Genomic DNA, 68,148 nt, shown 5'->3' with positions numbered 1-68,148 from the left:
AATCTTAAAGCTGAAATTCAATCGTGGTAAGGATCATAATAGTACTTTTTAATCTAGCGTATGAATCTATTTTCAGTATCGGTTTCATCTCCGTCAAACGGTAATATCGTTGATGTTCGCGCCAAAATATAACGCCATTACGCTATTGACCAATAAAAACAACGCCATTAAGTTTCGCGCAGAACGCATCGTCATTTTGGCAACTTGTTTATGACCAGAAAGTAGCGCCATGAATATTCATGTTTAAATTTGCATACGAAGTGGGTTCATCGGAAAATGAAAAACCGGTCACGTGAACAAATTATCCAATCAGATTGCAGCATTCATATGAATATGACAGAAGTTGTAATTATTGATTAATAAATATATTATAATTATGTTCCTTTAACATCGGTATTGACACTTAGTTATAAAATAATGAGATAAAGAATGCAGTGTTCTACATAAATAGCATCACTTCACAATTTATCATGACTGTTGTACGTAAAATAATGAGATGAATAATTCGCTGTTCTACATAATTGGTTTTTACTTCAACAAATTCTGAGAAATATAATTTAATTAGATGAATTAATATGTTTCAAAATAGTTTTCTTAAAACAGTATGACTTCTATCATTAGTGCATACAGGTTATCTCTGAACACTAATTTGTTCGGATGAGCTTTATTTAAATGCATGTTTATACCAGGTGAAAAAGTGTCGATATGCACATTTACTGTTTGAACTTATATTTAAATCCTACCGAACACAAGATCCGGATTTCCCATCAAGGGCACACCCCGATCCACATGAGTCCCCAGTCCTTCATTGGCTCGTGGTAAACATCCCCGGAAACGAGGTACAGAAAGGGCAAGTGAAGGCAGCCTACATTGGGGCCGGAGCACCTGAAGGTTCAGGTTCGTATACATATTTCAAAGCTTAACGTGTTTGTGTGTATGTACGCCCTTTGCACACAATGGAAGTAATATTATTGATGGTGGGAGAACGGGCTTTGAAACAATGCCATGGCAATTGCCCAATGGCGTCGCCGGGCTGGGACATGAACGCTCAAATTCAGTTGGCAAGACCGAGGTGTAGATGCATATCGGTGGCCTCTTTGTCAAAATGCTGCCTCTCAGTTCATTCTCGGCGATTTACATTGTTATTTTTCTAAGTAAAATGAGTTTAACACTTGTAAAAAGTATTGATAGTAAAAACTTTAATGTCAGAATATTTGATGTAAATATCAAAGGCGAAAGGGATTTTTAACGTAATTATTTGGACTTACGCTATCGGCTACATATAATCGACGAATAGGCTTCCCGTGCCAGAAAAGTGAGCCAATCGAGAGGCTTTCCGTGCCACAACGAAAGCGAAAGTTGGCATTTTTAAAGTAAAATTGACAAAATCACTATATAGCGCACATTGAACGTAAAGTTTTGATCATAAAGATGATATCAATGACATTAGATATTAGACATATTACGGAAAAGCTATGTTAAAAAGTCATCAAAGTGGCATGTATGCACGATTGTTCCACAACCCTCGTCATCATTCCATATTCGATAGAGTTTGTGATAAGTGTTTGGACCTGCGGAATACTGTGAATCTGTAGCTGGATATATGCTTCAACTCATGGACCACCTATTTTTATGCACAAATGTGTTTACGGGTTTTAATTTCAGATTTTCTTATCTGTTTTGTGAATTTAGATCATCCATTATTCATGTTTATAACAGAGAAGCAGCCGAGAATGAACAGAGAGGCTACATTTTGACGGAGAGGTAACCAATATGCATCTACACCGTGAAGACTGTAAATACGAGTCTTCATCTAGATTTTAAATTCGTAATAAGCTTAACTAGTATTAGTATATTTTCTTTGTTGTACGTTCGTTTGTGTTTGTGTTTACGTTTGTCATTTAATCTATGACACATTTCTGAATGCTCGGTCAGCCTGTGAGCAGCTGTAAGTGTATTGCTTTTTTTGCGATAAACATAATTTTATAAAAGAATGTTACTTGCGCCCTTGAGCTTCTTAAATTATTATTAGCGGGACATGGTGTAAAAAGATAGTATGACTATGTGTTTATACACTTTTAATCAGCTTTTATTAGAATTATTTATTCGAGTTTTCAGTGTTGACTATCGCTGATGACTTTATTGATATCCTTCCTTGTGTTTTGGACAGGTTTCCATAGATACGTGTTTCTACTGTTCAAACAAACTGCTGGAAAAATGGACTTCTCGACTTTGAAACATATTCCTAATAACATAGGTAAACTTGGCGGATTGATAATCCGATTACACGTGCATTTAGTAATCGTTTTGTTGGATTTCAATACATTCATAAACACTAATGATCATGACATTTTTTCTTGGATCTAGAATGCATTTCAAAGAACACAGAATCATGATTAAGTTTTTTTCGAATTCCAAATAGATATAAAACAGTACAGTTATCTGTGTAAAAGCAATTATTGAATTTCGGAAACATTCTTAACAACACCGATATCCTGGTAAAACAGTTACTTGTTGGATGTTATATGTTAACGAGTCAGTCAGTTAAACTTAATATGCACGTATTGTTTTATAGGATTTTGAAATACCATTCAAATAACATTTTTATTTTTTTGTCGAATTTCTTATATAATCCTTTCAGCACAGTTGAGTGGTTGATATTTGTCTCGGTTTGTTTCGTTTCATGAAAGCGGAGGGGAGGCGCAGATTCAACGCACGTGATTTTGCAGCGAAACATTCTTTGGTTTTGATTGGTGGTAATTTCGTTGAGGCGGAATATGACGATTCCGTACCGGAACTTCACAAGCAGTTGGGAGTTGGACAATTTGCGAAATAAATAAATGTTACATGGCTGATGACTAAATGTAAAATGATATATATTTCAGTGATGTAAGCCCATGATGCAGTAAGTGGCAACATTTATTAGAGCGAATTTGGTACAAATACTTTAATTATTTTAACTCATTTGTGCAGATATTGTCATTATAGTACTATATATATTTAACGTTACGGTTGTGCGATAATAACTACATTAGTAAACGACGTATTTTAGAAATGCGCATGTTTAAAAACTATTTAAACGATAAGGTGAAACATGATAATATAAGTCCTTCAATGTATTGAATGTCGTGGGTGTCTATAATAAACGAATCAATTACAATGCTAAAAACAAATAATTATGGACTTAAGTACATCACAATCCTAATGCGATAATAGCAGTTTTTTTAAGTATTATAAAATTAAAATATGTGCAATGTGTCATTTCTGTCATATGCAACTTAACACAATCATTGAGTGCGCATGTGCGCATCAAGTGGATTTTACTGTTCTATAGAGATATTTTGCATTATGTTTCTGTCAATAAACGAAACCAAGTATGATTTGATTGTCATTTAAAACAGAACCACAGACGAACAACATATTTAACCCTGTCATTCCCCCTCATCCCGATATCCGTAAGAATAGTCCGTTACCACTTAAAGAAGAACAGTCCATTGTATATTAGAATATAGGCAACATATTATTAATAACGATATAGCTAAATAGATGACTGCATTATATAAGAACTCATGATGTCATACTGATCCGCATACGTAAGAATACTTAATTTAAGTTTTTAAATACGGTGAAATAAAAGTAATATTCAATTAAGACCACTTGATACCAGTCAATTAAGTTATACAATGCATAGTGAAGACATAAGTAAGGCAACACAGATAGCGTGTATTTCAAATACATGATGATGTCATTAAAAATAGGTGAGCGTCGTCATCCAAGGGCTTATCCACTGTTCTTCTTCCGATTCGATGTATAGAGAATAACAGATGACTGTCACATCGTTTGGTAATATATCAGGCGAGGCTTAGAATAATGTAACGGCAAGGCTTGCCGAGTCGTTATTTTATTCGTTCCGAGCCTTATATATTACAAAACGATGGGACAGTAGCCTGCTTTTCTGTTTATCATACCACATTTTCCTAAACATCTGCAAAACAATCCAATTTTGATATTAAAAATGTACGGATCTCCGCTGATTTTGCTGATCCAGCTTTTACACGTTAACATACATGTTGCAACAGCTTTCGAAAAGACGATACAAATAATCACTTATTTTAAACATCGTATAGAGAAAAAAAGTTGTTTGCACTGCGAATGGGCAGAGTACACCCGCTTGCATTATGAACGCCTTGAATCAGGAATGGACTGCAGCGACAAATTAAATCGAAGAACACACTTCACCGAATAGATTGGAGACGCCGTTTTGGAGATGGGTATTGAAATTGACATTTTGATGGTGGTGTCAATATTGACATAAGCGTTTTAAATTGTTTGTTTAAAAAGTTGAGGATTATCATACAAGTGGAAGAACTAGAAAGCTCATATAAATCATAGACATTTCTTCTTGAACAATACTGGCGACTCACCTGATCTTTTCATACAGTTGCTTGAATCAATTACAAAAGAAAATCGCTTAATTATATATAAAAAAACTGTTGAAGACAAAACGCATTCTCTATCGATTCGTCTTAACGTTATGATATAAGGTAAGCATAATGTTTACTTTAATGCAATCAAACTTTTAAATGAGATTTTTAGGTGTATTGGGATTTGCAGCCGCCCGTTCCCCGCCGCTCTCAGGAAAGCTCAACCGTGGCCCAGGCCACTATTACGAAACCCAAAATGGCAAACTGTGCAGTTTTTCACAGCAACGTCGTCGCATGCGCAAAACATTGTGTACATGTAAACTTTCCGGAGATCTCTTAAGTACAAACTTGAATATTGTTCGTGTAAATGAATAAATAATTAAAATGTGTTTGTTGAATACTCATTCCCTTTCGTAATCACACTGCGCATACGAATTAAATATAGAAACAAGCGAAACGCCAGAAACTTTACAGTGTAAGGGGTACAACTCATACAATCCTGTCAAATGCATTAGCAACTAACAGTAAGAGTTTACGAACCTTTAATCCGTGATTCCCCTGAACAGTCATAAAAAAGGTCAATCTTATTTGGAAGACATTTTATATTATATAATACAAAATGAAAATCATAGTATCGTCATCATTTCAATTGAGAACACAGTGCATTTAAATACTTCAACTACGACTTGTTTGTAACCCGAACACAAACACGACCCGCGTCTGTCTACCAGAACAACGATGTTCTTATCATTGTATTGTGTTGATTTTACACTCATGATCAACTTTAAAATATGGATATTGTTTATTAATATGCGTATAGGCATATTGTATCAGTACTTATTCAGCGTTGCCTAACTTATTATTGAAATCAGATTATGTTTGTTTAAATAATGAAATTACAAAGTTCCCCCCTACCGGGCACGAGAAATTAGATGTCAGTAGTAGATTCGATTAAAAAGAACTGTAGCTAAAGAAACGCTATTGATAAAGGTTTTTTACTGTCGCCAATTATTTAATTATACTGAACTGTGGAGTTATTAGGACATGAAGCACTCAGACTACTCTATTAACTTGTAAGAGTATTTTTTATGAAGCTCCATCACTGTGGAATGAGTGCTAATTTAAATGGGGTTGTGATTGTTTTGAAAGTGTCTTTAGCTCGGGACGATGCCTCTTTAAGGAATGCTTAAATCAACTATAATGAACCTATCCATACCCGTTTGAACTTGAATCTAACAATTGTTTATAGCTTGTCTGTAACATATTGTACTACCTCCTTGATACCATCTATTGATTGTTAAAATAACATAATAGCATTGCCTTTCTTTGCAAACCTTTTTGGAGGCATAATATTATTTTGGATCCCATCCTTGAATAATGTGATTTTTTCTGCATAAACATACCAAATTGAAATTGATCATCAGACATATTTCGCCATAGTTTGCACGCTTGACGGTGGGGTAAATGTGATATTCATATTAATATAACATACAGATCTGGTAAAATATGTAAATGGTTTGCATTAAATCCTATGTTAACATCTTTGTAAACATAACATTACAGATGAAACTACCCATGTTAATCGTTTTACATCTAACACAAATAAAGTTTCGTTTTCTAAAAATGACCCATCTTGCTATTGACTTCATATATTTTGTTTATAATTGACAATTTATTGATTATAAAAACTGATAAATAAAATAAATAATTAAAAGGGCTTCATACAAATGAAAAAAAAATTATCATTAAGCGTCGAAATGGTACACACAATCGATATAAGAAAAAACTAAGTATATATATAAACTATCTAATAAGTATCTAATTACGCATAATTTAACATTATTATTTGGAAATCAACATTAACATTGTGCCGACACATTAGTCGATAAGTATATTTGTGAACTGTATAACTATGAAGTATTATGCTAACTATCAAAGCATGTGTGCGCGCAATAATATTGTTAGGATTAACGTGCAACATCTCAACACTACACGTATTCATTTGAAACGTAACATATGTGTCATTGAAAAAGCCTTTTTAGTGTCATTATGCATGCAGTTAACGGCTTAACGATTACACATGCTCCTTTGACACTAATAAAGCTTATGTAAAATGAACTTAAAACAAAGATAATTAATCAATTGTAATGCCGATAATTGTCTTTTCATCTCAAATCGATTTTGGAACGCCTATTAAAGATTTATAGTCAAACGATCTTCTGTTGAATTTTACTACTTGTTTAAAACTCAGTTCAATTGGTCTTTCTGTTTGCTCCGATTTTAAAAATATGGAAGGCTAAAAAATGTTTTCTTTAATGGCGCTGCTGTTGCTAAGCAATAATTCATAACTATGTATATATTAACTGTTATTAAAAGTAAACTATGCTTGCATAGTTGTTATTCGTATATTTTGTATTTTGCTTACTGTAATATTTGTATGGGGGGTCTTTACATTCAAGCTTGACATTCGTTTTTTATTTATTTATTTTTCAGTTTATTTTGGAGAGATGTTGTGTAACCTCCGACTTATCAATTCATTCCGCTGGGGTAAAATTTGTCCAGCCCAGGGATTAACATATTTACCAGATTGACAAATAGACAAAACATTCATTACATCATAAGAAACAATAAGTGTCAAAGATTTGGAAGTTCTTATATAACAGCATATACTAGCCCTCTATCTAGTTTATTTGAAATATGTCCATGAGGTCAATATTTTCCCCGTCGAAAAAGTTTGTTTTATATTTCCTGGTATGTATATAGTGAAATTTAAAAATAATGTCTGCTCTAGAACCGTAAAGGCAAGATGTATGGTATTTGCTATTAAACAATATATAGTGGTCCTCTGGCTAGTTTATTCAAATCATGCCCGTGCAATCATACTTGACTATGTACATGTTTTCCACATAATAGCTCACCTGAAACAGCAATACTCAGATGATTAGTCTTTTTAATGAAACATTGAGTAGTGGTCCTCATCACAGTTTGTTCAAATCATGACATTGATGTCAAAACTATGTTCGCCATGGGGGTAACTGGAGGTACCTTGTTTTCTTTATTTGTTTATAGAAGACATATCTTTCCTAAAATGGCAACACCACCATGTTATGTATGTGTAAAAAAACTACTACGTTTGTTCAAATCATGCCCTCTGGTAGAAATGGACTCCGATCGGGAGCTTACGTCTTTTCCGTCCATGTGTATGTGGTAAAAAATACGCCTCTTAAGCCACACGGCTTATGGGTTTAGAATGTGGTATGTAATGCCAGATTATATTCATCTACCAAAGTATGGTATAATCATGCCCCTAGGATCAAAATTGCCCTTGCAATAATGGAAAGATGTTGTATATGTATATCTGGCAAACTATACAAGTTTAATTAGTCCAGATTTGGTCGAAAGCATCATGTAGTGACCTAGAACAGAGCGCATTCAAATTCCCCTGGAGTAAAAACTGGCCTCGGTCCAGTGGGCCACATAGTATATAGAAGCATTGCAAATATTATCGTTACAAATTTTTACCACTATGGTGCTTGGTATTTGGCATGTAAAGTCGAACAGTGCTATTCTTCCAAATTTCTTATAATAATATCTAAATCTTGACATGATCAAAGTTTGGCACGCCCCTATGTTAATTTTTAGGTCTTCTTGTGTGTATGCAAAATCTAAAACATTATACGAGCTTATATGAGTCCCGTCCAGAGAAAACTGGGCATAATGCATGTGCGTAAAGTGTCATCGCAGATTAGCCTGTGCAGTCTGCACAGGCTAATCAGGGGCGACACTTATGCTTTTATGACATTTTTCGTTTAAATGAAGTCTCTTCTTAGCAAAATTGAAATTGAGCCGCAAAGTGTCGTCCCTGATTAGCGCTAATCTTGGACGACACTTAATGCACATGCATTAAGCCATGTTTTCTCAGAACGCGCCTCATATAAATAAAGGGTACCAAATCGAATATAGGTGAGCGACTCATTGCGATGATGTCGCTCTTGTTTAAATAGCTTATTTCATTGAACAACACTGAGCAACAACACGTGCAGGATGTATCACATCTCTGAACATCTAACTTTATTCAAAGCCATTGAAAACGCATATTGGTGTCGAGTAGACATGATTTTTATTGTTGTACTGTTTGTTTTATAGTCAATCTTAAACAAGTGGCATCGTATAAATGCTACGTCTGCACGGGCACCTCTCCCGCCGATAGCTGCTCCCGAAATTTGTCCCTGTCATGGGTGAGCGGATGTGTGGCATGTACACAAGTGCATAACAATGGCGGTAAGCATAACAGTTACTTTTGTCACCTGTCTACGCCGTAGTTCATTGTTAAACTGTTAAATCAAACTTGACAATACTATATAATTGTCGGCGCAGGTTCCAAGTGTATTGACGCATTTTGAATAGGTTTTTGACCAGAGACCATTTACTAACAACTTTAAAGCAATGTAAATGTTTAATCTGTTTTTGTCTGCCTTACTCTCAACGAAAATTGTTTTCCTTTCGCGAATATCAGAGTCAATGAAAGTAAGTAATCAACTTCTGAGATGTTTTTGATGCAGTGGTAATTTGTATCGTATAATAATACAAAATATGTTTCAGTTATCACAAGGGGACGTCCATCTTTTGTCAATGTATTCGTTGACAAATGTACACACACCAACATAATCGAGTGCATCTGCCATTCTGACTACTGCAACAGAGTTGGTCACGTGACAGTGTCCCTGGTAGCCGTTACTACCGGATTGTTTGCCGCAATGATGGGGCGGGCACTGTTGTAAACGATCCAGTTGACAATCTTTACTCGATAACTTCTAACACGCTTATTCTTTCAACTATTCACTTAATCGAAAATATCTCTGAATATACGTTTATTTAACAATGTAATGTGTGTGAATTTAGTAATTGTTTTGTTTTTGTGTGTGAAACAACCAGTTCTCTCTGATTTTAAAAACGTCGGCTTAAGTGATGTACACACGAAACAAACAAATATTCCGAGATAAAGCGTGAGCATTGTTAACAAAGTAATGTAACATCATGCATACTATCGGACAGTTTTAAATATAAATATGATAATAGAAATTTGAAAATTATAAATAAAAATATAAGGCATTATTAAGGTAAAATAGGTTAAATAATAATTGAGTGATTGGAATGATTAATAGATTTATTTGCCATTTGAGACCAGAGCTCTAGATAACGTCTCGCTCACAAATAATCCGGTCGCCGGCCGATATGTCCGATCTCCAGGTATCGGGGAGACTGGACACATGTCGGAGTCTTCCGCCGTCTGATTAGTTACAAAGCTTAAAACCTCAGTAACAAATAGACACCGATCACCGTCCGATCAGCGACCGACGTTTTTTCCGCTCATCGGCCTGGCGCCGGCCGATGATCGCACGCACATCGGGTCATTTTGTAGCATCGGGCAGCGTCCGGATTAATTTGTTATATCACTGTTTGTTTTACCCAACATCGGGCCCGGGAAAGAATCGAGTTGAGATCGAACAAATATCGGACGATCAACGAATGGTTATCGCCCGGCGTGCGCCCGACATTGGATTCATTGTACGTGTATCATAACGAGCATCGTCCGGCGTCCGTCGGGCATCGTGTGGAGGCCCTCTGGAAATCAGACGGTCGCCGGCCGATGCATATGCCTCTGGGAAATACTTTAACTTTGGCCGATACACGTTCAATGAATCCGATGTCGGGCGATCGCCAACCGATTACCCGTGCGTCGATCGGTGATCTTGTTTCGATCTCAACTTGATTCCTTCCCGGGCCCGACGTCGGGTAAAATTTTAAGTGAGACTTAAAATTAATCCGGACGCCGCCCGATGCTTCAAATTGGCCCCTTTTCCCGTGCGATCATCGGCCGGTCGCCAGTGCGATGAGCGGAAAGATACGTTGGCCGCTGATCAGACGGTGATCGATGTCCATTTGTGACTGAGGTATAAGAGGCGTATCTGCGTATTTACGCATTGACAAAATAAAAAAACGCATTGAAAATCGACCCAGTACGTACCAAAACGCTAAATCGATTAAAGTGCGTAACCGGTTTAACCAATAATCCAGTTGAGTTTCAAGTGTAAGTTAATCTTTGAATCAAAAGTAAGTCAATCAAAATAAGCTTGTAATAACAAGAAATGTGTTTGTCAGAAACACTATGTCCCCTTCTGCGCCACTTTGACTTTTGTCTTTCTTTTTTTGACCTTTGACCTTGAAGGATGAACTTGACCTTGACCTTCCACCACTCAAAATGTGGAGCTCCATGTGATACACATGTTTGCCAAATATGTAGTTGCTATCTTCAATATTGCAAAAAATATGGCGAATGTTAAAGTTTGACCAAACAGACCAACAGACATGGCAAAAACAATTTGTCCCCCACTATAGTGGTGGGGGACATAAAAATGACGACCCATCATGTTTGTGGATCAAATAAGGGACGTTTTAAGCGACCAGCGCCTCCTGCGGGGATATTTTAAAAGAAAGTATGTTCATATCGTCATTTTAAATTCATTCTGTTTGCATTTAATAATATAAATAACAAATAAAAATATTTCTAGAGTAAACACGCGATTCACTTTGTCAGTTTTCTATGGAAATGGAATATAACCCTTAATATTTCTAAATACCCTTTATGGCTGAAAAAAAGGAAATACGCTTTAAAAATAATATCAGGGGGTGTCATGCCCTTTAGACTAAATCCTTATCTGGAGCTCTGCATGAGACACGTGACTAATCCGTCCAGAGAAACCAGGTACTCGTTAATATGCACTTAAAGACCAAGTTTGTCCGAGTTATTGCCGAAGGACGGTAAACCAAATGTGCCTTGTGCAATCTGAAAACTCATCCAGAGTTGCTGCCCATAATGAATTCATTAAATAGAGCGATAGACCGTATGGTATCAAGATTATACGCGGAACAGTATCACAAGTGCTCAAGATGGTGTGACAATATTGTTGAACATTTAGTTTTCTTCTGCCCGTACAATAATCCCCACATTGCACTCGTTATTCAAACTTGCGAAGTAGTCTACTTACAATGGTGCAGTTTACTTCTTGACCAACAGGCAAATGTATTAGTGTGTCAAACGTTCCTCAACGCAAGCTTTAAACGTTATATCTTGAGCACATGTGGTTATCGTGTGGATATGATATTAATTAGTGAAAACATTATTTTGAATGATAAATAATCTTATAATAACGAAAAATCAACTTTTCTGAAAAAACAATTTCACCATCAAATATATATATAACAAGTTATCCAACTCGAAATCACCCGAAAACGGGAAGCATCGCGTAGACCAGCCATTACTTCATCAATTTTTCAGCGATTTTCATGAACCCGGTCTTATTCAACGCATAAATGAATTTCCTTTCTGGACATGTATATATCTTGTTATATTTCTACGAATGCTTGGTAAACATTTAAGAAAAAACACGATACACAATTCGCTTGACATACTTGACAACGATCATACAGTATTTATGAATAAAATCTCCAGTTGTAAAGACAGACCTTTGAATTGGACCAAAGAAATCACTCGTGTGTTTAAAACGTCAGTTAGTTGAAATGTATGTAAACAAAAGTTTCAAACGGCGCTGGATAGTTAGTTTTGATGCATAATACAACGGCACGCACGGTAATAATTTTTTTTTCATACCTTTTATTGATTCATGGTATCGAGGTCCGTGAACTTTGCAGGGAAAATGCCATTTACTCCGTGAAGATTTCAGTTATGAATACTGTCTTATCGATGTTAAGTGGGGCATGCGAGTTGTGTATCGTGTTATTTCTTAATTTTTTTGTAAATATGATGCAAGACATATACACTATCATCTACTTCTGTATCATATTCCATCATATGTACATAGTAAAATAGTGTATTTGTTAATTTTCATGATAACGAACGTAAGCATTCTCTTTAAAATCTAATTACTCGTATTTCCTCGTACGAGATAAATATTAGTCAGCGATATTTTAATAAAGATATACCTTCAACGACCATAAATACAAGTTTTACGACTTTTATAAACATTTAATTCTACCTTTCCTTCTTTGATAATAAAAGCAGTGCGCATTATAATGCTGCAAATACTATCAATAATATACTTGATCAATAATGCCCATATATGTACTATTATTCCTTCACATCATGAGTATTACAATACAACTATGTTAATAATTCGATTCAAACTTTATTTAATTTTAATCTTTCTGAACGGCACTTGCTTAAATATGCTTATTACAGATTAACAGCGATCTGCTTATGTTATCTAGATATTTACAATTATTGTCCCATATTGTCCCATACAAGTTGGTACGGATAAATGTGGCCTTCACAGTGTACTCAATATAAAATTTGCAGTATATATACGTTTGTTGTAACTGATGCAGGAGATGCACAAACGTGGCTCGCAATGATGGTTTTCATTTGTATTCGATGTTCGATTTTAAAAAGATTGTGTTAGTCGTCAGCACATGTTGACATTCCAGCGAGGTCATCCAGTGTGTCTGCAATTCCGACTACTGTAGCTTTTAAAGGTCGCCGTTGTGTAGTGAATATGGCGTCCGCATAACGACCGGCAAGTCACGGATTCGATCTTCAATGTGGGAATGTTCTTTAGATACAGTATCAGTTTACCGACACTTTCTTTTTCTGAAGTTGTCATTATATTGCAAGGACGGAAATAAAATCGCGTTAATGTGAACAGTAATACCATTGTCCAGACACATGGATTTATATTTGAAAGGTAAACCGTATTATTGACAACAAGCTATGATTTATATAAATATTTATTGCGATATAATGATATACTGATGTATAAATACGTTTTAATAGCAAAATAATTAATGATGCGTCGGTACAAACACTTAACGGTTTAAGGAGTTCAATATTTGTACGAAATTAACCACGTAGTAAATATAAAACAATATGATTGGAGTTTGTTGAAACCTTCCAGAATATTATTACTTTCTATAGCTGACGTCTGTGCAATCTGCATCTTACATCAATACGGTTCTTAGACTATCAGTAAATTATCCGTATAACTGTATGTCAAGATAGGATTGATAAGACATTTAGCCCCAGACATGAGTTAGGATTTATTCGGTATGCTTTTAAACGAGTTCTTATCGAGGATATTAAAATATTAGTATGGTACAAATTTACAACGCGTATACGATGTTTAAATAACATTACAAGACCAATGAAAGTTCCTTTGGGATTTGATAAAACATTTCAGAACTTAAGAATCAAGAAACAAAAATCACATATTGAACAAATGAACAACGCGCATCGGACGTTTTTATAACATGACACAACCAATGAAATTTTAAAGTGAACTACAAAAAATCAAAAGCAAATATATCTGTTTTATATGACCGTACATTAAATGATCATTGCAAATGACACAGATATCACATAATTTTAGTCTTATTTCATTCTTTAGTGCGATACAAAATGCATATGCATGAAATTTGCTCGAGCGTCGAACAATATGTGAATAAATGCTTCAAAATATGATATCATACGACTAACAAAAGTGCTTCTTACAAAAATTCGTTTATTAGTTTCTACACCGTAATATGAAAACAATCATACTACCAAGCATGCAGTTATTAAACTATACAAAACTCTCGATCTGTAGAAAACTAATCATTCTGGCATATAATGGTTGTATACACCTATTCACCAAATAGCCTGAAATAGATACATAAACGAATGCGATAAAGTGCGATGCATGTTTACAACGTTTTGTCGTTAAATCAACGACCGCATTTTCCTTTTAAAGAGATGACTCATCCGTTCAATTTAAAGTTTATTTGAAAAGGGTATTCTATAAATTTGGCCATAAATACTTGTTCATATGAATAGCGGTATGTGTGTGCCTACACACGAAATAAAAAAAATCCGCAATGTGCAAAATCGAGTCAGAACAATTAAACAAAATCGCCTTAAATGACTTTTTACCGAAAACATGCATGATTAGTGTGTTTCTTGTTTGTTCGTGTTTGTGTGTGTATTTCTAGGTATGTGAAGTACATCAGAGCCTGCAATATGGGACGACACGGAGAGTGTCCCGACACTAGTACCTAATGTACTTAACTAGACACAGGAAGTTTTTAACTATTTTTCGATTTTATAGCTACTGTTTACAATTGTTTTTTTTATGAAAGATACTCAATTTTGTTCAGGTTTGCGCTGTGTGTGTTGGGGGTAGAGGGCGGATTACCGGAGGAAACCCTACCTGTCCGGTAACCACCAACCAAGCTCACATGCGCCCGGAACGAAGATTGAATTCGGATCAATCAGGTGAAAAACACAACACGAACCGTACAGCCCCAGCAGGCACTCATGCTACTCTGGGCGCTAACATAGCTCTTATCCTCAGTCTATAATGCTGAAGCGTGAGTGCTGTTAAGATACAAACACTTCGGCAATTCAAATTGGTATTGGGACTTTAATATGGCTGTTTCATAAAACCTCTGTAAGATGGACTCTCAAAATGTGTGTCATTGCAGATCCTTAAATCCAAATGATTTTGACTGCGGACTTATCATAGATATTAATTTGATAAAGAAGTGAGTTACTCATTTAAAATCATATTTTATTTAAATACTTCATTATATGAAATAAAAACTACAGTTTAATAAATATGTATAGATTTATATATGTGCATTGTACTTTTCTTATTGTTTTTTTTTAAATGACTCGCTTTTTTACTAACTGTTCGACAGGCTTCGGAAAACTAATGGTTCCCTTGTTAAAGAATCAAGTATATATAACAGTGTTTGAAAACATATTGTTCATGCTCTGTGAAAAGGGGATTTAATGCATGTGCGTAAAATGTCGTCCAAGATTAGCCTGTGGAGTCCGCACTGGCTAATAAGGGACGACACTTTCCGCTTTTATCATATTTTCTGTTGAAAGAAAGTCTCTTCTTAGCAAAAATCTAGTTAAGCCAGAATGTGTCGTCCCTGATTAGCCTGTGCGGACTGCACACGCTTATCTTGTACGACACTTTACGCAGATACATTAAACCCATTTATCACAGAGCACGGTCCCAATTTAGACATAAGAACTCAACCATACTTGTTTTCATACTGTTATGATGATTTTCTCAGTCGTATGTATGCGTACTTTTAAACTTAACATCCGGTCACTGTATCTTTTTGTCAGATTTGTCACTTGCTAAAGCCACGCCCTTCAAAGTATTGCACAACATGTATATTGGCTTTTCAACATCCAGCAAGGCCTTAAGCTGAACTAAAATAACATATTTTGTTAAATGTATGTTTATGTATGATTGTATGGCATATTCTAAATTATTTATAATAATAAGAATGTAGCTTTGACTTCAAACCCGTTGGTACGTGTGCATGGTTACTCCATTCAGCGTTATTTTTTTTACCGCCACAAATAGACAACACGTAGTTAACACCCGAACTATTGTACAACTTTAAGTCGTTAACGCCCTAATGCGCCACAGTATTTGTAAGCGTCTGTAAGCGAAGCACGATGTTTTTACAATTAAGCGCACTTTCGGACGTAATGGCTATACATAAAAGCGTTTTGCAAGTCATAACCCAAATCCCAAATATCCCATTTGGTTTATAATATTGCCTTACTGTGGTTGGTGACTTGAGGGAAATATAAGTTTGCATGAGACGGGTTGGCTTAGCGATTAATAACACGCCGCAATCATACTTTAACTGAATAGCATACATTTTGCCAATTACTTCCCGCCTTTATTTATAAATAAATCGTTAAAACGGAATGTTTTGCTACAAGTTGAATTCATCAGCAACTTTAAATCTATATAGGGTTGAGTAAACGATTTGCAACGCAGAACATGCGGAAAAATGAATCAGTGCGTAATATTTCGTAAACGCGGAGTGTTGTATTGCACGATCGATATAACTTTAAATAGCAAAGATTTTAAGCCAAGCGGTGAAGTCATACACTGCATTGCTTTATTTTTATAATTTTAAATAGTTAAAATTCAAGCAAGCATTATATACATACAGGTTAGGTTAAGAAAACAAGAAGAATCAGGTGAGAACTAAATGAAAATAAAACAGTGAATTATTTCATTTATTTATAGATTTATGTACGTATTCATGGCTAGAGTCGAAACTTCACCCGAAACTGTCATTTTAAATGCTAACTATTCAATTGCAGATTGCCATAGTTGATAAAAAAACAATTGACATTAAAAACATATAAGCTTAAACAAAGGCGCTCATATTTCTGAATGAATCGCACATTTAAAACCATTCGAACGAGGCGGCGTTTCTCTATGTAATTTAAACCCGGAAGAAACTCATAAAACCCGCTTAGACCCGATTGGTTCTTGTTTTAAATCGCAGCGACCATAAACGACATTCATCCGTACAAAATATAACTTGCTCATTAGTTGACGGGTGAAGATGTTTATCACGGGAATACTCTGCATTTGTTCTATTGGGACCACCTTTGTGAACAGGTAGATATTTTCGTTTGTTGTAGACCAAGAGTCATCATATATCATGTTTAATATGAGATAAATTTAAAGGAAGACATTATATAATTAATCAAACGTTTATTAATTCAACACGGTATGCTGTTGTCAAAACGAATGGATTTCTTTTCAATTGTAACGTAATAGATTTGAGCCGTGCTCTGTGAAAAGGGGTTTACATGCATGTGCGGAATGTGTCGTCCCAGACTAGCCTGTGCAGCCCGCACTAGTTAATCAGGGACGACACTCCGCTTTTAAGGTGTTTTCTGTTTAAAATCTCTTCTTTGCAAAAATCAAGTTTAGGCGGAATATGTCGTCCCTGATTAGCATGTGCGCACTGCACAGGCTAATCCGGGACGACTCTTTACGCACATGCATTAAACCCCACTTTCACAGCCTATTTCTTAATCGTTGCATAAAATTCAAGAAAAAAGTTAAGGTAGTTATCAATAAAACAATAAAAACAGTACAAACATAACAACTTTAATCAAGTCAGTGTATAGGGCATCAAAAATATTAACGATTTTATATTTTATTTGCTTGTTCATTCTTACACCGAAACTATCGTTCTCAATTGTGTTGAATTGTTCACGGAAAATTCGAAGCTCAACCCATGTTTTTTTACACCGCAACACAACACGAAAGCTAAAGGTTAACGTAAATTTTAAAGGTATGCAGTCCTGTATGAAACGGATGTATTTGCACAAGTTTACAAAGCTTTAATGAATTCTGATAACGGTGGGATTAGGCAAATTCGCCGCGTTAGATCGTATTACTCATTTGACCACGTGGCTATGACGTATCGTATAGCATTATTTTGCATAAATTAATTCATTTCTTTCTGTTTTCGTTCATTTTTTTGTTAGTGTATGAGATAAGACTTGTTATAAATAAAATTTGAACATTTTATTCATTTTATTCAAAAGCAAAAAAAAAAAATAGATAACCACTACTCTTTTAAATGTAATACGGGTTGAGTAAGAAACTATTAAATCTATCAAATACTTGTAAAAAAAGATACAATATGTTAGACTCGACCGAAAACGAATGTGGGATGATGAATCGTTTTACTTTTAATATTCAGCCAAACTTGTGTAGTTACCTTAATTGTTCGCATGTTAAAAAACTCAAAAGTTACTCCGCGTGTCGATTTTTCCAGGATTTTGTATTAGTCTCTATATATGCGTTCAAACGAAAAACGCCAACGAATATTATCTTGTAAGTGTTGAACAGTTTAGACAAATACTTGTGTTTAAATCACCCAATCCCTCACAATTTTATCCACGGAATTTCTGAGAAAACAATCCTCATCCTTCGTTTTGCAACCACACCATTTATGTTGCACAACTGTGACGTCAAATTTACATATTATTATGAAATACAATCGAACGCGTATTATGAAATGCATTTACAAACAACTTTATAAAAGGATTTTTAACGTTTCGATTTAATTATTAGTGGAAAGTGTTAAAGAATGGGGATTATTTCGTGCACAGTATGTCTTCTTTTTCTAGGGCGAACACTAGGCAAAAGGTTAACATATATTATAAATTTTGAATTGAACCTGTTCACTAACATTTTAGCTTTTTGATTTGTCGTTAGTTAATCTCATTTCACGAATACAGTTCACGAAATTATACCAAAAGTATTCATATCCAAATACTACATCTAGTATATTGCTTTCAGTTGTACGTATTAATTATAAAAATGATTATGCAATAATTGGAATTTGTGAGTTAAATATGAAATGAATTGCGTTATGAGCGTAATTCAACTTGAAGCGCACGATACTGTATTCGTGTACATGCAATATTTATGTATCATTAATCGGTACGATTTCATGTGAGCGCAAGGCGTGTTGTATTATTTAATAACATATAACCGTGTACAATTAAGTTGTTTATTTGTTTTACACAATGTGTATGTCATATACACATTTTGTGTTAATGATACATAACCATTCTTCTTCCACAATCTAGCATTCCTTATGGCGGGACCGGAAACACGTGGCACATCCATGTGACCATGCACGTGTTCTCGGGTCGGCCCGACCCCAGCTGGTTGATCCCCGACACACATGGGTCATACGATAGCTTTCTGTCTCGGATGAAACGGTTTCCTAATGCGGACATTCCAACTAGTAAGAGCCGGTTTTATTATTTTTTTCCATATTGTATTACTGGTCGTGTATGTAATTCCGGCCACTTTTGGGACTATTTAAGAAAAATCTTTAGTGTTAGGCAACTAATTGAAACTAAACTTCACATATATAATCCTGGGTTCAAAACTCACCTAGCATGAAAATTTAAATAGAATTAGATCGGTGAATGTTACTTGATGAACAGAAAATGATGACATGTAAACTATCCATTTTCGTAGGTTAAATGTACCTAAAAAATCGGCCACTTTTCAGTTTGATCTGCAGATAAAATTACAAAGCAATATCTTTAGACAAATGTCATCAATTTCAGAGTATTAATAAATGTTTAAACTATTAAAATTTTTGACTTAAATTTAAAATAAATGCGAAGTTATTATACCAGTTACTCCCCCTACCTATTTTAATAAATATAAACAATGGGAAACTGCTAATTCATAAAAAAATATTTGTTTTTAATGGGTTCAATCAATTTTTTCAAACATAGCTTAAAAAGTAAACACATTTTGATTAAAAAGTTGACTTCAGTGTTGATTATTAGTAAACGCTTATATATAATATTAAAACATGTAATCTAGTAATATTCTTATCAAGGGAGGTAATTCATATATTAAAAATTTATATTTAGGTTCTGATTTTTATGTTTTTTATATATTTTTTTTGTACAATTAATTGGTAAAACTTTAATTAAAGTTTATTAGATAAAATAAAAATGATTTTATCAAATATATTTGTTTCTTATATGAATATAATTGTTGCAACTAATGATGTCATCACTCTCCCCACGAGCCAAATATTTCCTGCTATATTTGTGACATTTTAACACAAAAGTTTACAGTGATATGGTTCTTACATTTGCAAAATATTGAGAATAGAGATGGTTTTCGTGATGATTTTTCTAAATAAAAACAAAATATGTGCGTTAAGATCATGAACATGATTTTACACAGGTGGCCGAGTTTTTACGTACAGGCCGGAATTACGTACATGACCTACACATAATTGTAGTCTGCCTCTTAATTTGTACTAGTTTTTATGTAAAAAATACATGGATTGATCGGATTATATTTGTAAATCAAAAGACACAGCTTACTGAAGTAGTTAACTGATAGCTTTGTATAACCGATTCACATCCCATTTTCACCGCGACATTGACGGTATAACACGTTGTGGGATATACTTGCTTGTATTCAACACTGTGGAATATACCTGTCGCGTGCACGGACTACTTTTTAAATGACGTCATGCGATATGCGCTAAAATTAGGTCGATATTGTTTGGTTCATTGATCGAATTTTAAGGTCACCCATTAGAAGAAAATGTGCACATTTTGCAGAAAAACATATATCTGACATATTCACCAAAAGAAATGTTGAAATAAAATATGAAATAACACGATTTTTGTTTTGTTATTTTTTTATTTATAACAAAGTCGACAAAACTTAAGCTTCAAAATTATACGACCTTCAACCTTTAAAACTAGTCATATGACATAATTTTTCGCCATCCGTATAATGAATCAGCTGATTGATGGCGTCATAAAATGGCATACTTGTTGCGTCATTTTCCTCATTTTTTTGACGATTTATTATAAACGCGACTTATTTCACATTTTTTCTACATGTACTGTATGTCGACATATCTGAATTGTCAATTGATCACATTTTCCTTATTTCGTGTAATGTGCATTGCTTATAACCAAAGCATATACTTTTGACATTTAACTTAAATATTAAGAATGTACAACAAGCCATACACATATCGCACAGTTCATGAATAATCTGCTATGTTTGCTTTCCTATTTAATTCACGTTAGGCATAGAGCTGTGTAAAGTATAAGATGGTAAAAATAGCACCACACTGGAATTGGGAACGTCCCATTTTGTACACGGGTATTTTCTACTTATTTATCTGTTGTGTACTGGAATGTTTTCCATTCTTTGTGTATTTATATATTAAATTATTTTCTCGTACAATAAGGGCATTTACCATAGATAAATAAAACATTGTGCAAGTTTAAACATAATTATGTTTGTATGCAGAAATCTGCAAATGCAACCGAGTTTACCAACGGCTATTATTAGATAAACTGCTCCGGTTCATTTGAACAGCAGTAATGTAGAGTACATGACGTAGCGTGTGACGAAGAAGAAAGTTTATCGCGTTCATAAACTCATTTGAATAAAGTGATAGAATGGCATAAGGGTCTTTATTTAACTATGCTAAAATAATTATTAAAGACCCTAGATGCAAAATCGTCAATTATTGAGTTAAATGGATTATTAGATGGATTTTAAAGGATAATTAAAGGTAAGATACTAGTTCTTACGTGTTTTGATTTTTGTTTGTACTTTTGTCGTTCCCTGTTCTCGGGGAAATGATTTTAACATGGGCGCCATTGATGCATCGGATCACACACGGCATACCCATAACATTTTATAAAAAACACGTTCTGCGCGTCCTTAAATTCGTCCGAAGTCGGAAAACGTATTGCCCTGTATATTTTGTCAAATAAAGTGTCAGTCGCTGCAATTGTCTGTTTACTCGTCAAAATTGTCAAGGTCTTCGATAGCTAAAGAAACTTCAGCGTACAGTTTATTTAGTATTGAAAGACCTGTACAAAGTCGCGCCAGTCAAAAATCATAAAAAGCGACATAAAGTTATGGTAGCCAGAACTAGGTCGTCGATGGTGTACATGTATGTTGACATCGACAGCATTTTGTCAGGAGCAATCGCCGCCATATTGGATTTGATCATTTTCTTTCGAAAATAAAATGAATTATAGTAAAGTAAAATCTTCTTTTCGCGGTCGTAATGTGTTAAAATTCGCATACTGCGTAAAATTGAATGTAGGCATATGGTGATATTTGTTACTTGTTTTACAGTTTGTGTGTGAATTTTTTAAAGACTATTTTGCGTACCAGAACAAATACATGTATATCACTACGCATGGTTACATTTGTTAGATTTTAAGCGCTTTTATGACTGAATTAAAATTATTGTTAAGGTTATTAGATCTATTTATGTTAAATATCACGTTGAAAAAATCAAATGGGATAAATAGAATACTAGGATTAGCGTTGAATACAGAGAAGTTTATGTTGCTCGGCTCGAACACCGAAAGCGCTCGCCAAGGCTCGCGCTTCCGGCGTTCTAAGCCTCGCAACATAAACTTCTCTGTATTCAACGCTAACCTAGTATTCTCTATCACATTTATGCAATATTCTGGCTCGTTGTAACCGAATCTATATACGTCATAGTCAGGTGTATATACAAAAAGGCTCAAATAGCCATAATCTAAGGTTTGAAAATAAACTGTGCAGTAATAACTTGGTCATACCATTTTCTCTAAATACAGCATAGTGTTATTTTAAATGGCTAATGCCTAGTTAGGATCAGGACTAAGGATCTCTTAAAATATAACATTTTATTAATACTCTTAATTCATAATCTTAACTTTAATTACATATTGGTGCAAACGGGGCCCTGCTTCGAGTCCATTTAGAAAGGTTGTAATTGTTCCCAGGGCTCGGTTATAGGGGATTCACCCTCGTGCATGTTCCTCCTGGTGAACGCCTTACATCCGGGCAACTGTTCAACGTGTCCGTGACGTCATTTCCGGACTGGGAAATGGAGCTGCTCGCAACATCTGCAGGAAACGAGCAGAGGGGCGGTGTTGACGAGTATTTAAGGGACCATTCGAAGCGAATCATACTACAAGGCCAGCAGGTATTCTTACATACAATTTTTCGTGTACCACCTACTCGTCGTTGCATACATTAATGATGCACTCATTTTTCTTTTCTTAAATTCCACGCCATAGTGTTTTTTTTATAGGTTAACGACTTACAGACACTGCCAAACAATAAAATTATACAGGAATCATTTTATAAAGAAAACAGATTGAATATCATTTTAAAGAGTAACCAAAAATCACACACGTTTCTCATTGAATAAAACTTGAAATTCAAAAGCGTTCGTCCAAATGTGCTAGTATGTTTGCTTTTTATGTCCCCCACCACTATAGCCGGGGACATATTGTTTTTGTCCTGTCTATTGGTTGGTTTGTTGGTTGGTTTGTGTGTTTGTTTGTGCACACTTTAACATTTGCAATAACTTTTGCAATATTGAAGGTAACAACTTCATATTTGATATGCATGTGTATCTAATAGAGGTGCACATTTTGAGTTTATGTCCATGTCGTTGTAGTGTAGGTCCGGGGTGGACCGTGCAGATGTTTGTATGTCCGGGGTTATCCCTGTCTCTGCCGAATTGGTGCGATATAGTACTTAGTTCAACTGGGATTGTCCGGGACAGTCCGTGTTGGCGCCGTGTTGATTGCGTGCTGCTTCCGGGTTGATTTGTGTTGATATCAATGGGTTAGTCCGTGTTGATTCACCATGGTGCAGATCTTTTTTGAAGACCGACGACGCTAACAATCCCAAAATTCCACAGATCGACCCGAATTTTTAACCGGGGGATGGGGATCCGGGATTATAGTATTGATCCGTGCTTATTTGGGACTGGCTATTCACTGAAATAAGTGCTTTGTACCTAATATGCTTATTTTTTTATTCCCATTCACATATTTGTTAAAGAAAAAACACCTGTTTAAACTAGTGCCTCCGGAAAACAATATATTAGGAAAAGTTATCGAAATTTTGTACTTCGCTACTTTTGCATGATTTTAACAAATAAGTAATTTTAATGCATTGGTTATGATACATATTTACTATTTAATTGATCCCAGAACATCTGCAAATATATTTGACGATGACGCATGCGAATAGCAGTTAAATGTTGTTTATGTCAAAAGATCAACCAAGGTCTTATTAATTTTACTTCAGTAGTCGATGGTAAGGTCTTATTTATGTTACGTTAGTAGTAGCAAATAAGGTCTAATTCACTCCACTTCAGTAGTTGCGAATAAGGTATATTTAACGTTATTTCAGTAGTCCCTAATAAGGTATATTTAACGTTATTTCAGTAGTCCCTAATAAGGTATATTTAACGTTATTTCAGTAGTCCCGAATAAGGTATATTTCACGTTACTTCTGGAGCCCGAATAAGTTCTTATTCCCGTTACTTTAGTAGTATCGAATTATCTAATACAAGTCAATAAATTAATACATAATAAGGCCTAATTCACGTTACTTCAGTGGCACCGAATAAGGTCTGATTCACTTGACTTTAGGGACCAGAGCGAAGCAAACGGAGCCTGTACGACTCGTACGGTAACAACTATGGGTCTCTGTTTTACGAACCCACGACCCGAGACCCGATCTTCAGCCTCACGGACGCCGACATGTACGAGCTCGCAAAGCTTCTCGGGGTCGACAAGCGTCTGCTGAACCAGACGACAACACCGCCACCACGTGGTCCGACAAAATTTGAGCCTACAAAATGGAGACCGTACTTTGTTCAGGTTAGTGCTATAATCTTTGAATGAAAGCCGTTTTAACACACACTCGCTATCACTTACTTTGTCCAATCTAACTAAACTGTATACAAATAAGAGCAGACATAAAGTATTGTTGTTGTTTTGAGTGCACGATAAGTATTTTAGCACAGATTTACATTGTATTATAAAAACACAGAGTCGTAGCGATTGTATTGTATTATTTCATATAACATGGGGGTATGGGGTGATGGTCAACAGGAAATGTGGTTACTTCCGTAACGTTTTGTAATATATAATCGGCACGAATACAAACTACTTATCGGCAAGCGTAGTCGTTATTTTATTTAAAGCTTCGCATAATATTTTACAAAATGATAGGACAGTAAACTGTTACTATTTACTTATCAGGCATCTTTGTATCAAGTTGATATCACCGTATTGTTATGCTATTTCTTAAATCAGATTAGTATGTGTTTTAGTGCAAGTGCTCATGACGTTCTATTTAACCCGTCAAATGTTATAAAACATATTCATTTTCGCAGCCTGATCTATAGCTACACTTACCGCTATAAAATTACGCGTGGTCTCATTTGCTGCTGAAAATTTTCTTGGCTGCAGCTACGCTGGTCTCATATAGCTTAATACGCATTGTCGCATGACGCGGCTCAAACAATATTTTCCCGTTCAGGAGCACAACAACTGCTACAACTACGTGAACAACCGAATAACAGACACGTTTGCGCAACCCGGCCGGTCCAAGGACGAGTGTGGTATGCCCGACGAACTAACAGGAAATGACGTAAAAGTGGCGGCAATTTGTGACGGACTGCAGGTGGTTCCCGCGCGTAACATGTCGTCACTTCCTGAACATGACTGGAATTTGGTTGCATTGGTGTTCTGGCCCCCAAAACTAGGAAGTAAAACGTTCGACTTCCACTGGTATAGGTAGGTATACGTTTGTGCCGCAACCAATTTAAATTTTAAATGTGAGTGCTAATTCACTATAATCTAAACGAACTTCACCTTTTTGCACGCTATCCATAGATCGTTATTGAATACTTTTGTACACATATCGTTCAGAAGGCACTGATTTTACAACGAGGTCTTAAACGCGTAAATCGAGAGTCGATTGTGAATTTGTGATGGTTATTTAAAGTACAAATAGAAACTTAAACACGTAAGCAGGATAGACATAACTGATCGCCTGTCTGTATATACATGAAATCAATCAAAGTTAATTAAATAGTTGCGTTATGAAATTTATAAATATTTTAAGCATTTGATAGTTTGCAGTTGTTAAATTCTATATGACAAGATACATAAAATTATCTTAAAGCTTAGTAAACATTCATACTGTATTATAGCTTAATGCACCTTAATGTTACATTATTATTAGATTTGATACCGCCTTTAAAGCATCAGTCCATCGGTAGCAAGTTTTATCATTGGTTACTCATGACGTTTTCATGAGACTTGTAACACAACAAATTCTTTTTTTAATAAAACTATTATTTGTAAATACCCCAAAGCGTTCCAATCGTAATGTATAATTTAACAGTTTTTACTGTAGTCTAGGAATAAACGTCACATAATAAAGAAAACGCTACAAACTGCATTTATACTAATTGAAGGTTGGACGGTGACGGCACGTGGTCGCACAAACCGGGTAAAACGTCCGCCACAAACGTGGACGATTCAGGGCAACACATCCGGGACCCCCGGCATGCCGACCGGGGCGAATACACAGAGTTCATAGCGTTCATGGAAACAAGACAGGATAAAGTCCTCCTAATATAGACGATGTAGATATATGAGCCTTACTTTGGGATAACGGGAGTTTATGTATGTAAAGAGGTGAAACAGATTAGCCTGTGGAGTCCGCACAGGCTTATCAGGGATGACAACCTCAGTTTGTATGGTAGATTTCGTTTTAAGGAAGTATCTTCTTTGGTAAAACCCAGTTAAGTTGGATAATTGTCGAATATGCAGTAAGCGCCGTTTTTCCACGGCGGGGCTCATATGTTTTCCTGATCGAGACTTTGTTTAGATACGATGGTCTGTTACGAAAACTAATCACCGTATAGAACTCAATTCATGTGTAACATTGATGTAGTTAAGGAATATACAATGTTTGAAGAAGTAATTGTTTTGTCGGCAAGACATAATGTAAACGGTGTTTATCTGGCATTTGTATATCAACAGTAATCATACTTAGAGATTTGAAATGAATGTCTAAGCAGGAACTATACAATATATATTTGTTACAATTGATTGTACTTACAAAATAATGCTACATACATGTTTAGTGACTTTTATAATAAAAACTCATGTCCATTATTGTGCAGCGTTTATTAATTTGATAGCATATATATTCAGTTGCGAACGTAATACAAAAATCCCATATATTTTACCGCACTGACAATATGGATGATACAAATGAATGTAAATGTAAAAATGACACTTGCCACTGATACCTAATTCCAAATATGGCTTTGAATCATGCTTTTTACTAAGATACTTCTCGTAATTTGTTGTGCATATTACTCACTTTATACTTTATACTTTACTGTTAAAGACGCTATTCACCAACAATGACTCGAGATACTAAATATAAAGTGATCTATACAAAGAATTGTTGGCGTTCTCAATAAAGATTGCTTTACGACTTTATAAGCGTATTGCGCATTGGATAAAACAATAATAAGAGCAGTAAGAACAATAATAACACCACCACCACCACCACCACCACCACCACTACTACTACTACTACTACTACTACTACTACTACTACTACTACTACTGCTACTACTACTACTACTACTACTACTACTACTACCACTACTACCACTACTACCACTACTACCACTACTACTACTACTACTACTACTACTACTACTACTACTACTACTACTACTACTACTACTCCTACTACTACTACTTCTACTACTACTACTACTACTACTACTACTTCTACTACTACTACTACTACTGCTGCTGCTAGTGCTTTCTGCTGCTGCTGCTGCTGCTGCTGCTGCTACTACTACTACTACTTCTACTACTACTACTACAACAACTACTACTAATTGATCACAAGACGTAAATAAAGGCCGACAAAACTTTAGTTGTCAAAGAAAACGGGAGGAAGAAACGATTTCCTTGATCACATCAAATAAAGATACAAAAGGTGCGTCGAAAAACAGTGTGCACATCTGAAGCACTGTGGTAAGATCTGTTGTAACGACCAAATATGTGTTGTATCTGTATCGTAGTGTATAGCATGATATCATGTCACATGTGTATGTTTGATAATTAAGTTACTTGCCTAGAAGACATACGCATGGGAAAAGACAACTACAAATAGGTAATTAGTAAACGTATGTTAAATTTATGTTCAAGCAATTATACAGCAGAATCTTTAATTTCAATATAATAAAAGAGCTTTTAGAACATTATATGTCTGTAAATAATCGGCATAGTTTGTAGACATCTCATTTTTCCTCATGTAACCACACACAATAAATAAGAATCCTTACTGCGCTAGCGAATACGCGAATGTCCGAGAAAATTCAACTTTGTTTGGAAACGAACTCATGGGGAACGTCGGAAGGAAAAAAGTCTTAAACGGATTATAACTAGGTTTTCAACGATCCGATCGTAATTGCTTTTGTAATAAATTGCATGCAGATAAAACTTTTATGGAACGAGGAACAAAATAACTTTTGAAAAAAGACACACTTACATAAACCTTAAATGTAAGATCATTAAATCTAAAATATTTCGCTTGTTTAAATTTACAAGGTTTATGTTTGAATACTTATTTGTCCATTGAACGTTTCGTACCGATTTACACATGTTTTATTCATAACATTAATTTGACATATTTTTGTACATAAACATAAGCATTGATATCTGCCATATTTAACATTAATTTTAATAGCAATTACTATATGGCAAAACATGATATTATAAACAGTCAAACATGGGAGCATAGCAGTCCCTATGTTTCAAAATGTGTTCAGAAACCTATCTGACACGTTATTGCCGATGTTCTGTCGCGGTATTAGCAGTGTGATGTACATGTTTTTTTTAAGACTACTACTTCAGACTTTGTTAACAATAACTTAATTCATTGCTTTTAAAAATAATACCGGTCCATTGTGCTATATTTAGCAGTTACGCAGTCTCTCCTTGCTTGTTGTCCTAATATTATGCACATATTATATTTTTCTGTGCTGTTGTATTTGATCTGTGTTTATTATCATAACGAATACGGTAACGCAATCAGCAATTACGTTGACATAAGCACACTAGCATGACTTGTTTTCTGGGATTAAGGTATTTGGAATCCCAGCGAATACGAATCGAGCCCACACAATAAATAACGATATGAATAGATTATACCTAATAAATAATTGCACAGTTTACTACTTTAATTATTGATTATATCGTAAGCTCTTTCGATGTGAGTTATTCAACAATTTTTTCATTTGATAACGCCTTACTTTACATTTAATTTCACAACTGGTCGATACTTTTAGTAAACAGCATGAGCTGTGATACAAGTGCAGTCGCACGAAAACGCTATAGTAAAGTAACAAAGGCGCATATCTGTATTCATTATTGAGCACGTCGTATTATATTTCCACAAGATATACATTTGTGTTACGATGAATAGTTGCATTACGTGTTGCAGAAATATTAACCGTTTACATGCGCAATGAGGGAGCCCATTTATGCAATCTTCTTAAATGAAGACAATTCGTGTGTGTTGATAAAGGAACAAATTCCAATTCAGAACAGTGTGGTAAATGTAAAAAGGCAAACTGTAAAAATTACAGAAGCGGTAAGTTATTTAACAATATTATTTATTTGTATATATAGAGCCAGCTAGCACAATTATGCATATAAATCATCAATTCAACATCATTTGTGTTTTAATAGATTCAGACAAATTGCTTTGTGTCTGTAGAACTTGAAGCAATAGAAATTCAAATTATTTTCATGATTTGAAATGTTAGAATTACTACCTTCACTAATGCCTTACGATTCGTTTGAGTTAACGATAATCGATTAGAAGAAGAGTAGCCTAAACTGTATAAGCCTTATACAATTCCCCACAAATGAAGGAATATAAAAGTTTTAATGTATCTGAGGACAATTTTTGTTGAATGTCTGGTATTTAAAAATTAGCAAATAAATTATTTTAAGAGAGCTGTAATAAACATCGTGGATTCGCTCTCCGGCCCGGTCACATACATTTTGTGGGGATTGGTAATGAAAAACTTTCTTCGGCTATTCTTTTCCTACCTTTGATTCAAATAGTTGACAGTAACCTGCATATGTCTGTGAACTTAGTACTGGTAAACCAGCTTACCCGGGAGAACTGTCAATTATTTTTTATTGACCGCAGTGAATTACTTTTGAAACGAGGACACCCAACACAACTTACAAACACACTATTATAATTTAAAGCATTCCTATTGAGAACATATTAGGATTAGCTCTTCCCTCCAAAGAAACATAATACATGAACCTTATACAAAAGTTAAGATATGTGTCCTTCACAATAATACTTTGTGTATTTGAAATATATCAGAAATAATTTAGAAATTTTATAAAATTGTATTTTACTACTTTTATTCAATGTTTAATTTAAATGATTACATATGAATGTCCTGTCGTTTATATAACTCCTTAACAACAATTGTTCACGTATGTTTGCAAGTATTTTTACTTAAGTTAGTTTTAACATGCACGCTATTGGCCATTTCGTACTTATTTATTTCTCTTATGAGTATCAATAAATAGCAATGAGCATATCGCCTGAAAAAGAAATCAGATTATGAAGAAAATAATTAAGAAGCAGACAGAAATGTATAACCATGCATTTTGATTGCTTCCAATATGATTTACAGGTAATTCATTGCACAATACAGTCATGTGCGTTTGTACTTCAATACAGATTGTAATCCGATAAAGGTCAACACATTCAATAAGTATCAAGCATCCTTTTTAATAATTATGCATTAGTTAAAGAAGATCAACACAGTATTGTTTCATTGGAGATTGGAGATTTGTAGAAAAAGCTTCAATTAAGAGTAATTTATCTTTTTATCTGAAGGTCAAATGACTCTGTGTTTCTAAAAACTGACGGTATATTGTGTGTTCTGCTATTCTGGCTTTAACAAGTTAATCATATATAATATATTGCGTATATAAAATAAGGAAAAAAGCCTACAAGGCATGATTTGTTGGCTCAATTAGACAAAGAGTGTCATATTTCCACCGCACAGTATTGCATTTACGCAACGCTAGTATGACCTAAATTGCTTATAAAGAACGCATTGACATATGATCTTACTAAAAACAGTTGTTTTGCATTTAGAGCAGAAGTGATACTATAGATGCGGTAAGTTGCTCGATGCGGATTTCGTACATTTGCACAATATAAATGTAATATTATTGAAACACTTTTTCGGAAGACGAGGGGAAAAACATATATATAAATATGTAAAATAAACCCCAGAAACATCGCGTAAGTTGTTTGTAATAATCGCTATATTTTAATGTGTAACAAATGTAACTGCATCGGTACCACACTGCGAAATTCATTCAGCACAACACTAAACTTAACAAATGATTCTACGTGGGATCACCTTTTTGAACGATCGGAGCGAAACTTGGTAGCCTTAACCGGTGATAATATAACAATATAACAATAAGCTATTCCCGCTGTTTAATTAAGGAGTTCATTGCCAAACAACCGTACTGTTACAGAAACAAAATCGGTTGATGATTTGTCCATTTATTCATTCAGTAATTTTACCTCCATGTCATTTGCAATTTGTAAAAATGTGAGTGTAACCGCGGACATACCAAGTTTCTTTGCAAAGCAAGTGTAATGTCCCTTTGTCTTGCTGATCTAATAACAAATGTTAAATGAACATAATATAAACAGCTTACTTTTATATTAATTTGCATTGTGTGCTCCCACTGAAGAAAAAGACATATCATTAACACGGCCACAAGTGAATATTTCGATGCACAGCTCGATCTGAAAAAATCAAGGTAGTGCATGTTCACAATGTGTAATAAAAATAACATTTTATTTTAAAAGGCATGGTTATGACATTAGGTGTTGGATATGTGACGCTACTCGGACAATGTCAAGCAGTCTCAATATATTTTATCCGGTTCTTACCTTTATATTAACTCAATTGTTGTTTGGACTGACATAATGCGTTTGTGGTATTTTTTCAGATGGAGACAAATAACGGGGTCAATGGAAAGCCTTTATCAATGACATTGATTGGGTTGTTCTTGGTATGTTGACACATCGTTGGTAAATCATATTGTATACAAGTTATACGCAGACATAATTAACCATTTAGTGATATTATAATTTTAATTATCCAATGACTGATTCTCATATTAGTTCGTAAATAACAGTATTAAAATTTTACATTTCATCAACACACAATGTAATACTTTACGCGAAGTTCACATTGAAATCCTTCTTGCAAACGTACTTGCAAACCGAAGGCGATTAGCCTGAAAATGAAACGTTCAACATATGTTCGTGAATAACCCCCGATAGTGTACAAGGTGTAGTAAGCGAATACATAAATGATTTTGAAAAAAACCCTGATTTGAACTAAATTTGTTATGAAAGGATACTTTTTCCGGCATTCACAAATCTTAAAAAAATATGATTCTATATCGTTAACAGAGGGTAACAATGGTTTCGTGTACATTGTTATTCATATTTCACTTGTAGAATGCTAACATCCTTGTTTAAGCGCTCTCAGTATATGTGGGGAAGAGGAATGATCCAGAACAACAACGTCAAAAAACACGTAAACGTGTGCTTACCGCGCTTTAAAATGCACTGTAATCAGATGTGGTTTTTGCCAGCATTGCTTACCGCACATTACATCAATGGTGCTAGAAGTTGATTGGTCAAGCATCCAATGTGTCCATGGTTAAGCGATAATTTACATAGATTAAGCTAATTGGAGCTTCAACATGTCTCTCGAAGCTAAGCTTGCTAGAAATTGATAAATGGGTTCTGGATATGTAAAATGTACAGCGGGACAAACTTTTATTAAATATGGTCACTTCCAACAGCCATGTTGTTCAACTAGCTTAAAATGATGCGGTTGAAGAGTAATTACTGCATTCTGAAGTTAAGCGGAACAACGTTTGCAATGTTAACGGCCTTGATTGATGACCGCACGTCACATAAATACATTTGCGAAATTATTATTGTACAATGTTTTTATTACAATTTGTTTTTACATTTTGGGTAATATTAATATGATAATTTTCAAAACGGTTTTCAATATTTACAGAATGACCATATACATGGCTATGCTTGTTACACTCTTAACTGGAAGGGTGCGTTAATAGACGTCTTACAAAGTTCATCTATTTGTGTCTACCAGTGCAATTCTTCCCTCACTCTGCCCTCCAGAATTATTGCTGCGCCGAAAATGTCGAGTACATAATCTAGATTGTTTAATCTCAGTTGTAGATGTTTAATTTTTAAACTTACAACACAATTGAATAGTAGCAAACAAACCCGCTTGAAATGATGACACAATGCCATAATATGAGTAGCTACTTATCACGTAAACCTGCATTGGCATCAACGAATAAGAAAATGGCAAATTGCATACAAATCGTCACTGGCATCGTTAGTGTTTGCGTAATTAATCATAAACTATTGATTTTACCGAAAATTTAAATCAATGATTAATGGAATAAACTAAATATGACCACTTTCCAGTTCGTTCTAGTTCAACCCTTACTACCAAATAAATGTTTTGTTTATACATTAAAACGCCTTTCGTTTGCCGTTTGACAGGTACAAAATGTGATACTGGCCGCTATAGCTGGTTGGGTGTTGATATATTTCACGCAAAATTGCGATAGTTGGCCCGAGGTTGAGCAGCATAATGCGTCCAATAGCCAATCTATCCAAGAAGCGGAGGACGTTGTTGAGTGCCGTAGGCTGCATAATTTGGCATTGTCACTGTTTCTCCTGGCTGCTTTATTTACTGTGTTTGGCGCAATTATACTTGTAGTATGCTATGCCCACAATTGCGACCACCAGAGAGCGTATGGTAAACAGACATTCGCATGGGTGAGTTGTTATAACATTTTGATCCATACACATACACAAAGCCTGTAGAAAAAAACAACAATAAACATTTCATACACATTCAAGCAATTATATAGTTATTCGATCGGACATATTTAAAGTTTGCATTGATACATGAATCCTACATTCCAGCATAAAAATCCATATAACAATAACAACTTAACCACATTTGCAAAATGTAAAAGTTATGCTTGTTTTCTTAAATTATTTTTTTATTTGAGGTAAGTTTTCACATGGCTTGCATTTACTAACGTACATTTCATCCCATAAAATTAAGCCATCATCAAAAGAAATGAAATACTATTGTACAACCATTGAAGCCATTTTATACATTACATGAATGGTTTTACAGATCATGGCGTCAGTGTTTCCAAGTATATTCCTAGGGCTACTTGTTGTGCAGGTACACTTTACATAAACGTCCAACATTATCTTGCAACGGTTCAGTATATCAATTGCATCTTTATGCGTTATAAAATCCATTTTATAATACAGTGTAATTATACAAACCTTACAAAAAGCGCTGTTCAGTTGCTTTGCAACTGTCTGTCAGTCGCTTTGTCGGTAGGTCGGTATGTTAGCACACAGATGAAAAGATCGAATTATATTGTTTCCATGCGATATATTTTGAAGTATACACAAAGAACACATGCTATTAAAATAATGTTTCTCCCATTCTTGTCAAGCTGCAGTTTCACATTTAGATATTTGAAAATTACTATCGTTTTGAGTAACTTGAATATTTCATGTTAACGTTTTCAATAAATATAGGATCTGGCACGAGTTGTCATATACCACATTTTATTAAACGAGTTAAGGAATTTTGTTAGATAGCGAGCCTTTGGCGAGCTTACTTACGAATTTCCTGGACGAGTTTAATAAAATATGGTATTATATGACAACGAGTGTCATATCTTTTTTATCACATGCTTTTAAATGAGCAAATTACATAAATATTTACACAAACATGATAAATTCAGAATAATGTTTACATTTCGTGACGTCAGTTTACGTTGCAACGTCATTTCAGCAAAATAAAAAAATGCGATTGGTCAATAAACGAACACTAAGCAAATGAAAACGATTTAAATGTTGTATTACACGTGTGTTATATTAAAACATATGTTATGGTTGTATTACATGCGCAACAGGGTATAGCATGTGATAAATGATTAATCTTCTATTGCTTTTCGTACAGACATGGAAGCCGTGCCCAGCTACTCGCTTTTTTCTTGCGCCGTATATTGTTTGCGTGAGTACATATTCTGTTTTAAGGAATAATATCAATTGTGTTATATTTACCTATAGCATACAGTGCACAGCCATTAACACAATAGTATAGAAAATACATGTTCATTTATTAAATACGATTGTAAAGTTAATCGTCATCAAGCGCCAAGTAAAGCATTATTATTTAAATAATGTCTTGGATATACATGCATTATCATTCAAATCATCACTCTGTGTAATGAACATTATATATATATACACAATATACAGTCCCATACTTAACATATTTAACAAAAGAAAATATCGTCTTTAATTAAAGAGTTGTCATTCTATTGATATTGTTACGGATTCCAGTCTTAGACACACTTTATTTTGCAGGTCTGTTCGCAGTTATTTCTATATTGCTACGAAATGAAAACGTACCGGAGTTTGCCGACCAGCAAACAAAGAAGATGTGTAGAACATTTAATAACTAATATTCGGTTATCATGTTTACAAGTCACAAATAATTTACAGTTTAAAACAGTACATTAGTTATATATTTGTATGACTGACAAAAGAGACATTCGAATATAGTAATAGTATTTATAATACATTTGATATAATAATAATAATAATAACACACAAAAGAATTCTGACAACTTCAGCATATAAGAGTTTACAGAATTGTGAAAACTACAGAAACATTGCTAAAATCATTTAAATGTAGTTTAATCGTATATATACGTGTATGACACGTATTGTCAATCAACGCCGGTCTTTCCGTATTACATAAAATAATTTCCTGACTATATCGAGCGACCATAAAAGCTAACAATAGAAGGAAGATTTTCTTTTACAGCTACATACTCGATTATTTAAAATCCATTATATTAAAACATTGGTTTCGTTTGTTTCCATGCAGCCGAAAGTGCGTCCTAAAGTAACTACAAGATAAGTATTGATGCAAAGCATCAAAGGGCGTCGGAAATTTCAGTGTTAAAGGCACTCAATGAAGTAACATGGAACGGTTTTTTCTACTGTAAATATTAATATATTGGCCAATTATTTTTAACAAAATAGAAAAAGATACTGGTATAATCATTATCTATGATTTTTTGTTATAACCCAAAATAACCATTATTTATGATGTTTTGTTATAACCCCCAAATAACCATTATCTATGATTTTGTGTTGTAACCCCCAAATATTTCATAGTTCATTGTATTTACATTGGCTTCATTTTTTACTGGTATCCGTGTGCAGTTTTCATTAATGGAACAGAACTGTGTAGGTTTTAAAAAATCTGCTTCATCTTGTGATCGTATTTTCATATTTTTCTCAACTTCAAGGGGAGATGATTCTGAACGCATTCTTACGTTGCTCATTTACGATAAGGGTTTAGTTCTCATTGAAATGAAAACACTGTAAAAGTTTGAAAAATTGTTTGAATGAAAACTGTAAATGGTATTAAGAAGCTGCATTTAACAATACTTTGAAATTCAGTAAAAGATAATAATAGATTTATTGCTCCGATATACATCATTTTCAATAGGGTACGAGTAATACTGATATAAAAACACTTGGAAAGATTCAGACGAAAGTTGTAAAATCATTTAAACAAGTGAAAATTGTTTATTTTGTCAATTTTAATAGAAAAAAATTCTTGACTTATTGTCCCGATGTTTCTCATTTTAAATACGGTACAATGTTCATTGATATGACGACACTGTACGTTTGGAAAGAATCTGATGACAAATGTTGACATAATCACCTTAGCAAGCAGTTTTTAACTTTTATTTTGAAATTCAAAGAGACATAATTCTGGACTTATGGTCCGTTATTGCTCATATAGAGTTTGGGTTGGGTCCTCATTGATAAAAAAACCATGTGAAAGTTTGTGAACAATCGGATGAAAAATTTGGACGAAAAAGAATTTCTAAATTTCTAAAATTCAACGGAAGATAACAATGGATGTAATGGTCGGATAATGCTATATAGTTTAGTGGTGAGTAGCTTTCGCGGTTTAAGTATGATTAACTTTTTTAATTGCCATGTGAACGCCGCTGGTTGCGCTTTAAGCTACACGATGAGAAAGCGTGCATATACACACCGGCAAATGTACAGTCATATTGGCAAGAATCCGAACTCGAAACAAAAGATTAGCACCATGGAGAGTAAGTTAGTTTCCTTTTCATATTTACTTATTCCTTATTAGAATATGAAATAAGGAACAGTGCTTTATTCCAGATGCAAGGTTCACACATTTGATATAAGTATTTTTACATAGACTATACATACAATTTTTAAGTAAATCAAAATAGATGTCTACAAACTGTTAAATGTATGTATGCCTACACATGTTATTGTTTCTTCTTCGTGCATGAATGAATTTTGTTGTTAAAACCGGACTGGAATTTCCTACTTGGAATACTTACACAAATCAACCAAACGAAAAGTCCAAACATTTATTGTACATTTATGTGATAATAATTTGCAATCAAGAAAATTTCAGCATGTTTATTAAAATAGTAATATTTATAATTCAGTTCGTTCCCCTTGGCTGAAAATATGAAAAGAAACCACCTCCTTATTCATAACTCAAGCTAATTAAAGAAAACAACTTTTACCACGTTAAATAAGTATATAGGTTGGTAAAAAAAATGCAATACATTTCGTCATAGTTTTACATAATTATTGCACTGTTTCTTTTTCTACGAACAAGGAAATGTCGTTTTTTCTTTCATATAATTTATTGAACCAAAATGTATCACATATAAAGGAACTACATTTCATATAGAGGTGAAATAAAACTATATTTATTCCGAGATATTTATCATGGTTTTAATTAATTATAATTCAGTTTCTTAGTTGGTTTGAGTAAGGAATAGGAAACTGGTTCCGTATTCCTTTTTTAAAGCGAATAAGTAACTTGCATTGTCTTCATACACCGAAATAAAACTGTATTCAAGAGACCAATAAATGATTGAAAAATCATTCTTAGTTCATACAAACACTTTATTAAAGCTAATAAACGCATTGTCTTTAACTGAAAAGATAAATAAAGAGCATCTCGTTGATTTTTTCCGTCAATATGAAGGTATTTGACCGCTGCTTCCAACGCAGCCTTGCCATTATGGTGACGCGTAACACCGATGGCAACGCTGTCCGACAAATTAGCATTTATTTCGAAAACATTCACAACTGGTAAGCTGAGATCGGTGAAAGAATGTTGGTCACCATAACAATCAACGTTTTGAAGATAATCGTTTGCAAAGGTTAAAGGTGGTAAAGTTGGTTTGAATTAGCGATAACATGCGTATTCGCATTAAAATAATCTACAAAAAGCTCTGTATTCATACCAACTGCCAATATTTTTGATAGCGTATTCGTCAAAGCAACGACACAGACGTCACCAGTACGGTAAGGCTACACCGCTAGCAGCGACCAATGGGACTCTTGTAGACCGGAAATTTGCATCGATTGTCTCTATTTTTTCAATTAAGAAATCTGTGCTAAAACGCGCTCCAATATCCTATTTTCTTCAGAGATTGTATCAGTTCGTACATCCGTTTTCCCGTGTAGACTAATCGCATATCCCTCGAACTACAACCTTTTCAATCCACTAGAGACCTTTACCACCTACACTCGTGCCCTGGTTTCGATGGTGATCAGCCCTGAGCCGAAATTAGCAGAACAGATTCCTATTCCTATGTCGAGCGAGAAAAAACATTGGATATTCATATTAAGATACTCATTCGAAATAAATTCATACACTTATTTTTTAATAGACGAAACTACATATACAATGATGCAATTGATAGATAATACACGGTGTTTCATTTCAATTTACTTCCGAGGCAAGATATGAAAGTTCCTTAGTATTGAATAATTAGTATAAACAATATTGTAAGTGATTGTCATCCAATAAAATAAAAAGTAAAGGCTTTCAAAGGGAAAGAGTTGTTTTCAGATACCTGATTCTATTCGTTTCATTGACTTCCATAATAACACACCGTTATTATAAGCTATGTTCAAGCAGCCAAACAGTTTTGATATTTCTGCAATATCTCAAATCTTGTTTTCTGTTGTTAAACTGCAGTTTTGATATTTCTGCAATATCTCAAATCTTGTTTTCTGTTGTTAAACTGCCCCTTTTATTTTTTTCTAATTTTCTCGTTGTGCCTTTGATCGATTATGGAACAGAGCGCCATTCACAACTTATTAAACTGTAGCGATTTCGGTTGTCATGGACTAGATATAAAAATTACAAGAGGAACACTTATTTGCGAGTATTGACAAAATGAGAAAAAATGTTATCACAAGTTTATTTTTAGTTTTTAAACAACCTTGGATGAAGGTTGCATTAGCAAACGAAGTGTCTGTGCGTCAGTACGTCTGTCCTAATGTCTTATTGTTAATCAAAAAGTATTTATCAGCAATAACTTTACCGCATATTGACGGACTTGAAATAGCTTCGCTCAAATGAAACCCAGCCATAGACGACGTGTTATGTGTAACACTCGTTATCTCAACAGTCAAGGTTACACTTACAAGATATTGAGGCACAATTAATCCATGAAAGGTTTTTAAATTCCTTTCGCAGGATTTTTAAAATAATTATTAATTATTAAAAAAAGGGCCCGTGTATTTGAATCCGGAACTGTGATTCAAATACTTTGTTTTTATACAACATAACCATGTTCGGAAAAAATACAATGTTTGTTAAACTGCGCAGTTATATTTTAACTATTTGTTGCGGAGGACTGTCTTATTTAGTCCATGTTTAGATATAAGCAGCCATTATGAACGAGATGATGTTTAAATAATTCATTAACTCAAGCATATCGGTTAAAAATTATATAAAATTGTGGGTCAGCTTACATCCCACCGAGATGGATGTTTATTAAATGCAACAATTAATTACGCAGGTATAATCCTTTCATTTGCAACACTCGCCCGGCGCATGGTAACGACGTGTAACTATGATAGTAGAGAAGTTTATTAAAAAACGCATGACTTTAATGGAATAGAGATTCAAATTGTCAGTTAAATTGCGCGTGATTTAAAATAAAGCACCACTAACCGTCTGTAACTAGCGTCTTGATACTTCGATTTAGTAAGCATAGTTTTCCGTTGAGTTAGCATCGTATTTCGTTTGAGGCATTTTTAAATATTAATATGTTCATATGTGTTAAAATAAACGAGTTAAAATTCAATTGTTTTAATACATCCGTCGAAAGTCTTATATTACGCACACCAATATGTGAGACAACGTGTCACAATAAAACAAAGATAACTCTTGAACCTTAAATATACAATGTTCGCCAAATATTCGAACAAATGCGCAATTGATTCACGACATTTATTTTTGTAACAAATTGTAACATAGGAATAAGATGTTTGTCATTTGGAAGTCAGGTGCCATAGTATGCTTAAAATACAGTAAGTTCCAAAAAGGGGGTTTTAACAATTGTTTTGGCAATTAATTAGTTATCATGTATGAAACGGCATCGGGAAAATAAAATACTCGTGATTTTAGATATACAATACTGTACACGTGTGCAAATCCTGTGTTTTATAACAAACATTATAATTCTGCATCCAATGCCTTAACTGACGTATAAAGACAACACATTTCCTTCAATAACTGTTTTATCCCGAATCTATGATCTTGAAACAAAAACACGATGGAAGCGCAAACACCCAATAGTTGAAAAGGCGTACTAAGTTGAAAAGAACTATAAATTTAACGAGGTTACAATACGAAAATATCCGCTATTACATGTACCTTCCTGAAAAATACGGAAACGACGCCATCTTTGAAGTTCAAACTAAGGATTTGTTTAAATATGACTTGCGTTTTAGGAGGTAATTTTTGATAGCAAATTGTTGACGTCACACGTAATGCAATATACACACACATGGGACAGACACTGGAGTGCTTCCGACCACAATAGCTCGTCACGACCGCATTATTCTTATACATATGCCACAATGACTTTAAGCGATCTGTGTCCATTAACATTAACATTCAACTACCTATATGAAGTGGAACCTTGATTTTAGCTGTACAGTTATATGTGTTTAAGCAACTTTTCTTTTTCGTTCTTATTTTGAATACAAATATCATAATTAAAATCTGCAGATGTGTTATATGTCAGGTATTATTTTATCGAGCATACACATTTAAGATATATACATTGTATTGTCGCATTCTTAAACCCACATATGCAAATAAACACGGACTCTTACATAAAATAATCTGTATATTGAACACTCAATCAAATATGGTTTAATTCAATAAAGTTAACAAAGAACAATACACATTTACTTACTGTTGTAGCAGAAGCAATTTTGTGTATACGTGTCGAGTAAACTATTAACCACTTACTTATTTGGAATGTCAAACATAGCATATACATGTACCTTGTGAACATAAAAGAGTGTTATGCTGATCAAAACGCATTACGTGCAAGTCAATATAAACAATACATTATTTTTTGTTCTTGAATGACTTATTGTAACCCAGCTAGAAAAATACCCGACCACCATGGGAATCGAACTAGGGATCTCCCGGTTTCAAATCAGGCCGACACTCTACCACGTCGCTATAAAACCTAGCTCATATAGCAAGGCAGTAAAAGTTCTCCTTATACCGAACCCAGCTACATAATTAAGAAATTATGTTCTGTTTTTTTTTATTCGCAAACGAAAATGATATGAAAGAAAATTAAACAGATTGTATACACTCGCCTTTCAGTTTGTATACAGTTATTTAGAGGGGCCCTGTAACAGTTGCTTCCAGTTGCAAGTTATATGATGTAGGATGATACAATGCATAATGTAAGGACATCAATGAAGCGTATTTAAAGTTATTTTTTCATTAATCCGACCAACCTTATGATTAACTAATTAACAATTGGTCTTTGTATTGCATTATAGAGCCCTACTTTTGTAGTGGATATTATTTTATGTTATCGATAACTATACAATCAATGAAACACAGGATATCATATCAGAAATATTGTTTATCTCTACTGGGTTATGAAGCAATATATTGCGATCAATAAGGAGATCACTATCGTGCGTGCATTAAAGCTAAGCTTAATAACAAGAGCTGTTTCCATAGGATGACATATGTCCACGAAAAACGCCTTGAGAGAAGTTATGAGCATTTTTCGAGACAAAAATGCAGATTTCAAAATCTTAACGCGGACCCTAAGTTCAAGGTCAAAGTCAAAGGGGTTAAAATTTGCTTTAAACAATATTTATTTGGCTATTCATATACAGCATGTAAGCTTTATAATATAATACAAGCATACTAACAACTTTCTACGAAAGATGCTTAACAAAATTACTGCGAAGTGTAAATTGACAGAATTGAGAAAAAAGCTCGAAGCTTATGCTAAGTCTCTCTTCTGTCCTTTGATGGTGCTGCTGAGAAGGTGTATTCTATTGAGCATATAGCTACAATGTACAGAATTTCGCAACAATGAATAGCGAATAATGAAAGTATACATAAATATACAGTATCGAACCGAAAAAGGGATAGGTGAATTAATACAAAAACGTAAAATGATGTAGATAGTGAGAGAAAATGATATTACGTTTGTATACATCAGCATTATTAATGGGTAATAAAGGATGACTTAAAAGTGAAAGAGTTATCGCGACTTAAGAAAGTTACGATAATAAAAGAAACAGTTGCGGGGCGGGGCATCGTTAGCAGAAACATGTCTGTTCTTGAAATGGGGCTATGTAAAAATCTATGACAATCTCGGATGAAAAACTGAACATGTTTGAAGATACGTGAATTGTCTTCATATGATCCGTTTTTGACACCAAAGAGAAGTAGTTGTAAGGTTATGGGTTGAAAACTGGAAATATTGTCAAATAGGATTGCTCGTTTTTCATTATGAATTGGGCAAGTGTAGAAAAAGTGATAAGTGTCTTCGATCTCCCCACATTGACAATATGGATTTTCCGAGATGTTTTTCGAGTACAAATGTGCATTAAAGTTGCTGCGATGCATTCGCAAACGTGCGTGAAGGACATTCAGCGTCCGCTCGCCATCGTAGTAATGCATGGGTATTTTTTGTTTTTCTTTGTTTAGATTTGCTTTGAAGGAAGAAAGAGGAGAAGATCTAACAGATTCAGGTAGGGCGTTCCATAAGTGTATTGTTGATGGTAAGAACAATCGCGAAAAAAGCTGTGATTTACATTGAATGCTGCGTTCATTTTCGGAATTACGAAGTCGATATGCCGTTGTTTCACCCACACTGGAGGGGATAAGTGCAGACAAATATGGAGGTGATAGAGAATTATACATGTTGTAGAAAAGAGTCAGCTCATGTTAAGTTCTCCTATGTTTTTAGGGTTCAAGAGCCGTTACAGTGTACAAATTCTGCAGTGATGTTAGACGTGTTCCCCCACTAATTATTTTTGCTGCTTCCTGTTGAATCTTTTCAAGCTCAAATTCATCCTGTGCAGTAATATTATCCCAGACTACATCAGCGTATTCAAGAATTGGTCTTATGAATGTCGTATATATATAGAAAAGGGGGACTTTTTATTGAGGGTAAACTTAAAAGATCTCATTAGATTTATTCTCTGCCATGCTTTATTCTTAATGGCTTCAATGTGGTCATGCCAGGAGCATGAGTTAGAAAAGTTCAAGCCTAGATGTTTATGAGACGAAACCTCATTAATTGTGCTGTCGTTAAGGAAAAGAGGGAGGTGGATCGGGCGGTTGATTTTTCTTGATTTTACTAATGATTCGGTTTTAGATGGACCAACCACTTATCGGCCTAGGAATGGATTTTTACAAGATCACCGTTGAGTAGAGCGGCTGCATCAAGCGGATTGTCGACAATTATATAAAACGTAGCATCGTCTGCAAAAAGACGAACTGGGCAGTGAATATCTCGCACAACATCGTCAATGTATACAAGAAAAGGATAGGCCTTAATATGGACCCCTGGGGAACACCAGCGTTGATAGGCAGTGAGTCCGATTTACTTCTGGAAATTACCACACACTGTCTTCCGTCATAAGATAGTCCTGTAACCAAAATGAAAGATTGCCCGAGATACCACAGAGTCTTAGCTTATGAATAAGCCCTGCGTGCAATACTCTATCACAAGCCTTAGAAATGTCACAGAATACCGCTCTAACCTCTTGCCCTCATCGAGGGTTTTACAAAAAGAGTGACAACCCGAGACTAATTGGTTGACAGTGGAGTCTTTAGGTATAAAACCTGACTGAAATGAGGTTATAAAGTCAGAAGCCCTTAGATGGTTAAAGATGTACCTATGAAGAATTCTTTCAAGACATTTACTTACAACGCTTAGGAGTGATATTGGTTACCTACATCCTGAGGATCTGACCTTTTATAAATTGCACATACATTTGCTTTTTTCCATCTCCGTGGGACCATACCAGTATTTAGTGAAAAATTGAAAAGATTTTGAAGTGGACCTGAAATTTCAGCCGCGATTTCTTTTGAGACTATGCTATTTAATTGGTCTGGTCCAGAGGCATTCCCAGTTTTCATAGTTTTGATAGAATCTATGACATCTTGGCGAGAAATGATGAAATCTTCTAAGACGGGGCAGTCTGGATTTTGGATGTTTGGGATGTGAGTATGTGTATTTTGTATCATTAGGTTAGATTGTGATTGGAAGAATGAATTAAGTATATTTGCTTTATTAAGAGGTGACTCATAAATGGTACCATTATGAATTTAGGGAGGCAACTCCTTATGTGAGGTGTTTTTATTTGTAAAGTGTTTGATGATTTTCCAGAAGTCCGATGATGAATGATGTTGTTCGCGTATCGTTTTAGCAAGGTTTTCGAAGTGAAGTTTTTTCGCTGATCTGACGAGATTATTAACAAGGTTGCGTTGTTGGCGATAAATCTGCCAATGTCTGTCTAAATTTGAGGCCTTGGCTTTTTTGTATGTACGTTTGCGGCGTACCTTTCGTATGTTATGATGTAACCATGAAGGATCAGCTGTCCGTATTGTAACAATTTTAGATGGGGTTGAGGTATCACAGAATGAGATTAGTTGACGTGTAAAATTTGATGTATATATGTCTATATCATTGTCGCAAAAGTCATTCCAATCGAAGTTTTGCACAAGCTGACATAATTTAGTATAGTCTCTATCTTTGTATCTCCATATTTTACGTTTAAAATTAGACCCATCATTTCTTTTGAGGTTGATGACTGGAAAATGATAATGAACTTGTTGGTGAAGAAAAGGTTCGCAAACGCCACTGTGTAACACTGTTAAGATGAGATCATAAAGAGGTCAATAATAGATTCGGAGGTTTCAGTGAAATGGGTAGGTTCGTTGATAATCTGGGACAGATTATACTGTAAGAGAAGAGAGTCCAATTTGATATTACCCTGGGGTTTATTTATGTCGAGAATCAAATCACCTGTAATTATAATGTTTACGATACCTGTGTCGACGGCTAGTGATATTGAATTGTGTATGCATGCTAGTAAATAAGGACTAGAGTTAGGTGGTCTATAAAAGCAGCCGAATAAAAGTCGCCTTCCCTTGATGCGTAATTCAACCAAAGAGCATTCAATATCGTCAATGTGTAAGTCCGGGCGCTCAGTGGCAAAAATATCAGATTTTACATATAAGGGAATTCCGCCATGAGGATCGTTTGGTCTATCCCTTCTAAACGGCGTATAGTATGACAGGAAGAGTAAATCGGCAGTGTCGACTGTTGGACTAAGCCAAGTTTCAGTAAAGGCTAGAATATCGAAACCATTAAGGTCTGCAAATAGAATATCTTTCTTGGTGATGAAGCTCTGTACATTGTAGTGGACTATTTTTAGATTATTCGTGAATGCATCGGATATTGATGATGAGAAAGAAGTACCAAAAGATGAGGAAGATATACCAAAGGAGCTGTCAGGCCCAGGATTTGGACATCACCTCCTCTAAGAAGTAAGACAGCAAGCCAGCACACTAGTTCGAACATGTTCATTTGTTTAAGACCTTGCGTTTTCATGGTGAGGGAATGGGACAAACCTATCCTTATCCTTTATAAACCTAGATCGGTGTACATTATGTAATACCCGGAAAGAAGAGATACTTGGATGAGGAAAAGCTAACGTGCACCCGTCCCGCAAGAACAGAAAATGAGAAAGATGGAGTATTCGAAGGAGAAGAATAATAATTAAAATAGGATAGAAAATTGCTCATGATTAATGTGTTTAATTGCTTTTACAAACCTCATCACAAATAGGTGTATGTTTGGTTGTCTAACGGATGAGAAACAAAATTGTGTTAGTATTTAATGATCGAAAAAGAAACATATTTTTATATTATTTTAAATAATGCAAGCAATCTGAAAGTGGCAGTCAGACCAAAAACTATAACGATCTCTTATAGAGCGTGTTGTTTACATGTTTGCCAAAGCGGCGTGTTAACAGGGTCGTCATTTAAAGTGACAATGCATGCCGTTAATAGTCAAGTAAGCATACTGCAATAGAAGAGATAATCGATTGGGAGAAGGTCTATTATTAATTTAATTCTGTAAACAAGCTGTTTTGTTTTAAACAATCAATTCAAAATGATGATCAAATGTGATACTTTTTATATGCGCACATTTGAACGCCTACTTGTATATTGATCACAAAAATAAATAGAAAAATACAATGCTCCTGTAGCTTTATGGTCGTCAGTGTAGGTAGAAAGTGCACGATTTCCGCAAGCTAAATTAGTCATCACATGTGCACTTGGAGTGCGTCGACAAATCGTACGTTACAAATAGGCAGTAGTTATCGGCGTGTGTTTTGTTATTCAGATTAAAATCATTACGGACGTAATGGATATCAATGCCGTGCATCTAAATGGATACCTTTTTAAGAGTGAATGTTGTCTTTTTGAATTAAATGAGTGTGTGTTTGCCAAAGTGTAGATGAGCGTAGTTAAAACTTGTGGATTTATACATTTTCGGATAAATTATCGGTTGGTGTGGGCTTGATTAATCGCCACAATTGAAAGCAGCATCATGATAGATGTGAACAAGAATTGACTATGGAAAGATCTTGATTTTCATAATAAAATGATAGAATGTCACGCGGTAATTAAGATAGTCTGAGGACAGCTAGTTATTTACGGTAGAATGAAAGACAGTAATTTGATGAAGCATATTTTAAAGATAGTTTTGTGGTAAGCGCAAATGTTTGAAGATGATGCAACTTTTTTATGACTTGTGTAGATGTTAAGTCAAGAGTGTGCATTTTGTAAGATATATGTTGGCAGTGTTTATGTGTGTACCTATTTGGTAAATGTTGTACAGAAAGCATTTGGGGATATCTGTTTGCAATGTTTTCATGTCATTATTTGTAATATCACTAATATTTGAATTATAGTTTATGTGAATAAAAGGGGAAGAAAAGCATAATTACTATCATAAAATGGACTATGCTCAACTAAATTGTAATGTTAACAGTATGGACATTACCTAGATATGGTATGAGGCAACAATGAAGTATTGTCTTGCACATTGATTACATTTGGTTGGTCATGGCAAGACATTGAGTCTAATCAAGTATATCAAATATATATATATATATACGCGCCGTAAAACATTATGACACAGCACTTATTAAAAAACACCTATAACTAACTACCCGATGTTTATATATTTGATTCGGAAATGACCATTTAACGGAGTAAATTATGCTTTTTTTAGCTTTAGATGCTATGGTCATAAGGTTATAACTGTATATATATATATATATATATATATATATATATATATATATATATATATATATATATATATATATATATATATATATATATATATATATATATATATATATATATATATATATATATATATATATATAGGCGCCGTGAAGCATTATGACACAACACTTATTTCAAAACACCTACCCGATGTTTCCAGCAATACAAATGCCACTTCCGCACAGTGTTTTTAATCTTCACATTGCATGAAAAAGTAAAAAAGTACATATGTTTTTCTTTCAATGTCATAACATATTATGTAAACATAAAAATGATTTTTCATGAAAAATTTGTTTTAATTTTTTAACGAGAATATTTACGCATCAATAAATATGGAATTTAAACAATTAACTGCACCAGTTATAGTAGTTATAGAAAACAATACATAGTAGTTCATTAAAAAATTGATGGACTTAAAGGGGCCTTTTCACAGATTTTGGCATTTGTTTAACTTATTCATTAAATGCTTTATATTGATAAATGTGAACATTGGATCGTAAAAGCTCCAGTAAAAAATCAAGAAAAAATTTTAAAAAAGGAAAATAACATTGCCCGGAGCAGGTTTCGAACTAGTGACCTCTGGAGTCCTGCCAGAGTCCTGAAGTAAAAACGCTTTAGCCTACTGAGCTATTCCGCCGAGTACACATTCTTGTCGTACTTTATACCTTATATAAGCAATCTTCGTAGTTTCACAAAATTTAACGACAAAAACAGAACTCTCCAAATTATTCAATCGTTTCGCGTTGCAACGCTTTATAATTTTTAGGTTTTAAAATCGTCAGAAGATGCATATAATGGCTATATTAGAGCATGGTTAATGTTCAGTATTACTGTTTCCTCACAAATATCATAAATAAAACGAAAACATACGAATCTGAAACAACTTTTTTCAATTTTGTCAATTTACCAAAGCGTGAAAAGATCCCTTTAATATGTCCTAACATGCAGCAATACTAACCCAGTGCATTTAAACTCCACACACTTGGATTCTAGATTGTCAACAACTCAAAAGAATGGTTTTGTTAATAATCCGAAAGTACACTTGTATGTGTAAACTTTATTCCCATTTTAGTGTTTTCCCTTTTTAACCAAATTGTATGCAATGGCATAAACTCTGGATTGTTTCATTACTTAGTACGTATTCAATGCAATGTTCACAATAAATAAGGGAAAATGAAGTCACACGTTAAATGCTAATACGCGGGACGGTGGGCTGCAGTAGTTATGATATCAGCGTTCTCAAATCATTGAAATGTTGCGTATTTTATTTTTTTGAAGGTTGTTTTAATATGTTTTATGGATCCAATAAGCTTGACTTGATTATGAAATGCATATGTGCATATGGGATTAATATTTTTAAATGGCCATATGCTATACCTTTGAGATGTTAGTTTTGAACATTTCGACCGTTTCTGTAGAACATTGTATAGTTAAAATACCATTTAACATTTGGTTCAAGATTGCGTAAAAACATGCATTGCAATGTGCTCTAAACCGGTCGTGCGCCAATTCTTTTTGTGCAACAAGATTGTATAATGTTATTTCCATAGACATTAGCAGATATACCGTCTATACCATGGGTCGAGTTTGTAGTTATTTAGCCATCTTATCAATTTAACAATACTGGTAGAATATGTTGTCTTATAGAAAATGCTACGATTGCTATTTAAAATTCAGAAGAATGAATATTAATATTTTATCAACAATTCCAATATTATATATAAATAACCAAGTGTCAACTTTGGTATGAACTATTAAAAAGAAAATTATCATCGAATCATTGTTCTTACTGCTCAATCGTTTTAATGCCTTTATGGCGTGAACATGAATTGACATACACAATTAAATTTAACAGCATTGGTAACGAAACCGCTGTCGCGGAGTTTCATTATATCCAAATACTCGACGTATGCGAGTTAATTTTGAAACAGTATACACGACGTCTCACAATTCTTCTTTACGATTTATATAAAAACATAATTTACATACACATGATAGCCACATAAACTGCTTGCATTTCCTTTTAAGAGAATACAACTCGAATCCCAAAAAATTGGAAAAGCATAACACGTGATAACACATTATAAACATTATATATATAGCTTAAAGCGATATGGACATATTTGCATACATAGCGATAACATAAATGAAGTGCACCATAGCAAATTGAAATGGACAATAGTATTTCCTTAACGTTGTAGTGTTTTTTTGTAAAAAAATACACATTAATAATTAATTTTTCTCTTGCGATTTCAAACAAAATAACACACCGAAAATTATATTTGCAATATAAAATAAACTGTTTATATGATACTTATATATTTATATCCATTTTAACCAAGATAATATAACCAGTGGACATAACGTGTTTCATATCTGCAACAAATCGCTGTTAAAGGTTACATACATAAACAAACGTTTTATATATTGATCAAACTATCTGAATTCTCTCTTTCTGTGTAATAGTTGTTTTTCCTCCGCATTGTCCTCAGAAGCAACGCTCATAAACGAGAACAAAATATATAAATGCTGATCAAGCATCATGCATAAAACTAATATTAAGTGCATACATACACGAGGATCCCTTTTTTCTCCTGAATGTATTCAAACGAACTGTTGGGAACAAGTCCGCACACATGGCGTAGCTTACAGTATCCGGATACCTGCATGTTTGTAGGTCATACAATTCGTACCGCATTTCTGTTCGCGAGATGTGACTGGTAATTATCGCATTTACACTGCCGTTTGGAGAAATGGCATCAATGGGTCTTCTACCGAACACCTTGTTCACATATTGTTTTAACAACATATACATGCGAATAGCTAAATTAAACAAAAACCTTTTTTTTCATTTTCATGTTGGATGAATGCACTGTTTCACTCACGTGATCAGATGATATATAAAATCAACTAGTGATTAAAATTTGGCAAATAAATCGATATTTAAATTAAAATATTTACACTGATGATCATTTTCGTGCATCAATCATCTCCCTCTCCGCCACTGGGTTGTGGGTTACTGTTTTCCTGAAACATTAATTTATAAAAATCAACCCTGCAACTCTTAAAAGCTCACGTATCATATTGTGTATATTTTCATGTTAAAATGTGTTTAAACAGTATATATAATATATCATATTAAACCTTTCATTGACTATATTATTTAATGAATAATTCAAATGCGTTTAAATAAGATAAACTTCATTTTAACTGTTAAATTTTTATCTTAAATGTTACTGTGCGAATGTAATTTGTAAGTATTTTTGTCATATCAATATATTTAAATCAAATATATCGTATTAAAATCCCAGTGATATTGATGCAACTATGTCAACGGTAAATCCTGTGAACAATGCAGTTGCATTATGTTACAGCCAAAATGTTTTGGTGCATAATAATATATAAAAGTAAGAAAAGAAGTGCCACGAAAATATTTTCCAGATTATTGTGTGAACGAAAAGGAAGAAATTTTGCAACATATTTTATTAAGCTAGACAGTTGTTTTATGCTATTTTCAAGTAGTACTTCCATGGACAAAGGCTTTGTCTTCTGACAAAAAATGCAATCACATACGGTTCTAAATGCGCATACTAAAATAAAGCATGTTTATGGTTTATTAACATATTATATTTATCAAACAACAGTTATATAATATCTTTTAACACAAAAATATTTAATTATATGCTGATTTAAAATATAATCATACCTTTTCATACACTTGCATGTCTACGAACGAAGTACTTAAGACAAGTCCTTGTAAATCGCAGATCGTACATAAACCGGTGTCCTGACGGAATGTGACGGCCGTGCAATCGTTTCCGCATCTCTTGAGGCATGAAACTTTGTTTCGTGCGGCTGCGGTGCTTAATGCGCTTTGGCATTTGCGCGGATTTGTCACATCTGTGTGTATTTTCCGATACTTTGTAATATAAAAATTGTTTGATGAGCATAAATGTGCACAGAGCCAAATTGTCTGCATAGTTATTATAGCGACTGACATACACGCCCGTGCCTTCATCGTTATGTCGTAGATGTTATGCTTCTTGACGTCCCTGGGAGTAATATTAAACTTATATTACAGTACGAACTGCATAGCAATATTATGTTAACACACAAAGACGGAGTGAAACTCTTTATGTATCTGCTGGAAACGAAACCAGTTTAAGGATGTAATTAATGTATATGTTTTAACCAATAGCCAAGCCTATAAGCACTTAATGCAACACAAAACACGCACACACACAAACACAGAACACGAAAAAGTGATTAAAAATCTGCATCTGCTTTGGAAACTTCTTAACAACAAACGCATATTTTTTATTGCGTTCAGTCCTTTCCTCGCGAGTTGAGCATTCTCTTTTGAATGGTTTCGCTGGTGCGAAAATAATTAATATTGAAACGTTAAGTGTAACAAGTTGATGTGGTATCAGAGTAAGGTAATATCAATGCAAAACTTCATTTCACCTAGCCTAGATACCGCATAAACTTGTTGCACTGGACGATTCCATGTTTATGAATATAGGCCAAGTGTTACATGAATGTGTGTTCGCCTTTAAACAAATTTACAATCCACAATATGCTTTTTTTCCATTGTCAGTTCCAAAATCGTTGAACCCATGCGTTTGTCTTGTGTGTGTGTGGGGGGGGGGGGGGTTTATGTAATAAGTGCAATATTTTATTCACTTCGTATAATATTACATACATACATGTACGTAGAATATTGTATACATTCAAAAAAAGTGTTAGGCATTCCATAAAACAAAGTATTTCACGTCCAGCTTTTTGATTGGTACATTCAACATACATTCATATTAAATTATGTTTAAGTTACAATTCAAGTATTTTACAACAACAGTCACTAGTTTGTACAATACAAACTAAATTAATGTTGAATATAACTATGTATATCATTTAACAAAAAATATTTCACATACGACAATTAAATAGTAAGTGCTGAATTGCATTGATACGAAAACTGATAATGCAGAGTTTACAACAACGACAACAAATAAATATGATATAAGCATTTATATAATGCGTTTTATGATAAGTTATGTCATTATATGAGATGCAAGTAAATATTTTAACAAAGGACCATATTTGTAATTCTTTTTCTGATTTAATTGTATTTGTGTAAATTTCAAAAGTTTGTTTCGTACTGTTAACAAGTCCGTATTTTGAAGGGATTCTGTTATTTCTTTGAAAATAAAATATTTACCGTTTAAGCGCTAGACATACTATATTTAAATCGTTCAATTTTGGATTAATAACTACTAGATCTTTATATGTAATGTGAATATGTATGCTCAGTCTACTTCTACGAACAATATCAACAGGAAATTTAATAATTTCTTTGGTATATGAACCGTACCAGAACAATGACATTGCATTTTCAAATTCCACATCACAGAATGTAAAAAGATTATTTGTGACTATTTCATTTTGGGATTTTGTTCCCATTATTCTGTTGACCATTTTGCACTGGAGCAGTCTGATCTATTTTTCTTTAGTTAGATTGAATACAAGTGAATGAACTCTTTTCCAGTCGATATTTAAAAATTCTGAGTTCCATTAAGTATAACACGCTAGAATGTCATTGTTTTGAATTAATGTGTTATAAATATGTGTCTCTTCTTTAGGGCTGAGTACTATTTTTTATGTAATTTGGTAATATAGGTTTTGAGTGTTTTTGTCAACATTTTGCAGATCTTCAGAAATGTATTTCTTTATTATGTTTATTAATCCTTGGTACAAAAGGAAGTTTACGCTTGTTCCAACTTGTGAATCCAAAGATTCTTTGGAAATGAAACAGTCTTTCTACTATTATGTCTCTCACAAACCGAATACCTCTTTCATATAGACACTTAATATCGATATAGCTATTGCTGATTTTAAAATTATGATTATAAAAAAGAGGCATATCCAGAATATCGTCACAATTCAATATTGACAAACTATAATTGTGCAATGTATAGTTCTTCAAAACATCAAGCCAAAATTTATTTTTTAAGTGCAAGCATATTTTTTCGGCAAACATTTTACCAGTATTGAATACTATTTTAAAATATATTAACGATCTAGCCAGTGAATAACAATTTCCTTCGCCTGACATTATTCTCTTAAGCCATGTTATTTTCAAATAATTTTCAAAAGAACATATATCTACCATATTTAGCCCACCTTCGTTATAATCCTTAACAATAACTGTTTTTTTAATTGTGCTTGGTCCTGCCCAAATGAAGTCATAAAAGTGTTGATTTATAGTTTTCATGGTGTCTATGCTTGGTGTTAGTTATGATAAAAATATATGAGTAAGTAAAGGTAGAAACAATGATTTGACTATGGTTATCTTTCCTAGAGGAGTAGTGCTTCTGCGATTCCAATGACTTATTGATCTTTTAATACTTTCGATTTTTTTTTTTTTAAATTTGACATTACCATTTTATTTAAATTGATATCAAACACTATCCCAAGAACTTTGAAGGTAGAAGCTCCCAATGTCAGTTTGTATTTAGTTTTTATCGATCTAGTACTATATTTCACAGAACTTATCAAACTTAATTTGTTTTTTCATAGTTTATGTTAAGTCCAGAGTATAATGAAAATTCATGAAGCATATCTAATGTACAGTTAAGAGATGATTCCGATCCGTCCAGAAATAAGGATGTATCATCCGCAAATTGTAAAATTTAATATTGTAAGTCATTTATAGATATACCTTTATTTTCTTTGCTTTCCCTTATTTTAATAGCAAGAATGTCTGCACAGATAATAAAATGTAAGCACTGATTGGGTCTCCTTGACGACATCCCCTTTCTATACAATAAGTATCTGAAATAATCCATTTATGTGTATGGAGGCCATGGTATTATGCAATAACAAAAATATCCATTTTTGAAACATTGGTCCAAAATTGAAAAAACTAAAAGTAGTTTCTATAAACTGGAAAGACAAGGTATCGAACTCTTTTTCAAAGTCAATCATCATAAGTAACCCAGGTAAATTATTATCTTCAGCATATTTCAAGATATCGTAAAGAAATCTGGTGTTTTCACCAATAAATCGACCTTTAATGAAACCTGTTTGATCTTGGGAGATTAAAATATCAAGTACTGTCTTAAATCTATTTGAAATGAAACCTGATGCTAAATTGTAAACAACATTTAATAATGTCAATGGTCGTACGTTTTTCAGGTAACATCTCGGCTTCTTTTCTTTTGGGATACAAGTAATAATTCCATGTTTTTTTGTTATGGACAAGACATTTGTAAAAAAGCATAATTAAGACTTCTCACTATAAAGTGGCCTAACTTACTCCAAAATACCTTAAAGAATTCCGCAGTGAATCCATCAAAACCTGGACTTTTATCATGTTTCATATTTTTAAGTGTTATTGATACTTCTTCAATATTAAGCAGCCCTTCTAATGAGTCAGATTGCACTTTATTCATTTAAGGTATATTATTATTACATAGATCAGCAATAATATTGTATTGTATTTCGTTGTCATTTTTATTGTATAATGTTTTATAGAATGAAACAGCTTCTTTTAAAATATCGTTTTGCTCTGTTAACTTAGCCCCGTTTTCTTATTCAATAAAAGGTATCGACTTGTTTGTGTAATGATTAGATTCGAGTGAGCAAAAGTATTGAGTGGGGTTTTCTCCATCTTCTATCCATTTAGCTCTAGAGCGAATAAGAGACCCTTTTAGTTTATTTTCTCTCACAGTTTCTAATTTATTTTGTAGATCACGTTACTGGTCTGAATTAGTTTCAGTTAAGGATTTTTGGAGTATATCCATTTTCTTAATTAAATTTGATTCGTGGTTTTTGTACTGTTTAGCTTTATATGATGAAAATTAAATAGTTTTTCCTCTTATTTCCATAAGTAATGTTTCCTGAAATAATTGGTCGTTGATTACAAATTGTATGTTGCTATTAGGGATATTTTCTTTGCTTTCTATGTTGTAGATAGGTATATAGTACTGTAGTTTAATATTTTCTATCAAAGTATTAATGCAATTTAAATAGTCAATATCCTTTAAAAGTGAATTGTTGATTTTTCATAGCCCTTTTCCATATGCTATATCCTCAAAAATTATTTCTAGTATAATTGATACTTTCAGATATCTAAATGGCACTATCCAACAATATACATTGAGACGCTTAACACCATTACAACAGGCTAGACTTGATTTTTTCCAAAACTTAAAATAATCTGTCATCCAAAATTCGAAAATCTACTATAGATAAACATTAACTAGCAATTTGACATTTTCACATCAGAGGTAAACAATGTATACGCGACATGTCTAAATCATGGTATAATGTTTCTTTCAAACTGATAGATATTTAGGGCTCAGTTCTACACCCATCCAGTCTCTAAATGAAGTAAATATGGCCTTCTAAACATTATTTCTATGAAAGGAAAAAGACCGGAGGTTTAAAATTCTTGATTAAAATAGTTACCATATTAAATTTCTTTAAGATGTTCATTGGCCAATAAAAATATAATAAAGAAATGTATTCTATCTGAGATGGTGTGTGCGTTTAAGCTACGTTTAATTAAATGCCAAATATTGCACAGGTTTAAATTTAAGAAAAGTTGATGGCAACCTTGAAAACCATTTATCAATCGGGTTAACAGTATCCGGGTTCCGCGAGACCGCCCTCGTGCTTTCTTTTGTCCGCTGCATCCAGCACGCAACAACCGACGACGACGTAACAGGGGAGTGCACACACACAACTCACTTCCACGAACTACCGGAAGCCACAATAAGTGCGCACGTAAGTAACTTATTTGAGAAATCTACAGTGCAACCCCTACAGGTGTATATAGCGTACCATTCTTATATGACCATGTTTTTGCCATATGCATAATTATACAATATGTTGGTCGGAGCGTGCCGGCTGTGATAGAGAAACAATGACTCTGCCGACGCGATCCACCCAAGATGACCAAAAAAGAGAGGTGACGGTAATTATTTCATTTTGTTTCTCTTTGTATTGCAGCGAAGAGAACAGCTGATTACATCTCATTTGTACACTAACCATTGTATCTGCCTCTGCTAATGTACCTATGTAGCCGGATTGCGCCCTCAGAGCGCCCAACACCGACACAGATCACGCAACTCAAAACGGTCAAAACACAATACTACATAGGACTGCTGCCTTTGTCACCATATTATCAGAATCATTAACGTACGCGCTCTCTCTAATACCAAACCATTAAAACCTAATGACCACAATGGGAAATCAAAGCGCTGAGGGCACTGTAAGTGTTCGCTGTTGTAAAATGCCGTCCTAGATTAGCTTGTGCGCATTGCACACGCTAATCAGTATGCACAGGCTAATCTTATTTGACATGCATTAAGCCCCGTTTCCCTGAAAGCAGCCAATATGTACAGATTACAGCGATAAACACTTGCCCGGCCAATCTCATCTTACAAGCTGTTAAACACTATTAGTCATATAAACCCTATGCAGTGTACCGGCGGTAAACTATAAACAGGCAAATGTGCTGGTTATCTTTCCTAGCAGACGCTCTATAAAGCCTTTGTCGTCTGCTGCAACAGACAACGGTTGTCTCCAATACCGAACCTAAGGCTTCTTAGCTCATACTGATTTGAAAAATATGGTCTGTAGCATTAGTATGAGCTAACGCTCACACTAAAAACGAAGCTCGAATAGTGCTTCATCAAAGAAGGAATATATCCTGAAATTGTCTCCCATTATATCCCCAATGAAATAGTCATTTTGGTCCAACTCCAAACACTCAGCCCATCTCTTCTTTCGTCAAGTAAATGATCTTTCAAATCTAGTCTGGTCCTCACAACATTATACAAACAATATCCATAATAACCACAGAGACAGCCCATGCCAATATAAAATAGGACACAAGGAAGCAGAGTTATATTTGTACCAATACTAACACCATGTACTAATATGTCCTCCGCGAGGGACGTTAAAGGGGGTGCAGTGTATCGGTGCTATACAACTTGCACTTAAAAGAACCAGGGGTGCCTCTGGAATCGGGGCGTTTTCCTGTATCCTGCTCGAACCCCCACTAACATATCTCTTGGGGCGGAGAGCACATCAACCACACATAGCCATACGAAAACATGATTTCTTACAACATAATAATAACGACAAATAAAACCATACAATATATGATGTACCAACGGCATTCTTACATCATTTCCTAGAACTTAAACCACCTAAGTTTAATAACAATCACAACGTAAACGTAAAATAATTTAGCCCAGCTTGATGCATGGTCTAGATGTTTGGCGGGCGGGTTGTAAAGGACGATGGTGGCCCTAGGTACGGTTTTGTCATACTCCTTGGTCGGCTTTTTTGACTGATCTGTTGTCGCGCATAGCAAGAGGATAGATGAGGGTGCGTGGTCTCGGGAGGCTCCAGAGGTTGTGGGCTCAGGGCTGGACCGTGTGCGGACGCGGGCGGGCGCAAGCCCGCTCGGCGTGGGTGCGCTGGTGCGGGGCGGGATGTTCTGCGCTCTGGGAACTAGGACGAGATAAAGCCTATCACGACTGACCGATGAACGTAAGCAACTGAAAAATCCTCCTCTTCCGCTCCAGATATATATATTACCACCACGAGACTCAGAACACACCCATATAACACTCACATATATTTATCACTCCCAAACAAACCACTCCACAGAAGAAACCTATATAACACTCACATACACATCACTCACATACAAAACCCTACACTTGATCAAAATCAGATCATCAGCACAGTAACAGGGCATATTAAGGTCTCATTGGCCACCGTGCACTGAACTTTCCTAAAAGATAAAAATCATTTGGCGAAATACCCGGACATCCGGGGTTAATTTGACCTACTCCGCTTCCAATTTACTCCTTTTCTCCTGAAAGGTCACAGGGGCAGATCCATCCATAATGACCCCGTGAAGGGGCGCGCATGGACTTGTAAATAAACTCTGAACAACAACAACAACAACTGATTTACAAAGAATGCCCGGCTAGTGCAGTTGTTGGCACGCTCGCTTCTCACCTAGGCCCCCCGGGTTCGATTCCCGTTCCCGGCGCATGTGAGTTTGGTTGGTAGTCACCATACCGGACAGGTGGGGTTTCCTCCGGGTACTCCGGTTTCCCTCCACAGCGCAAGACCATCTCAAAATTGAAAATATTTCAGCAAACAATTAATAGCAGGAAATTGCAGCTATCATTCAAAATTGGTCCCAACTTTCGTGAGTCTAAAATCTGATAAGAAAGGAGTGCTGGGACGCACTCCGGTTCCTCAATTAATGCAGCCTCATGCGCGGAGGGACCTCATAAACATCGAAATACAAACACACACACACACACACACACACACACACACACACACACACACACACACACACACACACACACACACACACACACACACACACACACACACACACACACACACACACACACACACACACACACACACACACACACACACACACACACACACACACACACACACACACACACACACACACACACACACACACACACACACACACACACACACACACACACACACACACACACACACACACACACACACACACACACACACACACACACACACACACACACACACACACACACACACACACACACACACACACACACACACATACACTGATTTGCAAAATATGCTCTGTAAATTTAGTCGGCCGCTAACGCGACCAACTAAAGCAACAAAAATTGTATTACTTCTTACAACGTCTAACTGAGAACCATAGCCCTTAATCGCGAAACTATTACCCTAAATTTAATACCGATAGGGTACTAACAGCATAAAACATAAATATTCTAGGTACATCGCGTTGAAATTATGCAAGTAAATATTCCGATAACGACAATCCACTGCGAATGCATTATTAAACAAGTATTAATTTTACAGCATATCGCTTTGTTTGAGAGGTACCGCGACGTGGGTATTTATTTCAACAATTTCGATCAATACGATTTACAATTTCGGATCTACTATATACCTACGCAAAAATGCGAAACAATATTTCTTTAACAACGTACAAATATTAATTCCTATATACGTTAGCAGTGCAATGCAAAAGAAGGACCAATACATACAGATATAAAATATTTTGAAGCCTTAGTCGTTTTATAATTACGTCCCCTGCAATGGAAAATATATAAGAAAACCCGCATTCTACGAACGATCAAAATCAAAATATGTCTTTCTCCGAATTGTTCTAGTGGATTTCAATTTAAAATTAGCTATATAGCCGCATTAAATCAATGAAATAAGCGATACCAAAAAAGGCATTCTAAAAAATCTAGCGTTTACGATTAAATTACCTTAAGCTTATCGGCATATCTTAAATACGTATATGGACAAAACGTGTGTTCCGCAAAGCGTGATAATAAAACGCTTGCACGTGCCACTCGCTCTCCAACTACACAATAAATAAAGTACAAACTACCATCAAACAACTCGACCAAATACAACTAAAGCAAATAGGAGGTGAGACTTATTATACATATACAAAAGGTACCGTCAATAAAGTATGTCACGCTCAAGGTTGGGAGAGGGGGTGTAAGAATGTGTGACAGTTTGTGACATGGGGGAGGGGTGGGTCAAGCCATGTGTGATGTCACACATTTATTTGAAAAAATATTAATTTATTATTTCTTTAGTAGAATTAAAAACAATTTTCGAAAACAAAAGTGAAACATTTGAATTAGTTTTATATCAAAATAAGACGAATTGCGTATCCCCTAAATGTGTTGTTAAATAGGCACCTTGGCGAAACTTCCACGCAGATTTCATTAGTAAATGACGAAATAATATAGTGGACTGTTCCATTTTTTGGATAGAAGAGGGTTGAAAAAAAAATTAATAATAATTTTGTTTTTATTAGAAGTTTACAAATGGATATTTTTTTATTGATGCCAGTCGTAACTATGGATGAACACTTCATCATTTATGAATGATGTCCACTGTGAACATTTTTAAATTTAACATTTTATTCAATGAAAAACTGTGACAACTGTTGACAATTATAACTATTCTAGTATATAAGTCATTTTAATAATGTGGAAGTTCATTTAAGTGAGATTTTAATATGGTTAAATAGTGAATCGTGTTAAAGATTACATTTGACACAGGTTTTAATTTTAAAAAATATGTTCGAAAGTGTAAGTTTGTGACGTACTTTAGGGGGTGATCCAAGATTTTGTGACAGTTTGTGACATGGGGGAGGGGGGATTAAAAATGGTCAAAAAAGCGCGACATACTTTATGAACGGCCCCAAACTAGGGACCAAAACATACATAGACTTATAACAACTGTTTCTTGTTTACCGAACGCGATCCATGAACTATAACCACGAGTAATTGTAATTAGTAATAGTAATTGCAAGCCCGCGTCATAGCTATTGGTTGCGCACGCCATAGCAAACGAATGCGAAGGTTATAATTATTTCGTGCGCATTTCATACCTTCCGCGTGCGCACGTAGCAAACACCGCTTAATACTATACTTCCTATATGACAACTGTATGCCTAAGTAGTAATGCCATTTTGTTGAAGTTCACAATAAACTAAATTTTGTAAACCCAAGCTGCATATTCAAACAATTTCGAGAAAACACGTGTTTTGAAAAAGCCATTTTACTTACTGGAAGGTTATGCAATAGAATTCCCAATACAATATTATCAGACAACGTAATAAGCTAACGTGATTAAAAAATGGTTCTTATGTCATATATGACAAGCGTAGCTTCAGCCCAGCCTGTACATCCGCACATTCTGGTAAGGAACTACAACGTCCGTTCATGAAAACAGAAAACATGGCGTGACTTCATAGCATACACTGCTGCTCCCGAAGAGCTGTAACAAAGCTACGCTGACCGCATATGACTTGAAACGTATTTTATTGCTTGCAGTCTCTTCATTGTGGATACATTTGTTGGTATTATTATTCTCACGCATGCGCAGGTATTACGATATGAGTGTATTTTCATCATATTCACAGTGTCAAGCCGTGAACTATGTACCCTAGACGTGCCGCGGCTAGAAGAGGTTATTGGCGGCTGTATTTTTGAATCAAATATTAACGTGTTTTTGCAAATAAGACACATAATTTAACCAATGTATTTGATTTGTTAAGTCAATCAAATTGTTATCCAGACGTATCACTATTGAATTTGTCAGCATTTATTGATTTGTATTGAATTTTATCTCTTAAAGATTACTGCAAATCTTTTAAATAATACAATTTTTTTCTAGTAAAAATCTTATAACATTCAATGTACACACTAATTAGAAATACAAAGATATGAACGATATACAATGCAAAATAGTGCATTATTTTATATTTTCGCATGATATTTATTATGTTATCGAACTATTGATTACCACAGCAATTATGTTGTGTATATGGAGTGTACTATTTCGGCTGGGGTAATACTTATTTCTCATTTCACAATAATAAGAATCAAATCACTGATTGTTTGGTTGTTTTTATCCCAAAATCAAAACAAAAACGTTTTTAATCGAAAAGTGCATTATTGACCAAGCGGTTATTGTATTACGATTATTATCGCACACTTTACCACAGAAGAAGCAACACTATAAAATGTGTCATTAATGTTTCCTAAATTTCGGTTTCGACAAGTTTTTCTGGTGGCCGTTTCAGATGAAAACGGTCAGACGAAGGTATTTAAATGGCTACTAGTTAACTTTTAGCGAGTATATACGATCTTGTCAACTATTTATTAATTAATACAAAATGTGTGAAAAAATTTATTAAACATATATTTTATATAAATAAAAATAAAAGTTAAGAAGAACATGTGTCGAAAAATGCTACATAATCCAGATATTTAAATCTGAAATCGAAAAAGGCTGTACAGTCAAATTCGCCAGAATGTAAATCATACATGTACGATGTGAATCTAAATTTAGTTTAACGGTTCATTTTAAATTCCTGCAACGATATATATTCATACGACTAACTAAAACGGACGAATGTTTCGGTTATTGTAGGAAAATATGTACCAAATATATATATTCGTCTCATTCGGCTCGGGGCGTTAATTTCTCTTTGCAGCATGTTATGAAATCCGTCGTCAATGTATATTATTTCTTTCCTATTTTGTGTAATTGTAACATATTTTATCGATATATTACAATTTCACACATATAAAAAATCGCATATTCTCGCGTAAATTTCTGACACATTTTGATAAGGTAGAAACGATAACGTTACAAATAGTTTGTCTCTGGGTTGACCCATTTCGTGCAATTTTCAGTGCATTCTTTATAAGCAGTCGCTGTTATACAAGACGATTTATGGTCGTACAGAGCAAAATCGGTGTCAGAAGCGTATGCGTAAATTGTTATGATTTTATAATTATCTTCTTTATTTGGATTTCTTTAGGAGTGTACATAATTTTATATAAACATTCTAGAAAAACAGCTCTACACAGATTTCCTCTCGTTAGATTTCTCGTATGATTTAATGAATCTGATTCTAGTTGGTGGATTATTTTCACTGTTTTCAGTTTTTTTCAGAGTATTCGCTGGCTTATTCTTCTGAAATCAAATCGACATCATATGTGATTTAAATATTGAGAGGAACAATTGTATTCACCAGACAATATATTGGGCGCTCTATTGTGTGTTTACTGTTCAGTTATAAACGGTTATGCCATTCTATTTGTCTATTTGATCTGTGTTCACCGTCAACCGCATTTGGTAATGCATAGCTTATATTTACAAAATCTGGAAAGCATGTTTCGAAAAATCATGGGACTTTTTTTAAACACGATTTTACACGTTAAAATCGCGACAATTGTTCATCATTTGTTAAAATGTTGTATTTCTGAACGTTACATGAATAAATATTTAAATATCAGGAAAAAAATCCCATGGGATTTCTCCTCCCCCCAAAAATATGGGATTTTTATTTCTATCAAAGAAAATTGAACGAAAATAAGCACAAATGCTTAAGCAAAGGTTAAAATCGATAACTGAGGATAAACGCGCCTTTTTTTAAAAATCCCATGTGATTTTTTCTCCCATAATAAAGCTGGAAAAATCCCATGGGTAACCAGAATTCCCGTGTGAGAAAGAAAAATCCCATGGGAAAAAAAACCCATGGGAACCCAACTTTGAAAATAAAGTTCATAGTGAAGAAAACGCATTTTTAAGCAAAAATAACCAATTATTAATCACAAGTTTGACTTTTATCTTATATTTTATCAAAAATAAGCAAATCTTCAAGAAAAAGGGTACTCAAATTTGCGAAATTTCGGTTTCGCAAAGTTTTTCCAGAGGCCGTTTTAATTGTTTTTGAAAATTATATCGTTCCAGTGTGCTATAATTAGCAGTTACGCAACTTTACGTTGCTTGATTTCCTTATACCATGCACATACATTTTTTGTGATGTTGTATTTGATCTGTGGTTATTATCATAACGAAAGCGGTAACGCAATCAGTAATTACGTTGACATTAGCACAATAGCATGACTTGTTCTCTGGGATTTTAGGTATTTGGAATCCCAGCAAATACGAATCCAGCCCACACAATAAATGACATTATAATAGATCATACCTAAAAAACAATTGCATAGTTTATTATTTAAGCTAATAATTATATTGTTATCTTTTCCGATGTTAGTTATTCAAATAGTTTTGTCATTTGATAACGCCTTACTTTACATTAAATTGCACAACTGATCGATACTTTGAGTATATAGCATGGGCTGTGATACAAATGCAGTCGCACGAAAACGCATATACATGTAGTTACGTAACAAATCTATAACAGAACAGAACAGATAATTTATGAAGACTTGCACATAGTACATCGTCTTCATAATATGTGTACATAATAAACAAAAGGTGTTGTGTCTACATGGTATATGACAATGTTAGTAATACATGTGTAATCTTATATATTCAAATAACTAATTTCAGTAACAATATACATTTACAACGTAGTAAGCAAAGGGAATGTAATCTTATATATTAAAATAACTTAATTTCTAATATATTCAATTAACTAAATTTCTATAACAGTATACATTTATTAAGAAATAAGCAATGTGTATGGACAAAAAAAACTATTGTTATCCCTCTTCAATATTAAAAAGAGTTCTTCGGAGAAACATAGCTTCTTTGATGTAAAGGAAAAGTTTTATTAGATCTTCTCTTTTACACGATTTCATAAGTTCTAAAAATTTAAATACAGGTGGATTTCTATGATATTTCGCGTTGATGTACTTTGTCTAACTGTTGCGAAACTTGAACAAACAAGTAAAAATGATATTCGTCTTCGATGGCCATTGTGTTACAGCAAAGGCAGTACCTGTCTTCTCGCAGGAGTCGATTTCTACCGAACCTCCCGGTTTGTATCCTAAAAGGATGTACCACGAGTCTGAGTCGACTAAAATAAAATCGTAAGCTTCTAGGTATAATATCTAAATATGTTGCATATTCAAAATTTAGTTTATATTCCTTATTTAACATCAAAACTGGACTTTGTAGCGACCTAAACCACTATTGTTTAAAACAATCAATAACTCTATTTTTGAATTCACATAAAAACGTTTTTTTTCATTGATACAAGCGTAGTTTTCGAAAACAAAAGTAAACCCAACATCATTCAAAAGTTTCTTTATATTTGTTACCAAGTTTTTATAACCTTTCTTACAATCTCTAAGTGCATCATAATACACTGTGCGTAAAATAATGTTGTCACTATTGACCACTTTTAACCTATATTTCAACAATCGTACATATCTTTAAACATACAGCGAAAATCTACCAAATTTACTGTAAACACCTGCTGTACGGGTATTACTCCTAACCTGCAATATCCGTTTACAAAACTTAAGATGAATGCGCTCAATTTCTTTTGACTGTGTATAGCCCCATATTTCACAAGAATAATTGATGATAGGGGACACATATGCGTCAAATAATTGACATAGAGTTTTAGGCTTAAATTCAAACTGTTGAAATATAAACAATAATAGTTTTAAAGCTTTTAAGGATTTACCAATGAGATGTCCAATGTTCAGACCAAAATGTCCAGCATAGTAAAAAACACATCCTAAATAGTTAAAATCATTGACCACCTCGATGGGTTGGCTATTGTAGGTCCAAGTTTCCGAAGGAAGCAGTCCTCCACGTTTCCGAAACATCATAATCTTAGTTTTAGAAGTATTAACGTGTAGGCCCCATGTTTCACAGTATGTGTACACACAATCTAGATGAGGTTGTATTTCTTGCGGAGTTTAACCTACAATAGCCATATCATCTGCAAATAATAAGAAAATAAAAACAATCTCATCAATATGTAATCCAGACTGTATGTCACTTTGCAAAAATAATTCAAGGTCTTCGACGAAAAGATAAAATAGGAGAGGCGACAGTACCTCCCCTTGACGTAGACCAACGACGTAATTGAAATAGTCTGAATAGTTAGAAAACGATCAGACACACGATTTTACTATTCGTACATTTTACCGTCTATACCTTGTTTAAATAATTTTAACTTAAGTGCGTTACGCACTATGGAATGAAAGCATTTCATCATGTCCACGTTAATGACATACAATCTTTTATTCTCGTTAACAAATTTATTTACTAACGAATGAAGAATAAATATGGCGTCAACAGTCGCGCGTTCTTTTTTAAATCCGAATTGTGCGTCCGAAATAGTATTACGGTCGCACAGTATTTTTCAAGCCTCTTATTAAGAATAGTGGTAAATAGGTTTGACATACAGCTGACTAACATTATACCACGATAATTATTGACATCGTCTTTACTTCCCTTTTTATGGAGCGGGATTATAACACCTTCCGTCCATTTCTCTGGATAAAAGCCAGAGTTTAAATGCTGTTAAAAATATCACATAAGTGAGATGCTTATATATCTATGCATTGAATAAAATACTCGTTCAGCAAACAATCACTGCCATGATATTTGTTTCGCTTTAACGATTTTACAGCACCGCGTATTTCATTAACTGTTATTGGCTCATCGAGTTCAGAATGAGTGCTGTAAGACTCATCAAAGTCATGAGTAACATAAAAACTATCTGCTTCTGTATTGTTACATTCAGATAAACCTTGACTTAGCTTATAAAAATACTCTTTAAATTCATCTACAGTTATTTTATTTCCACCATGTATAGATTTTGATTTAAAATATTTCTAAAAATCTTTGGGTTTCGATTCTTTACATTTTCAATCTCTTGCGTTTTTAATTAAATAAACGTGTTCTTACTTTTCTAAACAACATTTTTATATGTAGCCTTACATTGAATTAAAAACAATCTATTTTCACTGGACTTATCATCGTTAAAACGATTAAGTGCTTGTAAGTATGTTTTTTTTTTCTGGCAGACATGCAGTCCTTATTAAACCATTATTTTTTTGACGCTAAAGTATTATTTGTAACACTTGTTTATTATTTAAAGAGTACATTTTGCTAAAAAGAAGATCCGTTACTGATCGTACCAACTCTGTAAATTCGTTAACAGTAATGTTTACAGATTGTCTTCTTTGGCTATCAATATTATTTACAATATAATTCAACTTGGGCAAGCAACAAATAAACCGCCCGAAAACGTTTTCGGTACTCATCGTTCCACCTTAGCCTATAATTACTTTTCTCGGGACTCACATGGTCAAATGAACAACATGCTTTCGTAAAATGCAATGGCGCGTGATCGCTTCATTCATTAAAGAGCCAATAGTAAAACTATTTACCACTGAAAAGTTACATTCATGTGAAAGTAGATAATCTATGACTGAACATCCGTTTTGGGAAATATAGGAGTATTTGCCCGTATCGGCAAAGTGACCGTTAACAATACGCACAGATGAAGATTTACATACATCTAACAACTTCATTCCATAACTATTGTTTACGGTGTCGTCATAGGCCCGTTTTCGGGGTGTGTCTGGAATGTAGTCAGTATCGCCAAATGTGCAATTAATAGAATCACATACAATAAAATCATTTTGTTACCTACTCTACTGTTTAGGTCACCGCATATAACAACAGCACCAGAGGCGCAGTATGTGAATATATATTTGTTTCTAAAATATCAAATAGGTTGACGGTTAAAATATCATAAGCTGGCGAGTCCTCTGGCCAAATGTAGGCTCCGCACAAATATATATCTTGTTCTGTATGGAAGAACGTATGGTCTAATTTAAGCCATAAAATGGTGTTATGGTGATTGATTACTATTGAAATACCATCATTTAAGTGCTCTTTTTACATCAATACAACACCGCCGCTACAACGTCGAGCGTTTCGGTGCTGAAATTTACTAACAAAGTTGTGTGATATATATATCCATTTAATGCAATAATACTAGAAGAGTTTGTCCATGTTTCATATAGAAAACAAATATCAGAGTTAATAATGATATTTACAAAGTCTGGAGACTGCTGTTTCTCCTGTGATAGTCCATTTACGTTCCAAG

The 68,148-nt window shown here is 34.3% G+C and overlaps 2 protein-coding genes and 2 long non-coding RNA genes across 4 annotated transcripts in view; all 4 read left to right on the top strand.

Moving 5' to 3' along the window:
• The window catches only part of LOC127863606 (protein D2-like), a 5,843-nt gene extending 2,463 nt beyond the window's left edge, over positions 1-3,380 (top strand). The window contains exons 3-5 of the mRNA XM_052403190.1: positions 754-897; positions 2,171-2,257; positions 2,691-3,380. Of these exons, the coding sequence (XP_052259150.1) occupies positions 754-897; positions 2,171-2,257; positions 2,691-2,836 (377 nt within the window). The 3' untranslated portion in view covers positions 2,837-3,380. The remainder of the gene's footprint in view (positions 1-753; positions 898-2,170; positions 2,258-2,690) is intronic.
• Positions 3,381-8,566: 5,186 nt separating this feature from the next.
• Positions 8,567-9,323, top strand: LOC127863603 (uncharacterized). Its single transcript, XR_008041114.1, has 2 exons — positions 8,567-8,705; positions 9,027-9,323. It is a non-coding gene; the product is annotated as an uncharacterized LOC127863603 (long non-coding RNA).
• A 7,437-nt stretch (positions 9,324-16,760) lies between these two features.
• LOC127863604 (uncharacterized) lies at positions 16,761-26,832 on the top strand. The gene is made up of 6 exons (XM_052403187.1): positions 16,761-16,921; positions 18,916-19,076; positions 22,621-22,823; positions 24,289-24,519; positions 25,184-25,440; positions 26,127-26,832. The coding sequence occupies exons 1-6, from the start codon at positions 16,866-16,868 to the stop codon at positions 26,290-26,292; spliced, it is 1,074 nt and encodes a 357-aa protein (XP_052259147.1). The 5' UTR covers positions 16,761-16,865; the 3' UTR covers positions 26,293-26,832.
• Positions 26,833-33,376: 6,544 nt separating this feature from the next.
• On the top strand, positions 33,377-34,982 carry LOC127863598 (uncharacterized). The gene is made up of 3 exons (XR_008041113.1): positions 33,377-33,640; positions 34,011-34,061; positions 34,857-34,982. It is a non-coding gene; the product is annotated as an uncharacterized LOC127863598 (long non-coding RNA).
• Positions 34,983-68,148: the final 33,166 nt, after the last annotated feature.

The sequence above is a fragment of the Dreissena polymorpha genome, unplaced genomic scaffold, assembly GCF_020536995.1.
Source record: "Dreissena polymorpha isolate Duluth1 unplaced genomic scaffold, UMN_Dpol_1.0 chrUn019, whole genome shotgun sequence".
In the NCBI taxonomy this organism is placed as follows: domain Eukaryota; kingdom Metazoa; phylum Mollusca; class Bivalvia; order Myida; family Dreissenidae; genus Dreissena; species Dreissena polymorpha.
The sequence above is the reverse complement of the archived record's forward strand: the minus strand, read 5'-3'. Positions and strand labels throughout refer to the sequence as shown.

Bases quoted from the DNA above. Each gene is read 5' to 3' on its own strand.
- LOC127863604 (XM_052403187.1), top strand. From the start codon at position 16,866: ATGTTTATCACGGGAATACTCTGCATTTGTTCTATTGGGACCACCTTT. The intron at 16,922-18,915 runs GTAGATATTTTC...TCCACAATCTAG, and splicing joins GGGACCACCTTTGTGAACAG to CATTCCTTATGGCGGGACCG. The intron at 22,824-24,288 runs GTATTCTTACAT...ACTTGACTTTAG, and splicing joins TCATACTACAAGGCCAGCAG to GGACCAGAGCGAAGCAAACG.